Source organism: Microchirus variegatus (genome assembly GCF_963457635.1).
Source record: "Microchirus variegatus genome assembly, chromosome: 11".
In the NCBI taxonomy this organism is placed as follows: Eukaryota; Metazoa; Chordata; class Actinopteri; order Pleuronectiformes; family Soleidae; genus Microchirus; species Microchirus variegatus.
The window spans coordinates 22,976,617-23,037,564 of record NC_139812.1 but is presented as its reverse complement, the minus strand read 5'-3'; the positions used below and the strand labels follow the sequence as shown (position 1 = coordinate 23,037,564).

At 41.1% G+C, this 60,948-nt stretch overlaps 4 protein-coding genes across 4 annotated transcripts; 3 read left to right on the top strand and 1 right to left on the bottom strand.

The window, feature by feature from the left end:
* Positions 1-3,457: 3,457 nt before the first annotated feature.
* On the top strand, positions 3,458-7,736 carry lrit1a (leucine-rich repeat, immunoglobulin-like and transmembrane domains 1a; the record flags this gene model as incomplete). Its single annotated transcript, XM_083897792.1, has 4 exons — positions 3,458-3,579; positions 4,398-4,858; positions 5,796-6,101; positions 6,682-7,736. 4 exons carry the CDS (start codon positions 3,458-3,460, stop codon positions 7,734-7,736), a joined length of 1,944 nt encoding a protein of 647 aa, XP_083753918.1.
* Positions 7,737-7,740: 4 nt separating this feature from the next.
* lrit2 (leucine-rich repeat, immunoglobulin-like and transmembrane domains 2) lies at positions 7,741-13,525 on the top strand (the record flags this gene model as incomplete). The annotated part of the gene is made up of 4 exons (XM_083897435.1): positions 7,741-7,951; positions 10,202-10,262; positions 10,630-11,423; positions 12,708-13,525. 4 exons carry the CDS (start codon positions 7,741-7,743, stop codon positions 13,523-13,525), a joined length of 1,884 nt encoding a protein of 627 aa, XP_083753561.1.
* Positions 13,526-17,237: 3,712 nt separating this feature from the next.
* On the bottom strand, positions 17,238-30,487 carry cdhr1a (cadherin-related family member 1a; the record flags this gene model as incomplete). Its single annotated transcript, XM_083898040.1, has 17 exons — positions 17,238-17,786; positions 18,705-18,962; positions 19,047-19,275; positions 20,493-20,560; positions 21,974-22,138; positions 23,110-23,262; positions 24,964-25,167; positions 25,274-25,374; positions 25,498-25,576; positions 26,142-26,285; positions 27,337-27,453; positions 27,989-28,075; positions 28,173-28,262; positions 28,762-28,812; positions 28,906-29,051; positions 29,355-29,450; positions 30,424-30,487. The coding sequence occupies 17 exons, from the start codon at positions 30,485-30,487 to the stop codon at positions 17,238-17,240; spliced, it is 2,601 nt and encodes an 866-aa protein (XP_083754166.1).
* Positions 30,488-39,543: 9,056 nt separating this feature from the next.
* Positions 39,544-42,788, top strand: chst3a (carbohydrate (chondroitin 6) sulfotransferase 3a; the record flags this gene model as incomplete). Its single annotated transcript, XM_083898154.1, has 3 exons — positions 39,544-39,635; positions 40,419-40,976; positions 42,092-42,788. Exons 1-3 carry the CDS (start codon positions 39,556-39,558, stop codon positions 42,786-42,788), a joined length of 1,335 nt encoding a protein of 444 aa, XP_083754280.1. The 5' UTR covers positions 39,544-39,555.
* Between the last annotated feature and the right edge of the window lie 18,160 nt (positions 42,789-60,948).

Sequence of the window (60,948 nt, the reverse complement as noted above, 5' to 3'; positions counted from 1 at the left end):
TAATCCTTTGTTTGACCCATGTGGTCATGACTCAGTTTGACCAGTGAGTGCTAGTATTTACTCTCTCTCGCTCTCACTGGTATTTATTTTTCTGCAGAGAATCAAAGTTTAAGCAGACATGCTTTGCCTTGTGTGGAGATTAAACATTTATTTTTACATCAGCTTGGACTGATGAAGGGACAAAAAACGAAAATTGCACTTTCGCAGACACAACAAATGCAGACAGAAGCTTTACAGGGCGATACGGGTGAAAAGGGCAGCAGAAGAACGACTCCTAAATTCATTTTTGCAGTGCATGGTTGATATGAAATAATAATAATATACCAACAGCATTGCATGGATTAGTTTTTGCTTCAATTGCAACATCATTTGCAGCTTTTCATGCCATAGGCCTGGAGGAGGAGGAGGAGGAGGAGGAGGAGGAGGAGGAGGAGGGGGAGGGGGAAACAGGCCTGACATTGTGTGGCTGAGATCTGTCTCACTCCAGGGATTATAAGATCAGGGATCTTGTGAAGTAAAGGTGGAACTATTTTAAGTGAAAATGTGGCAATGCAAAACTGTCCGGATTAATTATTCTTGTTAATATGTTAATCTACTATACATTTTTATGACAATCAGATCATTTATATGGTCATGAATAACCACTTAGAATGAATTTGATTGATTTGTCTTATTGATGTTAGAGTAAAAAAGAAAAGTCCAAATCCCTTTGTCCTTGTTCAACCCCAACATGAGTTCAGGTTTAGGACTTAATGTATGATCTTTTCTCACCCCAAGATTATAATATAATCCCATGTGTAGAGAAATTAGCACATGTGCAAAAACATATAACCTTTTTTTTCTTGCAGGGAATGTTTGTGCACAGAACACAGCGTCACTTTGTGCACACTCACGATGACATTACATCTCTGTCGATGTAAAATCCTTTTCTTTCAGATTCGTGCAGTATAGAGAAGGTCAGCTTTATTGGCTTCAGTAAATGAGATTAAGGACTGGAATGTATATACATTTTTTTTTTTTCAACACAAAGGGAACACGATTGCTCAACGGGGGCCTCGGTACTGACCTGCACGGTCCTCAAACCACACATGGTTAAATAACCTGTGACTGTGTGGGATTTCAGCATTAAATATTTAAATGCAATATTGCAGAGATGCAGGCAGAGTGAGGATGAAGCACACAAGTAAAACCTCTGTGGTTAAATGTGGCCTCGGATGTAAACACATCAGAGGCCTGTGTTTTCGACACCTCATCAAAGCTCAAGTCGGCACACTCGCTGAATGCCAACCAACGCTTGTGACTCTGAGCTGAACTTGTGCAGTTGCCAAATAACGTGTGTGTGTGTAGTATTTACCTAAATTGCAAAACCAAAAGCTTTACAATCTAAATGTTTTTTTATCCCCTCGTAGTAGTGTGGGATTGTGTCCAAGTTGGTCAGTGAGTCTAAACACGTTTAAACTGACGAAACACACCTCTTTCTGGTTTTCTTTTCACAGCCTGTGTTTTTATTTTTTTTGTGTAGTTAAGCATCAAAATTGACGGAATTTACTAGTAAACTCAAACTTGATGCCTGTTCTCTCAATACAGAAGGTAAACTTGATTTGATAATTTATGATAGTTTGAATCTGCTGTGTCAAGCAGGCGGACACTTACAGATTACTTTAACTAGCAGTTTCATGTCGAAGCAAATTCACTTAAAGCGGACCTAGAACGGAAGTTCCAATTAAAGCTGTTTTTTTGGTGTGTATCTGCGTCATTATCTTGTTTAAGAAGCCCTGAAGGTTCGAAACAAACAGTTCAGCCACTGCTGAGAACGCTTTGATGTATTGTAATCTCGGGCTCAGCGAGATCTCTGAAAAAACCCGGTCCGGTTACGTAAACAGCATTTCTCCTGAACAGCAGATCGTCCTCCTCCGGGCACTAGTCCGGGCACATCTGGTTGCGTACATTGAACCACAGAAGAAGAATGACGTCCGTTGTGGAGGTGTTTCACGAGCGACAGTGTCTTCTGACTCTGGGTCAAAGTCATAAAAGAGACTGCGGCGGGGAGTCGTGACGAAACTATTTTTAAACATTGTTAAAACAATGTTTTGATAATGAGTAGCAGTGCATCCACCGTTCCAGAGGGGGGAGCTGCGCTTCTGAGAGCGGGTGTGCTAATTATGTCACTTCCGGGTATTGGCCAATCACAAGACAGTTGGGAAACCTCTACGCTGGCTGGCCAGTCACAACACACTTTGTCTTCTGGGAGTGAGATTTCAGTCTGAAACACCGCAGCTGAGGAGAGCGTCAGTAAGGAGAGATTTCTATCGACTCGTTTACAGCAACTAAGAGGTTTTTGACCATAAAAACAAGTTAATGTATGAAAGTAGACCTCTGTAACTAACATATATGTGCAACAGGACCACTCTATGTGAGCTTTAAATTATTATATTTATATATTATATATATATTATATTATATTTAAATATATCTTTTATGATCTTAAATCTAATCTCATCTAGTCACCATTCTTTTTATGTAGTTTTCTTTGATGTACAACTCGTTTATTTATTTATTGTCTTTTAAAATAGGACATTTATTTGAACATGAGCATTGTCACACACACTGTTTTCACTATTCCTCAGTCCTGTATGGATTAGCTGTCAGCCCATTTCAGATTAATTATTACAGATTTATGATAATTTATTTAATAGGATGTGGTACCAACTTCACTGTTTGTCAAAAACAATGGATAACTGTACGTTTAAAGGTGCATTATGTAATAAATCGAAAGCAACTGGCTATAAAATCCTCCTAATATGTCACATATTATGTGACATATTAGGAGGAAGTTTAAAAACTTCATAACTTGTGTTTAATTTAGGAAAATTATCATGATAAGTTGTCTTAAAGATAAAAAAAAAAAAAAAAATTACTGTGGGAAAATGATTCACCATATTGGTTTCAATCCAAGCAGTATATTTAATGACTTTTGTATAAATTATTAAGACTAAAATGTCAAATTTACTGCATGATTATATGATCTAAAGTAACATCTGTGGGCTGCTCAGTCCTCATCATGACGCAGGAGCCACCGTGTGGCGACAACTCAGATTAACAGTCATGACAGATTTCAAGTGAACAAACATTCAAAAAATCCAAACATCATCATAGTGGATTATGACCATTTCGGAAGTGTTTTTTTCTCTCTCTCTGTCATAATAAATAGGGACGACTCTGCGCAGCCTATCGGATGCCGAGATGCATCCAAATGAAAAAAGAACGCCTGTCCTTTCACTAATCCTTACATATCCCTTTTATCTCGGGATTCACAGCAGTCTGATTCACTATGGGACAGCGGAGCGGTGGGACAAAGCCATGCGGGGGATGTTCTTGTAAATGAGAGACACAGAGAGCAAGTCTGCGGGCGCACACTGGGCGCATGTGGGCGCGTCTGCGTCAAAGTGGGACAAAAATGTTCCTCGTCGTGCTCGTGGGTCTCTGCGCGGCCGCAGGTGAACTCGTCTCCCCGGTGACCTCCTGTCCGTCACAGTGCAGCTGCTTCTACCACAACCTGAGTGATGGATCCAAGGCCAGGTAAGGACTTTGTTGTTCTTTTATATCCAGAAACACACACACACACAGAGATGTTCTGCAGTTTGTGCTAGAAGGACAAGTCCTGTCCTGACATGAGGACAGATATTTGCACAGAGGTCAACACGTGCACAGAAGATAATTCAGGGAGTGCATCTCTGTCCAATTTTATTTAATGCAGGATTATCTCTCAAAGGCACTTTCAACCTCTCCATGTAAACTCGTGTTTGGATGGATTGGGGAATGTTTTTTTAATATAGTCACATGACTTTTGCTGCCAGTGTTAATGTTCATTTAAAGTCCACTTATTTTATTTAAAGGGATACTTCCCCGATTTGTATGTGGCTTTGTATTGCTAGAATAGCAGTAGTATTTTTTAGAAAATGTGCTTCCCTCCCTCAGTTTTTCACTGAGTTGTAAAAAAATCTGTTTTCCATTTTCAAAATGTGCCCTACTGTGATGTAAAACGCGTCATTTGACTCACATTAGGGCACATTTGGATAAGGGAAAACAAATTTTTTACAAGTCAGGGAAAAACTGAGGGAGGGAACCACATTTTCTAAAAAATACTACTGCTTTTCTAGCAATACAAAGCCACATTCAAATCGGTGAAGTATCCCTTTAATTAATTGGAGGCAAACACAATTCTGTAATATGTATAGATTATTATACATCCTGGTCATAAATCTCCAAAACCAACAGAAACAGCACTTCTTGATTCAATAAATGTTCAATTCCTACATTTGTATGTATTAAAAATACAGATGGGAAAAATTAAGTATATTTGAATAATTAGATTAATTCATCTGTGTCATTAACAGGAGCGTAATCTGCAATGATCCCGAGATCTCTCTGGTGCCTGTCGGGTTCCCCGTGGACACGTCCAAGCTGCGGATTGAGAAGACGGCCATCAGGCGGATACCGAGCGAAGCCTTCAACTACCTCTCCAGTCTGGAGTTCCTGTGGATGTCCTTCAACACGCTGTCCGCCTTGAACCCGGACAGTTTCCGGGGGCTGTTCGGCCTGGAGGAGCTTCGTCTGGACGGGAACGTCCTTGCCGCCTTTCCCTGGGAGTCCATCGTGGACATGCCCAGCCTCAGACTCCTGGATTTGCACAACAACCAGCTCACCTCTCTGCCGGCCGACGCCACTGCTCACATCAAGAACCTCACCTACCTGGATCTGTCCAGCAACAACCTGCTGACCCTGCCCGCCGAGGTGCTGTCCACCTGGCTGGTGGTGAAACCGTCGCAGGGTCCGGAGAGCTCCAAAATTATTCTGGGTAAGAAGAATCCTGACATTTAAACCTTAATTCATGTGAACCTCCGGAAAGTGAAAGGAACAAATAACTGAACTGCAATTGTATACTTGTAACTGTGGAACAAATAGATGTAGTAGATGATAAAATAGTGATTTTATTGGAAAATAGTTAAGAACCTGATTAACAGTTTACATAATTATCTCTTACTAAGCACTTAATGACAGTATATAATGCACTGTGGATATAAAGCAGCTGTGTAATCTTCATAAAATCTACATAAAATATTATAAAAACGGTTGAAACTTAATGTTATCCTATATTTGCTTTACTTCAGTGTGCAAACAGTCTGATGGCACTTTAAGTAAAAATTTAATTTTAAAGGTTGAATATCAAAAATATTATGGAATAGAATTTGTCTACCAATCATTGCAGTCAGTAGAGTCTCAGCTGCCGAGCAACCACGGGTTGCCAGTTACGTCAGAAAACGAAACCTAAAAGACCTCTGTATTTTGAATTTGAATGTAGTAACCGTTTTTGGCCACATTCTTACATATGGCGCCTTTAAATCGTAAGTAAGTGTGTAAATATGTGTGTCGGTAAAATCAGTTCCATGTTAGAACGAGTTTCGCAGAATTGGAAACCACAAATGATAACATTTACTTTCCTCATCCATTGTGTTCAACCACTCCTCACAACTCCACATTCAGATCTACCTGCTGGTGCTTTTGGTGAAGGGCAGGCAGGTAAAATCAGAGCAAAACCTTCATCATCATCATCATCTGTGCCATCATTGCCATAGTCATGGTCACATTGTAGTTTATGAATTAAATGTTAATCCTCTTACAGGATTATCATCCTAACATCCACATCAGCCATCTGCTGGTTGTTCCGTTGCTCTGCGCACAGCTGCGATGCTCGTCCTTCTTCCCGTAGCCTCACTTTGTGCCCTCGCCCCCAGGTCTCCACGACAACCCCTGGGTGTGCGACTGTCGGCTCTACGACCTGGTCCAGTTCCAGAAGTCTCCAACTCTGTCGGTGGCGTTCATTGACACGAGGCTCCGGTGTTCGGCTCCGGAGAGTGTGTCGGGGGTTCTGTTCAGCGATGCAGAGCTGCGGCGCTGTCAGCTCCCACGTATCCACACCGCTGTGGCGCGGGTCCGGAGCGCCGTAGGAAACAATGTGCTACTCCGCTGTGGGACCATTGGAGTCCCAATACCAGACCTAACATGGCAAAGGGCGGACGGACGAGCCCTCAATGGAACAGGTGAGTGAGTTTTTTGTCTGGGTGTCAGGATCATTCAGCGTTTAAAGGTCCAGTGTGTAAGAACTAGTGACATCTAATGGTGAGACTGCAGAGTGCAACAAACCAAAGAGTCCTCCACGCACACTTCGCTGTCCCAAACATGCCAAAAAATCCGTGTTAAAGAATTTCAAACTGTATCTTGTAACCAGGGCCGTTTCTAGCTGTTTGGGAGGCCCTATGCGAGATACTATTTGGGGGCCCCTATTCTTTTCAAACTCGAGGTAGAGATTCCTAACTTTTTCTGATTACCCCACAAACACTTATATGCTTTGCAAATATATGCATAATGAATGCATCCAATACATGCAAATAAAGACATGTACTTTTAACTCTCAAAAATATAATAAAATATGAGTCTGAACTTGCAGTTTGGGGGCCCCCTGGTGGCTGTGGGGCCCTATGCAGCTGCATAGTCCGCATAATAGCAAGAAACGACTCTGCTTGTAACACACTGGATCTTTATGCCTGAGCTAAGATGTTTGCAGTATTGTCATTAAAACCAGTGTTGAGTGATGATGTTGTTGTTTAATTCTTGTCACAGTCCAGCAGGAAACCTCAAAGGAAGGAATCACCTGGTCCATTCTCAGTGTTCCGGCTGTGTCCCATCGTGATTCGGGGAAATACATCTGCAAGGCCACGAACTACGTGGGGAACGCAGAGGCTGTGATTTCTCTCATCGTCTCTAACTCGCCAAAGCCACAGGGAAACCAAACAAGTGGTGAAAAGAAAGCCAGAGGCAAGAAGCCCAACCAAATGGGTAAAGCTGCCTACCAGGAGAAACTGGTGGCCAGATACTTGGTTCCAACCTCCACCCCTTCTTCTCTGCCTGTTCTGGACCCTGGCTTTCCACCTGAACCTGAACTATCCAGTTACAGCTTGGCGGACAGAGGCACACTGGGCCCCGAAGCGTCCTCCAACCCAGAGTCACTGCTGGATCTGGAGAAAACGAATCTGAGCAACTTGGCAGCGAACACCTCATCGCTGCAGCAGGACCCGGACAGGGTCGTCCGCTCGGTGAAGGTCGTCGGCGACACGGACAATACTATCTCTCTCAACTGGAGAGCCCCGAAAGCAAAGAACACCACGGCGTTCAGTGTGCTGTACGCTGTCTTTGGAGAGAGGGACATGAGAAAGATCAATGTCGGGGCTGGACAGAACCGAGTGACCATCGAAGGCCTGGTGCCCAGGACCAAGTACATTGCTTGTGTTTGCGTGAAGGGGCTGATCCCCAAGAAGGAGCAGTGTGTGATATTTTCCACTGACGAAGCAGCGAGTGCCACTGGCACCCAGAGGTTGATCAATGTGATAGTGATCACAGTGGCCTGCATCATCGCCGTCCCTCTCACTGTCATCGTGTGCTGCGGCGCTCTAAAGAGACGCATTCAGAAGTACTGTGGCAAGAAGTCCAAGGACATCCAAGATTCGTACGTGACCTTTGAGACGCTGTCACCTGCTACGAAGGCCAAGGGGCTCGAGGGCGAGTATTTGAACAGACTGAACCCAGAGGAGTCCAACAGGCTGCTCTCGGCCCGCTCCAGCCTGGATTCTGAAGCCACGGCTAAGATAGAAGGACAGCCTAATGAGTACTTCTGCTGACGTCATGCTCCAGCTCCAGCTCCGCGCCATCTTCCTCGCGCTCACCCGCATTCAAGTCCGCACACGCCCAACGCCCACTCGCATAGCCATCATCGTCACTCCCACCCTCAGCCGCATTTCCACCTGCACCCGTTTCCCCAACACTACCCTCACTCTCGCCCTCAGCGACATCCTGACGTCAGTCCCCCTCCCACCCGCTCTCATACGCCCACACCGTGGGATTCTCCCCCACCTGTTCCCCCTCGCTGGATTACACCACCGACTCCACCGCCGCAGAAAGCCAACTTCTATCAAAGGACTTTCGCACGATGCACAATCATGGAAATACCAGTTTAGAGAATATTTAAAAAGGGTAGTTGCGTAGCTTTCAAATAGAGAGTCCGTCATGTGCAAACCATTGTTAAATAAGTTAGCATAATGCTAATTAAGCCGATCAGCTCCACATGACTTTCTCCTTATAACAGTGTTTGGATCTTCTGTCACCCAGCGACACTCCTGTGCTGCACACTAGGGCTGTCACTTTCTCCAATAATCATGACCAAAGGAGTATAAGACAACTAACCCTAACCAAACCTAACCCTAACGACCCTTTCAGTTACACCCATCCACCCACAAACACACTTAAACATCTTACATCATCGACATAATGCAGTCCCTAGCCCGTTACCCTAACTGCCAAGTGCCTAACCGTAACCCTAACCCCAACCCTAACCCTAACACTAGCATAAACTCCAGGTCTTAACCCAGAAAAAGCGCTATAAAGATAGGTTTTTACATATTTTGGACCTCACAAAAATAAAGTACACAACACCTCTGCACATTCTGAAGCGCTTATATTTTAAATTTGGTTCAAGACCCTTGTTTTGAGCACATATCTGAATTTTGGATAAAAAGTGACAGCCTTTACTTCACACAGGGAGTGATTCCGTTTATGTCAAGACGGATCACAGTCACAATTGTGATCTGTAAAGTACAAATAACATCACGTTGTTTCACGCAAATCCCAAAAAAAGCTATGCACTGCAGCTTTAAATATTTCAGATAACTATAAAGGGAACTCAATGGTAGAGATACCATTGTTGATAATATCATATATGTGTTTGTATGGTTTGTAAATACATGACGGGATGACGTACACTTAAGCATACAGTTAAGTCTGTGCCTCTGCATAAACAGTATCTGTCATATGTTCTCAGAGAGGAGCTATATAAAAATATATACACACAGGAACGGCGCAACATTCAAAGTGGCGAATGGACAAAAAGGCTGGAGCTGGAGAGACGTACCGAATGGACTGAACTATGATGCAATGTAAATAGTGTAGTACAAAATATGATGCAAGAATAAAATGTAAAGCGAATTTATACTCCCAGCCGTGAGCCACATACTGAAATATCTCCATGTACATGTTTTGTGCCACCTAGGGGCATCATTAACCCCCCCCCCCCCCCTTTAAATAAATGTAAGTCTTATCAATTCTGTGATATTTGTATATAGTTAAATCAACTTTTATAGTCATAAATCTTGTCATCAATGTTGTACACTGTTGTTTGTACGTGTGTATTTTTTATTTTATTATAAGCTTTAGTTCAGATGATGTGGGGACCTTAATGTGTTTACACACTCACATGATGGGGACAGTTTTCCTTATGGGGACAAACATCATGTGTCCCCATAATGTAAATTACAGAGTTAGGATAAGGCCAGTAGTAGGTAGTAAATATGGATATATGATGTTTAAGATTACAGTAAGTCTCCGGGAAATGCGTCTAGACATGTACCGTCACCCGATGGTGATTTGGGATACTACAGGACACTTGCACACAAGTATACCAGGGTCTGCGCAAATACTGTATGCTGTATGCAATATATAATTACCATATTGAACAAAAACACAAGATACAGTAGTGAACTCCATTCTAGAATAACATTGCAACTCCTAATTTGCAAGACGTGTCGCCAAGTAATTTGAAATAATGTATACAGTAACTAAGGTCACATGGGTTTGTTAATAATAATAATAATAATAATAATAAATGTAGCTTTGGCTGCAGACCTATTTTCAAACCACTTCATATAAACCACAAAAAAATAAATAGATCCAATGAAAACACATAATACAGAACACAAGTGTAAATCTAAAAAGTCTAAATACTAAATGGTTATTTATTCTCAACATTAACCACAAGTGAGAAAAATGTCAGAAAACAAGTGCGTCACACACGTTGTGCCAACTGTCAACCCTGCGTGTCTTCTCTAAGAATTAGAATTAGATGGCACTTGCTCAGTAAACACGGTGAGCAGGGATTAAGACTAATGAGCTTCTCTCTCGCTCGCTTTCTCGTCTCGTCTGCCGCACTCGACATGTCTTGAGCACGAATGTAGCCCTTCAACTTTTGGGAATTTTCTGCGGACTATGGACATAATTCATTATCTGCTAGTGACAGTGGTGTTTATTTTCAAAGTGCACGGAGGTTTTCCTCGATGTTTACGTGGGTGCAGCTGTGTCGAAGACCGTCATGGGAGGTAAGAGCGGCTTTCACATGGTTTGAGTTTAAGCCAGTAGCTTAAATCCTACTTTTATCTTTATCTTATGATACCTAGTGTAATATCTCGTGGTCTTATAATGTTATCTTTCATTCATTGAAGTATTTGAATCGATCAATGCAAACATTAATTTGGCATTGATGTGGTAGAATTATTCAAGCCAGTTTATTTCCCAATACAACTGTCTCTGCCAGTGTCCTATTTTAAGCCTAGCATAAAAACACTATTATTCTGATTTTATTAGATTTATCTGATTTTATATAATGCTTGGTGCTTTCAATTTTACATCTATGGTTGATATTACTTTGTTTTACTGAATTTTGTCTGTTTCCCTTTAATCATTTAGGTCCCTCACATGTATGGAGGAGGGAGCCTTCGGGACCATACCGCAGAACCTTCCAGATGATATGACCAAGATACGCATAGAAAAATCCCACTTCACTGAAATACTCAGAGGTGCTTTCTCAAAGACGCCCTCCTTGGAGAACTTGTGGTTGAACTTCAACGACATCACGCTCATAAACTCTAAAGGTCTGGAGGCTTTGAGGAACTTGACCGAGCTCCGGCTGCAGGGGAACAAGCTGCGCTCAGTGCCGTGGACCGCGTTCGAGGACACCCCGGCGCTCAAGATCCTGGACCTGAAGCACAACCAGCTGGACGTCCTCCCGGAGCATGCGTTGAAGTTTCTGCCAGGTCTGACTTACTTAGATTTATCCTTCAATCGGCTTACGGTCATATCGAAGGAGGTTTTCCAAAACTGGCCTCTGTACCAGAAGCTTCAGAGTGTGGAAGGAGACCAGGAGCCAACCAGCATTGGGTCCAACGTTGTGTTGGCGCTCCACAACAACTCGTGGCTCTGCGACTGCCGCTTGAAGGGCTTCGTGGAGTTCATCAGGTCACTGAGCCCACCGATTATCCTCATGAACTCTTACTTGACCTGCTCAGGGCCAGACTCCAGGGTGGGCAAGTTCTTCCATGAGGTCGAGCTGCAGGCCTGCGTGAAGCCCGTGGTCAGCAGCCCGACCTCCAACATCAGCCTGCCGCTGGGCACAAACCTCACCCTGCGCTGCCTCGCCAAGGCCAGGCCCGATCCCACGGTGTGGTGGACATATGGTCTGAAGATAATCAGAGGATTTCATGGTGAGAGTGTGACATTCACACACACACACACACACACACCAGCCAGAGTCTTATATCTTACAGCAAATTAGATACTTAAGCACACATTTTAATCGCAGACCCCTCTAACCTCCGCATCAGATGAGGATCTGGCTAAATCTGGATATTGGCCCACCACGACGCCATCTACACTCAGTCTCTAAAGCTGCTGCGACACCATCAGAGTTGATTAAGAGAGTCGGAGATTATAGCCAGTTGTAGTCCACCTAATGTGGATAGTGTGTCATTAAGGAGACATCTGCGTCACTTGACTTAGCCTTTAAAAGTCCACGTCCTGACAGTAAATAACCTCACTATCATCAACTGATAACAGCTCCCAATACTGTACCATCAGTGAATTACTACTGTGAATCCAGACATGGCCGTAGTACCTAAAACAAACACTATTTACACATTTTTGCTAAATAAATAATAAGCCTATTGACTTTAAAGTGGTCAAACGTGATTTAAAACTCTTAAAGCTTCACCTTTATCGTTTTTGGATGGTAACGAAAATTGTAATAAATGTGGGTGTATTATTGTAGTTAGCATTTTAAGCCGCCGACTTTAACTTAAATAATAACTTCGTATAAAGTGTGAGGAATGCACTGTGTTGCAGCTGTTTTTCAAGTCATAGGTCAAGTGAAGGGGTCTTTTTGTTTTAAAGCTTTAAAGACTCAGCAAAGAAAGAAAGACTGCTGTTGTGAGAGGATTATCTCCAAACTGGTTATTAGTTGTAGCTTATGCAACCAGACAGTGTTATATTTGTATTTGTTTTACAGAAATATATCGTTAGGTTCAACCCTTTGATTCATATTTATGTTAAAATATGATATAAATATTTTCTGAAAACATAGTCTTATTGTTAAAGGTGCCATATGTAAGAATGTGGCCAAAAACGGTTACTACATTCAAATTCAAAGGTCTTTTAGGTTTCGTTTTCTGACGTAACTGGCAACCCGTGGTTGCTCTGCAGCTGAGACTCTACTGACTGCAATGATTGGTAGACGGCGGTAGGTGGCGCCACATGCCAAAACATGATTTCAAAACATAAACATGATTTGCAGTCTGCAAAATATTCTTTTTAATGCGAATATTTTGTCTGTACTGTTGTTGTTGGTGAGTTCAGTTTGTTATATGAACATTATTCCTGAGTCTCTGTGACATATTAGGAGGATTTGATGTCCAGTTGCTTTAGATTTATCACATAATGCACCTTTAAAGCCCACATGTTCTATAATATATAACCATATAATGTCATTGTAGAGTCTCAGGAGAGAGTGGATGAAGACACAGTCAGATCCCTCCTGGTGATTCCCTCCCTCCAGGCCGCTGACCGTGGTACCTTCACCTGCACCGCCGTCAACTTCATGGGCAACTCCTCTGTCAGCATCTTCCTGGATGTTCCGTCTCCTGACGGCGCTCACTCGTCTCACCTCCCCAGTGCCGCAGCTGCTGCTGCTGCTAATGAAAACGTCTTCATCGACGTCCGCATCGCCAAACAGACGGTTCGTGGCATCTCCATCGAGTGGTTCGCCGCCTTGGAGCGCCCCGCTGAAACCTGGTTCACCGTCCATTTCGGCCGCGCCGACGCAAACAAGAAAGAAATGATCTACATCGGCCCCGGCATTCACTCGTACTCCGTGTCCGATCTGCTGCCGGCCACCAAATATGAAATCTGCGTCACCCTCAAGAGTCAGACGCCGCGTGCGGGCCAGTGCATCGTGTTTGTCACAGGAAGTGACATCACTGAGATGGAACAGCGGGAGAAACTGATTCACATAGTGGTGATAGTTTTGGCCATGGTGCTGGCCGTGCCTGTAGGCATGTTCGCCTGCACCACCGACACTAAGTTTGCCTGTTTGGAGGGAATCATGAAGTTCTGGAAGAAGCGGCGGAGAGAGGGCAGATCCTCGGAGATGGAGGGGGAGCGGCAGGGCACCTTCGACAGCTTACAGGCCGCCAGCGACGAAGGCCTGGTTAATAAAGACTCCAGCGAAGACAGGAAGGTGAGGAGGAGGTCAGACGACAGAGGGCTTAAGGGCAAATCTGAACACAGCAGGATCACAGCTGAGTTATATTAAATTACCATTTTTTGTTAAACCAGTGTGGTTAAACGTGAAACTCTGCACTAATTTATCTGACTTTATTGTCTGCCTTGCTTTTAATCTGCTCTCTTCCTCTGTTTTAGGCCGAGGAGTGTGTTGCACGAGTGTAAATTCAAGGATTTGCAACCGTGTATGTGCAGCGGTAACTCTTCTTCTCTCTCGTCTTGTTTATCATGTTTATCATGTAATGAAATCATGGTATGTTTAGATGGCAACGATACATTTGGAATTACTGCTTTATTTCAAGCCTTTATGATTGATTTAAACTAAAAATCACTTTTTTTTGGTACTTTTCTTTGGGATCTAATCTGTTAATAGTGTAATTATAAATGACGTAAAATGTATTTTGTCATTTTGGCTCAATTTGTTTACATTGTTATTGAATTTTAAATCTTCTCAACCTAAATCAAAATTCGGAATTAACAATTAAATGTTTCTGTTTCCTTCTTTTTTTAACACAATATGATTCTTAATTGTTCAGTTTTTCTGAAAATGTTTAATATTGCTCTCATGTTTGTGGTTTGTTGACATTGCACCTTTACATAGTTGCTTTAAAAGCATCTTTATATGAGTGAACAAAATTCCCTTTTATTTGAATCAAGTTTACCATGCAACACACACTCATTAAATAGATTTATTATTAAAGCTTTGTGTGTATTTTCATTTGTATTTGACCATTTGTGACTAGATTTTAAGACAAATATATTATCACGTAATCAACTAAAAAAAGCAATAAACCATATGCACAATTTGCAGCTCCTGGCAGAAATAAGTATGTGTTGTGTTTGAATGTCAGTTCTACACAGTGGACTTTGAGCGCCAAAATCCCACTTTTTTTAATATCTCTCGTCAGTTTTCAGGCCAAAACCCGGCCTCACGTTAAACATCTGTTAGTTAGTGCTGCAGATTCATTAACATGTCAAATCCCCTCCATCTCTGCATCCCCGAATGTACGTCACACTCTCTGTGAACACATCACACACAGCAGCCATGCGTCACACATGCCATGATCTGCAGACAGATGGTGCGTCGGATATGCGCCTCCACCAATGGCATTGTTCATTTGACCTAATACCTAAACACTGGCGTCCTCTTCCTCCCAATATCCCCCTCCCTGCCGTCACTTTATGATCAGATCACACCAGCCTCGTCTCCTGTGACGCAGGCAGATCAGTTCATCTGCAGCCCAGGCTCCGATTCCCCGTACTTATAAGACGAGGGCTTTTAAAGCGACTGGCTGAGATTGGCAGCTCTCGTTTCTGTGGCGGGGACACATCTGCTTTCTTTGCTTGTTCACATGTGTCCGTGTGATTTGCGTGCGCTCGGATTGATGTTGCTTTTGTTGTAATCCTTATCCGCCGCGTAGGACGCATGACAATGTGACTCGTGCAAACGCTCGGTTTCAGCTATTTAAGTACATGAATATTATGTTTATGTGGCCTTAGCTTCTTGTTTTTTCCTCCCTGCGTGACCTCAAATGCTACGCTACAGAGCAGCTGCCGATCTCGCGAGAATTTAATATTCCTAATCTAGAGAAGATGCTAAAAGGAAAATATTTTTTCAGAACTACCACTTCTTAAAAATCCAGTGCGTGGTAGTTCTTTTTGCTCTAAAGCATCGATGCTCTTCGCAACTTTCAACTCTGTAATCCTCTATCAAATAGCCCGCTAATCCTCGTCTGCCTCTTACATGGCATAATGCATGATCATTTGGGCTGCTCACTCATATTCCCTCATTTTCAACGTCAGAGCATTAACAGCTTGCGACGTCAAAAAGTGTGTGCGCGTTTGACCGTTTTGACCTGAAAATGTTTTTTTTTTTTGTTTTTTTTCTCCTTCACAGTCTTTGGGACTATGTTCCCAGCACATAAGCGCTCACATTTGCAGGGTAAACGACTACAACTGTAGCCAGGCAGAAAGTTTCAACCCCGTGTCCAAACAATATCGGCACTGATGGAGTCTTGGTTTTACGCCAATGATGCAAAATTGCACCGAAAATGAACAAGGTTGGCCGTTGGATTAGAGAGGGTAATCTGCACAGTTTAATGTTTTATGTAATGATGAAATAGTGCGTGTGTGTGGCTGAGGCACTGAGTGGGTCAGTGTAATAATTGGTAGCGCTCAAATTGACACAGGCGCTAAGGAGGGCAAAAAGGGTTTGAATCAGGATAATATCTGTGTATTTGCATATTCTGATGTTGTTGATCTACATGAGTATTATTGAGTGTTTGCAGTGTTTTGTCCTTTATTTTTAGAAAACTTAACACATGAAACAAATGATATCCTCTGCTTTGTCGGGTCACATAACAACATACATCTTACCAGTTTTCCACCTCAGTAATGTGGTCCAAGCAGCGCCTTCTTTTTTCTCCAGAGGGGGGCACTACAGCACATTTGCACACTAATTAAGGAGGCGTTAAGTCTTAAGATGAGCTGTTACTTACTATACTGAAGCAAGTCTGGGATCCGATTTGTCGTTATTTTAGACCAGAACATAGCTTAAAGGTGCATTATGTAATAAATATAAAGCAATTGGCCATAAAATCCTCCTAATATGTCACAGAGACTCAGGAATAATGTTCATATAACAAACTGAACTCACCAACAACAACAGTACAGACAAAATATTTGCATTAAAAAAATATTTTGCATACTGCAAATCATGTTTATGTTTTGAAATCATGTTTTTGCATGTGGCGCCACCTACCGCCATCTACCAATCATTGCAATCAGTAGAGTCTCAGCTGCCGAGCAACCACGGGTTGCCAGTTACGTCAAAAAACGAAAACTAAAAGAGCTCTGTATTTTGAATTTGAATGTAGTAACCATTTTTGGCCACATTCTTACGTATGGCACCTTTAACTTCAAAAAAATTGTTCATTAAAATGATAGTTACGTATTTAAAACGTGTGACTAGTTTGAAAAAGATGAATTTCAAGCAGCTAAATATGATTTATGACATAATAATCAAATATTGACACTTTAAATGTAATGATACAGTAATGATACACAATTGCAACATGTGTAAAATTATCTTGAATGATGTCCTTTTATTGGTTGTAAAATCAGTTTGACAGCAAAGAAAAAAGAGAGATTGAAAACAAACACCACCACCTCCACACCTACAGCAGTAAACAAGTGAAAATCTGCTTCATCCCAGGGCTGTAAACAGCGCCTTTACACCTGCGCAGTGGGATTAAATGTCTTCCTTTACGCGATCTCTTTGGTTCCTGTTTCTCGGGCTGAGCTCATTAGTCACTCCAAGTGTCATGAAATCCCCTGTAAGGAGCTTGGTCGGATCCCAAATGAACAGTCTCGCCTGGTGAAGTCTGTGTGACTTCAGTGGGATCTGGGTTGAAGAAAGTTAAGCCACTGGTGTGTCAATGGAGAGTTCAAAATGTGGGACTTGTACAAAAAATTGAGCCATACCAAGAGGACGGGGTGAGATGAAAACCTGTTTTGCTGTCCATCATAAAGTATGAAAATCACATCACGGATCTGCAATTAACCAAGTTCCACTCAGAAAGGAGGATGTTAAAAGCCCCATGGGTTACCTAACCCTAACCCTTTACGTATGTGTCCTTATTTGTCCTTGAAGTAAGTTGACTACCTCTGCTCGTCAAGATTTCAAAAGCTTCAGGAAAGCTGCTAAAAATGGACCTGGAGGACTTGTTGAGATCCATCAAGCACTATTGGTGTTTCAGCATCCTCTTCTGCTCCAGCCTCATTTTGAGCTCCGACACCAGTGCTTTGTTCACATTGTCTTGTTTGTTCATCGCTGGCTTCCTTTTGGGTTTGGCTTCCACCGACGCTGAGACGGTGGGCACGGACCACAGCCTCTCTCCGGGGACGTAGGGCGGTGGTGGAGGCGGCAGAGATGGGGCGCAGGGCGGCGGCGGCCACTGTCTCACAACGTTGTTGACGTTGTTGTTGTAGTTGACGTTCTCCACGAACGCCTCCCTCTCTTGCTCCTCGACTCTGAATCTCTCTCCGGGCGTTTCCTCTGCTTTGAAAAAGTGTTTGAGGTTCCAGGTGTGCGGCTTGCGCGGCCTCCTCCTCACGCGGCGGTTGGGCAGGATGCGGTTGGACTTTTTGTTGCGCATGAATGTGGCGGTGGAGATGACGACGGTGACTATGACCATGAGACAAATGACGCCAGCGAGCAGGCCTAGGATTTGCAAAGGATTGTTTCTACTCTGCATTATAAATGATCCCAGAGGGCCCCCTTTGAGTTGGGTCTGTAAAAGAGCACAAGGAGAATTCACATGAATGGGATACAGAACTCCAAAAATATTGTCCCGTAGTTTGTCAAGACAAGATCAGAGAGGTTGGCTGGGAAACCCAGAGTTAAAACCATTCAAGATCTGAGAGTGAAATTATGAATTCATATTGAAACTTTAGTGTTGTGCTCTTGTGCTCTTTTACAGACACAGTCTACTGCTACAAGTTCACAGAGAGTGAAAATAGTAGCCCTGCTGTGTCGATCATCTCAGGGGAAACTTGGTTTATGTCCTCCTTACAATCTTTCTGATCTTGCCCTGAGCTTGCACACGGGACCTTTTCACAGAGTTCCAGTACATAAGAGTGGAAACGATGATTGTGAGTGAAATGGCGAAGGTGACAACGGTCAGACAAATCCAAAACACCGTGCGGGGACGTTTCCTGAGGCCCAGGAAGTATGAGGAAAATCTGGATTTGATCTGAAAACACGACAAGTGCGTTTGTGTGAGACAACGGAAGCAAACAACAGACACCAACGCAGTGTTTTCCCTCCAATCCTGGTCCTCAGGAACCCCACTGTCCTGCATGTTTTAGATGTCCCAACACACCTGAGGGATCCTGAGGACCAGGATTGGGATAAAAGACATGTGTAACACCTATTTTATTAGACACACCAGTTTACTTGCCAAAGATCTAATAGGTAGTTCCAATTCATGCATATTGACGCGGCCAAGACGACCTGTTCAAGCTCAAACCGAGTGACAGAATGGGCAAGAAAGGTGATTTTGAACGTGGTATGCTTGTTGGTGCCAGACTGGCTGATCACAAACATCTCTTGGTAAAAATACCCAGTAAGCAGCAGTCCACTGGGCGAAAGGTAGATTGGTTATTCACTTGTACTTGGTTGGGTTTTACCCTACTTGGTTGTAACTTACAGCCTCAGTGATGTCGATCTTGACGACCGCCGTGGTGCTGAAGGACGGCTGGCCTCGGTCTCTGGCCTGCACCACCAGAGACCAGGTGAAGTCGCTCTGCTTGGTGATGTTCCTGATGATGGCCATGGACTTGATGTAGGACTTGAGCACGATCTCGCCCGTGTCGGCGTTGATGTCAAAGATGTTGTTGTCCGGCTCGGCTTTCATGATGGCGTACTCGATGACGTTGTTGGGCACCTCTGCGTCGTCGTCCACGGCCTGTGTCAAATGCAAACCTACGTGTTTAATCGTGACAATGACACTGAAGTCGTTTTGAGTTTCTCGTGACCGGGAAGTACTTACCTCTATTTTCACTGGCGCTCCAATCACCATTGTCTTCTCGAGGAAGTTGTCGTTAAAGGCGGGTGGGTGGTCGTTCAGGTCCAGCACCGTCACAAAGACCTCGGCCAGGCTGTACTTCCCTTCTGTGTCCTCTGCCTTCACATAGAAGTTGTACTTGGATTTGATCTCTGCGTCCAGGCTCGCCCAGGGCTGAGTGTAGATGATGCCAGACTGGGCCTGGATCAGAAACCTTCAAATGGAAGTTTGTGTTTAAGAACATTCTACTGCCCTCGCAAATTCAGAGAAATGGTTGTTTGTTGATTTGAGCGTTGTCCTCCTCCCCTTCCATCCCTTAGAGACTGGAGGTTGCCAAATAGTAGAGGTTTCAATCCCACATTAAACAAAAGACTAACAGTGTTTTTCCACTATACGGTACCGCCTTGGCTTCTTAAAAAATGTCCATTCCTGCAGTATAATTATCTTTTTCATGACAGTTTTTACTGCTAACATACTGAACAGGAATGGAAGGTACCAGTTTACCCTGCAGGGTCACAGTGTAAAGGTAGTCAGCAAAGACCGGTCTATTTTCTCCTCCAATCCCATTACAGGATTAGCTAAGGCAGAGGATGAGCAGGCAGAGATCAGAACAACATGGTCCCCGTATACGGCAAACTATTCCAGGAGTTTTTGTGAAATGTAAAAAAAATATATATAAAACTAAATGTTTGTTGCCGTGTGTTCCTTTTCATTTTGAGGACTAATCTGCCGCCGCCGTTGCTAAATGGCACACGCTAAGCTGAAACTCCTCAACAAATCTCTGTCCTCTGCTTATTTTGGACGTCCAGCTCCTGCGTGCCACGTGACATCACAAATCTGCTCTAAATCAGTGCCACAGAGCCTGACATCTAAACTGCAAAGTCCAAATATACTCTCATGTTCACCTACGTTCACCTACAAAACGCTGTTGAGATGTGTTAGATATGTGTTAGACCCTTAAAAAAGCAGTTTCCTGTGTGTTATCACTAAGTGAGAAGAGTCACTGCTGAGGTTTTTTCCTCTTTTCTTCATCTTCTGCTGGAAATGTAATAAAAACCGAGATGAGAGAAAATGCCAGCAAAATCCCCTGAGGGACTCGAGCGCTTTAGGTGCAATAAAGTGAACTGAAGTTCTCAGTTTTCTCATATGAAAGACGAGCCTTCTGTCATATTTCTTTACCGATGACAGGCAGGATGTGTTGTTTTTATCCTGATTTACAGTTGAACTGAATAGTTAAAAATGACACAGCAGCCCTGGACTCAAAGAAGACCAGGTACCAGGAATTCTATAAGACCCATCATCACAAGGTAGTTCTTAATATGTCCAGCAATTGATTATATTGTGCAGTGGATTTTGGTAATGGTTTCCTTGGATACTGCTTTTTCTTTTGGACCTAGATTCTAAACCTCAGTTACATTCACACATACTCACAGGTCAGCTCCTGATCCATAGATAGAGTACCTCACTTCACCCCAAGGCCCTGAGTCTGGGTCTGTTGCCTGTAGAGGAAAAAATATATAAAAGGCAGATGTTTGGGTTTGTAGCAGTGGAATGAATGAGGTCCGTCAAAGTAAATTGTACTTAAGGATTAAGGGTTTACATGTGGTTCTGTGGAATAAGGCATATTGTTATTAATATTAAAGGTGCATTATGTAATAAATATAACTGGCAACTGGCCATAAAATCCTCCTAATATGTCACAGAGACTCAGGAATAATGTTCATATAACAAACTGAACTCACCAACAACAACAGTACAGACAAAATATTTGCATTAAAAAAATATTTTTTTTGCAGACTGCAAATCATGTTCATGTTTTGATATCATGTTTACGGCATGTGGCGCCACCTACTGCCGTCTACCAATCACTGCAGTCAGTAGAGTCTCGGCTGCCGAGCAACCACGGGTTGCCAGTTACATCAGAAAAACGAAACCTAAAAGACCCCTGTATTTTTGAATTTGAATGTAGTAACTGTTTTTGGCCACATTCTTACATATGGCACCTTTAACTTGAGTTCACATTTTCTGCCAATATTTTTCCTTTTTTTCAATGTTACACCTTTGGTATGAAGAACAAGACATTTTCACACAGAGATCTGCCGCTCACTGGATATCCCCCCCGCCCCCCTCTTTCAGAACATTCTCTGTAAACCTGAAAAATCCCAGTGGATCAGCAGTTTCTCAGAGACTCAAACCAGAGTTCCACGAAGAACCGTGCCGAGGTCGTTTTAAATCACCGTTCTCCTCTCACTCTGCTGCTGCTGTTTAAACTTGAGCATTCACTCCTTTGCTGCCTTGTCATTGGCTGATTAAACCGAGTGAACAATGGAGTGAAATTAATGAATTTGGACATGATGTCAACTATAAAAAGACTGTTTTTTTAATGTTCAACAACGGCACGAGCTAATCTGTCTGTCTGCGACTGCAGGGATGTCTGTGTGTGTGTGTTCAAGGTCACCTGTTGTCTGTTTTGTCTATTTGTTTTGATTGAAATTGCCTGAGATTAAGGCAACGAGCCTCTGTGTGTCGAGCACGACTTATTAGTGAGCATCATACAAACTGATAAGGGCAAATGGTTTTTAGACTAAATGACACAAATCCCTTCGTGTCCTCAGGGTTCATGTTATTTTTGTGATGCGACTGCATGTGCTGCTGAGCATTAGGAGAGGAGGAGGAGGAGAGAAAAATGTTGATGTTACACAACTAAATGAAAGTGATAGCCATTTGGCAGCTTACCTTCTCCAGCTTTTATCTACATGTTTTCACATATTTATCCCAAAAAAAGTCTACATTTGGGGGAATTAAGGTCCCGCTTTGGGTATTTTGTCAAACTCGACAGTGACAGTGACGCACGTCAGTGAGTGCACGTTATTTTTAGATTTAGGACGTGAAAAGAAGACTTCACTACTCACCGTGACCGACACCACGTTGGAGCCGCCGGGCGAGTTTTCCGGGATTCTTGCGATGTAGTAGTCTGAGGAGAATTTGGGCGCGTTGTCGTTGGTGTCCAGGAGATGGATGACGATGTCCGCCGTGGCACTGAATCTCTCCGGAGTGTCAACTTCAACCGCCAACAGCTGTGAAGAGGAGGGAGGTGGACATTAAATGAGTGACAAAAGAAAAGATGCAGTACAGAAAAGTACTAATACACAAAGGGTTTATTGTTGTATGTAGAGTAAGAAAACGCATTTCTCTGTCCACATAAATGCCAATGAAAAAGACTAAATAAATAGCTAAATAGTTAAAGGTGCATTATGTAAAGCAAAGCATTAAAACATTTTTTTTTGCAGACTGCAAATCATGTTTATGTTTCCAAATCATGTTTTGGCATGTGGCGCCACCTACCGCCGTCTACCAATCATTGCAGTCAGTAGAGTCTCAGCTGCCGAGCAACCACGGGTTGCCAGTTATGTCTGGAAACTAAACCTAAAAGACCTCTGTATTTTGAATTTGAATGTAGTAACTGTTTTTGGCCACATTCTTACATATGGCACCTTTAAAAGTAATAAAAGAACATGAAATAAGGGCAGTTTAACTGCAGTAGTAAGGAAATAGACATATGTTATAGCGATGAATTATAAGTATCTGATATGTAAAAATAAACACTGTTGAAAGACCATGTGCAGATGAGGATAACAACATAGCAACTTGTATTTTTACTCCTCTACATTTCCTCTCATTATAGTTTTCTAGTCTTGATGAGCTTTACAGTTTTATTCATTCACCCATTCACACATCTTATTGACATCATATAGACTAGCAGAGCCAGGAATTGAACCCACAAAGCTTCTAGTTGAAACTAGACCTTCTACTACTTATACTTCTAAAACTTTAGTACATTTTATATCAAAAAAATTACTTTTTGATTCTTAAATACAATAAATGTCATATAATTTTAATACTTTTACTTAAATAATATTACAAATAAGTTCCTCCAACTTCTGCCAAAGTCATTTTCTGGTAAGATACTTGCACTTTTACTCATTTATATTCTATTCATGTCGTTGCTCATTTTCTCTGTACGTGGTGCAGACGCTTATCGTGAAACCTTGTATGAGAGGAAATGGTGTTTCTCGTAGTCCATGGCAACAGAGTCCTCCACCAGGATCGTGACCTGGGCCTCGTTAAGAACAGTCTGAGGAACCACTCGCAGCATCCTCCCCGGTCCGATCAGTCTCAGGTTGAATTTAGCGTTCGTGCCCTGCGAGGAGAACATCATCATCATCATCACCATCATCATCATCACATTATTCAAAATGTCTAATCAGAGGAAATGAAAGAGCCGTGCATATTTGAACCTATTAATAGTAATCTGCATTTATTCCAAAGCTATCACAGACAGGAGGAGACTGAGGATAATCCGTGCAGTAAATATACTGTAGGCTATTTCATTAATATAAAAGCAATAATGTTAAAGAAATTAATATGATCTCTATTGCCGCAAATATAATGTCAGTATATAGAGGATAGAGATGGAGCGTGTGTGTGCGCGCTTGTAACGGCGTTATCAGAGAATACATGTGCTCACTTGGACGAGGCTGCAGACACAGACAGACTTACATAAGCAGACAAACGGCACCGTGAGAGAGAGAGAACACCTTTTACTTTTATGCTGGCTTAGTTTCTACGGATTGACTGTGATAATGGTAGCCTGACAGCAGCTTCTCACACACACACACACACACACAGAGGGAGATGGACGTCAGCCTGCACACAATGTGACAGTGGAATTTGTTATTACGTAAAGTCTATCACTGATCCTCTCATGGTTAACGACAGTGGCATCGCTGCTATGTCAGTGCTTCAAAAAAAAAAAGGGATGCCTGCTCTGTAAAAGAAGAATTATGATAAATGATGATATTTATGCAGGTTGGTGTAGCGATTAGCACTCTTGCCTTTGCAGCAAGGAGACCTACACTCCTAGAAATAAGGGTTCCAAAAGGGTTCTTCTACAAGGGCTGAGGTTCTACCTGGAACCATTTGCTTCTGAAAAACCCTTTCCCGAAGAAAGGGTTCTTGGTAACACTAATGGTTCCAGGAAGACCCATTTTGAACCAGAGAACCCTTTAAAACCCCTTTCCTGAATAAAGGGTTCTTGGTGGAACCCTCCAAAAGGGTTCCAGGTGGAACCTTTATTATTATTATTATTCATTACATTTCTAGAGCGCTTTTCTAGACACCCAAAGCGCTTTACACATTGGCCATTATTAATTAAAACATTCTCACTGGTGGTGGTAAGCTACATGTAGCCACAGCTGTGCTGGAGCAGACAGACAGAAGCGTGGCTGCCCATGTGCGCCAAACGGCCCCTCCGACCACCACCATAATTCATTGCATTTTTTTTTCGAACTGTGGGAAGCCGGAGAACCCGGAGAAAACCCCCCGCACACACAGGTAGAACATGCAAACTCCTTGCAGAAAGGCTCTTGTTCCAACTGGGGCTCGAAGTTCTTCCAACTGGGGTTTGAACCCAGGAACTCGGGCTTTCTTGCTGCAAAGGCGAGAGTGCTAACCACTACACCAGCCGTGGGCCCTTGGCAGCAAATGGTTCTCCTATGAGGACAAGCCGAAAAACCTTGTATGGTTCTACTTAGCACTTTTGTTTCTAAGAGTGAAGGTTCGAGCCCCGGTTGGAACAAGGGCCTTTCTGCATGGAGTTTGCATGTTCTACCTGTGTATGTGTGGGTTTTCTCCGGCTTCTCCGCCTTCCTCCCACAGTTCAAAAACATGCAATATGGGGATTAGGTAAATCGTACACTCTAAATTGACCATAGGTTTGAATGTGACTGAGAATGAGTGGTTGTTTGTCTCTATATGTGACCCTGGTGATCTGTCTGGGGTGTGACCTCACCCTATGTCAGCTGAGTTGGACGGAAAATGGACGGATGGGTGATTTATGCACCTGATCTGAGTCGTTGACGGTGATTTTCAGCCCCCGCAGTATCTCCCCCTCTGGTGGATGCTCATACATGGTCAACTCAAACATGTTCTGTGGGCCGTTCTCTCCGTAGAAGGTGGGTGGGTTGTTGTTGAGGTCCACCACACGGATCACCACTGTGGTCACGCTGTAGTCCATCGGTCTGCCGTCAGGACTCACTTCTGAAGCCTGGACAAAGGAAACTGAATCACTAAACATGTGGATCTATGTCTAAACAAAAATAAATCGCACTTTTAATTCAGATAAAAAGAAAGCAAAAGAAGTACAAACGTACCCTGACTTTAATGTTGAACAGCTCCCTCTTCAGGTGAGAGGGGAGAGTCAGCAAAGTGATGCAACCACTTGTTTTGTTGATGCTAAAAACACCAGCGTCACCTGCACACACATGAATACAGTTCTGAAACAACGCTTAACGTCCAATGTTCTTCCTCAGAAGTTTAGAATTGAAAAACTCAACATTCATGAGATGTTAGATGACGGTTCACACACAGTACATACCGTCATCGATGGAATATTGAATCGGATTCGGTTTCCCCACATCACAATCTTTGGCCACGACCGTAAATATTTCAGATCCCTTGCAAAAAGAAAATATACCAGTATATGATAATATATATGTATGTATAGTTTTTGTAGTTTAGTAACAAGTAAAAAGAAAATATGTTAATTAACTTTGATTTTGCAAACACGTTTGCTAAAAGGAAGCATGGATTTTAACTCTCTGTGTGTGTGTGCGTGTGTGTGTGCGTGTGTGTGTGTGTGTGTGTGTGTGTGTGTGTGTGTGTGTGTGTGTGCGTGCGCTCGTCCTAATCTGAGTCTTCAAAGACACGCTCAAATGTCACGTTTGTAATTATTCCCCCGTTGCATCAAAGTCAGAATGTGTAATCTTTCCACTGCCGTGACATTTGGTGACTCGGAGGATAACGTGCCTTTTAAATGCTACATGAAAAGCCAATGAAAGAAGCAGCTCTGGCGTTAGTGCTGCCAAATGTCACTAATTAAAACTCAAAGTCATGTGATGAAAGCATGCTGCTGCTGCTTCTTTGCATTGCCAATGCTCTACAACACTGAGGCAGTTATTGTTAGTTTTATACCCACTGCTATGATATAGTAATTCTGTATGAAGATGATTTCATACTCACTGGCACTGAAACCTCATAAACGTAGCCAAAGTAGGGCGTTCCGATAAAAGATGGCGGAGTGTCTTGTGCGTCGATCACGTTGATCGTCAGAGTCGCCGACGACGACAGAAACTGATCCTTGCCGTTGAAATTACCGCCGCCGTCCTGGAAGACATTTAATTCTCAAATAAGAGCACTACATTTATCTCCTTACATTTTTCTTACAGGTTTATTGAGCAGAACTTGTAAAAGTTTTCTGTAGAAAGGACTGTTTTTCGTCCTGTGTGTATATTGTTTCATTTATTTTCCTTTGGATCAAATATTTAAAGGTTTCTGTGTTCATTTAAGGTTTCTTATGAAAACTTAGTTTCTCAAAAAATTGTATTGCCGTGCCGTGCCTTGCCTTGCCTCAGCACGGCACGGCACGGCACGGTTCTAATGATTCAGTTACACTTAAAAAAACTGCTTTACATGTCACTAGTCACTCGTTTGTGTGTGTGTATAATGAAGTCACCGCAGTTTCATGCAGCCTTGCAGTGATGACTCTGCCCATGTTGAGTAGCTACTTTTTTTGTCGTGGAAAACCAACCTAAAATGTGCCGTGCCGTAGCGAGGCGGAACCATAGTGGAAAATGGCCAATTGTTAGGTTTTTGTAGAGAAATCCTGCCACCAACAATGTGGAACAGTCAGATGGAGCAACTCTGTCCCCTTAAAATTATGTTTAAAGGTGCCATATGTAAGAATGTGGCCAAAAAACAGTTACTACACTCAAATTCAAAATACCGAGGTCTTTTAGGTTTTCGTTTTCTGACGTAACTGGCAACCCGTGGTTTCTCGGCAGCTGAGACTCTACTGACTGCAATGATTGGTAGACGGCGGTAGGTGGCGCCACATGCCAAAACATGATTTTCAAAACATAGACATAATTTGCAGTCTGCAAAATATGTTTTTTAATGAAAATATTTTGTCTGTACTGTTGTTGTTGGTGAGTTCAGTTTGTTATATGAACATTATTCCTGAGTCTCTGTGACATATTAGGAGTATTTTATGGCCAGTTGCTTTAGATTTATTACATAATGCACCTTTAAATACAACTAAACGGTAACATTAAATTGTTGCAAGTATTTGTATAGTCAAAAGTTTCACAAATGAAAAGGAAAGTATATATAATATTGTTGGACGGACACACTGATCTCTGATATATTCATTCATTACCTTTGCTATGACAGTGACAAAGTGTGTCTTTGTTTTCTCGTAGTCCAACATTTCGCCCGATTTGATGCGGAGGACGCCGCTGTGTCTGTCTATGGCAAACACGGTGGTCTGAGGATTCTGAAAGAGAGAACGGTGCAAAGCAAAAGGGATTTAAACAGACAACACGAATGCAGTCGCACGAGCTTGAAAAGCCCATCGCTGAAACCTCTAAACCCCCGTTTACAAGCTCTCACGTGAGATATGAAAAGTGGTGAATAAAAAGCCGCATGCTCTATAAATCTCTTTGTCCATCTGGACGTAAAGACGCCGTCTGCTCAAGGACAGAGCGATGGGCAGGTGATGGTAGCCGCGTCCAGATGTGCACCATGGTGTCACTCACCAGTGTCGGCCCAGGCCAACTGTCCAACGTGCAAACAACAGCAGGGCTTTAAGCCTCTAACACCAGACACAAATGTTTCTATGACTGAATCCCCACTGTTAGAATTCATCACATGCACAATAGGAAATTAAAAGAAATGGAACAGTTAATCCATGTGAGGCCATATTATTTGGCCAGTTTGATGCTACAGCTTCATATGAAATGTCTCGTCTGTGCTGGTTGATGTCGAGTATTTATGAGTTTTAGAAGTTAGAATGTGTAGCGATCGATTACCTGAAGGTAAAAGGTGAGCGAACCCCCCGAGCCTGTGTCTCTGTCCACTGCCTCCACTCTGTAGATGCTGCTGCCGGACTCTGTCGTCTAAAAGGTGCAACACACGAAAAAAATAAAATAATTAGCCAATAAACCATTTTTATGTTTGTATTGTCGGAAAGTTTAAATAATAAATAATTCTTACTTCGAGCACGGCGATGATTGCAGGCATGTTCTGGAATTCAGGTTTTTCATCGTTTGCATCCATCACAAATATTGTGACTCTTTCCACAACCTGAAAGATGATATGAGACCTGAATATAATACTTATATAAAGAATGGTATCTAATAGGGGTGGGGAAAAAAATCGATTCACATAGGAATCGCGATTCTAATCATCCACGATTCTGAACGATTCAAAAAAAAAAAAAAAAATTCTATTTTGAAAAACCACACAAAACACCAGTTTGTGTTATTTGTGTACAGTTTATTTTAGTAACTTCTGGCAGAAAAAGGCAGCTAGCCTAGGCTTTTATTAATGTAAGTTATTTTTTTGTACAGTATGTAAGTTTTTATTTGTTTTGAGTGAATAAATGTTAACTTTTGTCTTAAGTTTGCCTTTGTGTGATCACATTATCACATTATCTTATACAAACTGTATTGTTTTGATGCCATAATTTGCCTCAACACACTATGCATTGTATCAGTTTTGAATCGAGAATCGTATGAATCGAATCGTGAGCCACCCAAAGATTCACATACTATCTTATATCTAATGACTGCTGTGTCCATACCTTGCTTTGTCCATCTGTGATGCTGACAAGAACATCGATGGAATCTTGTTTCTGGAGCAAAGGTGAGAATAAAACAGTTATTGTGGTTTAATGAAGAAAATATGTAAACACAATTGAACCCTATTTAAAAAGCGTTTGCTTCACCTCTCTGTCCAGCTTCTCCACCAAGGTGATGTTTCCAGATCTGGGCTCGACCCTGAAGTACTCTTTGAAGCCGGTGTCGAAGGAAAGGCCGTACCTCACCTCCTGACCTTCAGGGTCTGAGCCGTTGAGACGGTAGATCTGTGTGCCTGAAGGAAAACTTAGGTTTGGTTGTGCACAAATGTTTTAAATTTGTGTTAAAAATCTAGTTTTCTAGCAAATGCTGAGAACCAGAATGGCACCAGTATAATAAATACTCAAAGAGAGGGACATCTGCAGCACATCATGTACATCCACATCAACAGGTGGCTCCAGCAGATGAGCACGACGACCGTGTTAGTACATGCAGCACAACACAACACCTGTTCATCTATCAAAGACTATTTAAACATTCTCATCTCTCCACACAGATACAGTGGCTGCTCAGAGTGAGTGACAGGTGTCAGTCTCACCAACAGGCGTGTCCTCCGACAGGCTGAACAGGGCCAGGTTCCCATTGTGGCTGTACGGCCCGTTGTCGTAGAAGTAAGGGGCGAAGTCGGCTTGAGCTGAGGGCAGAAATGCACCTTAAAATCCAGCCTGCTTTTGATGTGAATTTGGACTCATTAGGTGAAGTTCTTGGAACAAAAACTTAGGGTGAATTCCAATTCCTCGCTTAACCCTCAATCTCAAAAATGCGCGCTCCCTCTAGTGCATTGGTTCTCAAAGTGCGGCCCGGGGGCCAATGGCGGCCCGCAGAAACATTTCTGACCGCCCGCAATGAATTACAGTTGATAGTTTTAATCCAGGAGCTACTAAGCTTGTTAAATGTTTATTGGACATTACTGGATACAGACCAACAAGTGTAAACTGTACAACTGCAATCTGGTCATCAAAATTTAAAATTAAAGGATTTCTTTCTGGTTTTTTTCCTTTGGCGACCCTCAGTCCAACGATGGGTTCCTAAATTGGCCCTCAGGTATCAAAACTTTGAGAACCCCTGCCATAGAGCAACATGAAAACATTCACTCTGCAGCTGCTTATAGGGAACAAAATGCCCCAAAAATACACTGAAACTGCCCATAAAAACGCACTAATGTTTGCTTGTTTTTATGTTTTCTCAGCCACTAATGCTCACAGTAAACAAAGTTAAGCTAACTATACAGCCTATGTTTTCTTGGTCACTTTAGCTGGGATTATGGACGAGTTACGTCAGCTTCCCAAAATAACTCCTCCACATACGTAGACCTGAATTCTCAGAGAAAAAAAACGTTTTTATGCTTTTATTTCTAATATCACATTCTAATAATTATTATTTTAGCTGTACCAGGTTCAGAGTGTCCATAAAATATAATCTTTTTTGACAGGCCTTCAACGTTCCAGTTCAAATGCACCACATTTAAAAACAGCCAACTAATTATGAGAATAAAATTAAATATAATAAGCTCCAGAGGCCTGAAATCAGCCTGAAATCAGCCTGAAATCAGCCTGAAATCAGCCTGAACCACACGAAGACCGAGGATTGAGGAAGGTGAAACTTACCGAAGCAGGCGTGCACAAACACAAACAGCTGTGGCAAATGTTGTGATATCTTTGCATTCTTCATCCTAAAGAATGAAGTGGTGAAACTGCACCATGAAGACGGCTCCGTCACAACTCCAGCACATGAGACACGGCTCCTCACAGTGTTTACAGGGTGCGACTGGGACAAAGGCTAAAGGCATATGCTCATGACATGCTAATCCAATGACACGATCTTAAAGAGTTCCTCCTGGGCCTTACTCACTTTCTCAGCCACTGTGATACTGAGATAGTGGTCAGTAGTTTTATTACAATTATTATACAATCAGCATAGCATTTGCTGCACAGCACACAGTCATCTGTTGTAATAGTGGGAAAAAAGTATATTTATGAAATTAACAGAATAATTATCAGTGTGGGCGGGGATGAGATTATACTTCCTGTTTGGCCTGAAATTCTGGACTAATGATCTAAATACACAATCACAAATATCTATCAGATTCAAGCTGTGACTCACTTGTTTTTCGGTTTAATTTTGTTGTTTTCTTTTAGGATCAGGATGTGATCAGTGTCACTTTAATTAATCCCAACCATTAATTGTCTTAATTAATAATCTTCTAATCTGTAATCTTCTTGTCTAATCTAAATAGTATTTTGCCACTTTGTAGAATGTTAAACAACATCAACCAGATGGTCCTTTATTTAATTATCTTTCTAATAAAAATGAAATTGCTGTCAATAATCCAGACAAGACAAAAAGATTGAATGCGATTTAAAATGACACAAAGGACAACATTATGTTGTACATTTTACCCACATAGATACATTTCAGTGGTATGTTGTATTTCCAGTTGGAAAACAACGACAACGACAACATTGTGTTGTTGATGCACATTGTTAAAACATGTCGCATGCAAGGGGATTTACACACATGTATAAACCTTTTACAGTCCATTCTCCGAGCTGAAATTAAATCTACTTCATAATCTGAATGTACAGTGTATGGCACGACCTCACTGCTGTGTGAAATATATATACATATATATAATTTCATTGAAACATCAATGAGTGTGCAACTCAAAGTCAGCCACGTCTGAGGACGGCAGTTTAAAAGCACATCAGAGATCATTTTCCACGATATCGTCAGTGAGAGGTCACCTGTTTGCGTTTTTGCGGCTGCAGTGGTTTCGGGTTTAATTCTCGTCGGTTCTGGCAGATGGCATGATGCAGGCCCTACAGATTAACCCACTGTGCTCTAATCCCTCCTCATCTTGTAAATGCATGGAGCCTGTGTGTGTCTGTGCTCGCTCAGGCTCTATCAGACACAATTAGCGCACGCTAACTGTGCACGCGGTGTCACAGCAGAGACCGGCGGACGTGTGCAGGAGCTGCAGCATGAAGCGCGTGACCTCCCTCTCTATTGTAATAAAATAAAAACACGTCATTGACACACACTGTATCTACTGCACAGGCGTCTTTGCACTGGTCACGAATTATCGTAAGGATAAAAGCTCACCGCTCATCTTCTTAGTTTCTAATCTCGTGCCTTCAATCAACGCAACACATGCTGACCTTTATGTTCCTGTTGAGGACAGAGCCATTAGGCGCCACGTCTGAAACAATTCCAGATTATTCCATTATTCTCTGCGCATCATTTGATCTGGATTCTTGTTGGACACAGTTAAAGTCCCATCTATACAGTTATTAAATCATGTCTCGCCACATCGATCGTGTTCACATCGATGCTAACAAACAGAATTTAAGAAATCAAGAGTGGAGGCCACCTTTGTCTCTCAGATAAAACATACATGGACATACTTCTTCATAGTTACTGGGCTGTAATCTAGAATAAACCTGTCGGGAAAACTGTTTTCAAACCAGTTCATCCTAAAAAAAAAAGTCAAACAGTGGTTTTTGGTTCTGCAATAGAGTGTTTTATCCTATTGCCTGATTTTGTTTTAAAGTCACCATATGTAAGAATCTGGCCAAAAACAGTTACTACATTCAAATTCAAAATACCGAGGTCTTTTAGGTTTCGTTTTCTGACGTAACTGGCAACCCGTGGTTGCTCGTCAGCTGATTTGTAGATGGCAAAACATGATTTCAAAACATAAACATGATTTGCAGTCTGCAAAAATATATTTTTAATGCAAATATTTTGTCTGTACTGTTGTTGTTGGTGAGTTCAGTTTGTTATATGAACATTATTCCTGAGTCTCTGTGACATATTAGGAGGATTTTATGGCCAGTTGCTTTAGATTTATTACATAATGCACCTTTAAACTTTCCCCACATTTTCTCATTTTTAACTCAGCCTTTTGTCTAATATCTCATATAACTCAATTTGAATTGACCCGTGTTGTAAAGTTGCTTTATGAGAGAAGACAAAATATTTCCCCTTCACACTTTGTGTGTGGCACAAACATCACATTCAGGGAGCCCATATGAACAACTAGAAATAATAAAGACTTTTTATCAGCCAAAAACATCAACAATATGAAAATACCCAACCCTATATGGGCATTCATTTGCAGTATTATAATACAATCACAGTTACGACCACTAAATGAATATGCAAATTGCATTAAATTATTATTTGACAATGTGGCTTGGCTTTAGCTGTGCATGATAACATCGTGTGCTTAAAGTTTTTGGGCACGTTTCTGATCGTCCGTCAAAAAGCCACAGATTTGTCGACACAGATTTACTGTTGCATGGAAATAAACCACATTCATCAAGAAACATCTTGGATTACAAGAATCCCAAGTTGGTCCAAAATACATCACACACACACACACACACACACACACACACACACACACACACACACACACACACACACACACACACACACATTCTTGTACTTGCCATAAAATGTCTGCAGGTAGAGCCCCAGAGCAAAAAGGGCTGGAAAACTTTTTCGATTTTTTTTAATTTTTGGTCCAAAATTTAACAAAAAGTCATACTATACTGTCGTCCAAAATTTGAAAAAAAAATTTGACCCAAACTTTTTGGTCCAAAATTTGACAAAAATGTCATACTATACTATGTCGTCCAAAATTTGAAAAAACATTTTTTGCAAATATTTAAAAAAAAATTTGACCCAAAAATAAAAATAAAAAAAGACCCAAAATTTGAAGAAAAAAAATTTGAAATTTTTTATTTACCCAAAATTTGAAAAAAAAATTGACCCAAAATTTGAAAAAAAAATTTTAGCCAAAATTTTTAGCAACCTAAGGAAGTGATTTCAATGAAAACAAAGTGAGGACAGGCCAAAATGTCCTCACTCCATAAAAATGACCTCACTTTGTTGGTTAAAAACCCTCACTGGTCCTCAGTATGACGCAAGTACAAGAACACACACACACACACAGGCAGTTTTGCACACCTATTCTTCTCAGGACGCTGCACTGACTTTTATCCACTTGGACGTCCTCAACACAACATCCCTTCATAACCAGTGCCCAAACCTAACCACAATTAAAAATCTGAACTATCCTAAATTTAACCAGTTCCTAGGACCAGGTTTTGGTCTCCATGAGGACTACTGGTCCTTCTTATGAGTGGTGTCTCAAGTCTGAATTGGAATTGACATCCTGGCCACGAGCAGCCAGCAGCTCTGACCCTGAAGCCCAGTGAAGAAAGGCCTCACGTTGATCTTCAGTTACCATCACCCCCCCCACCCTGTAGACAATCAACGACTGTGATAACCTCACTGCCTGAGATCCACATACCGTCTCACTGCTTCAAGTCAACCACATTCAAGCAGCCTTTGATCCAGAAAGAACTCACCATACGACAGATTTATACCTGGAGTGCACGCTAACCTTTAATGTCCACATGTGTCTGGTCGTTTGTGTGATAAAGTTCATACTCTGTGATTTACAAAGTAAAAACAAATATGAAGGGAAACTTCACCCACATTAATACAGGATCAATCAGATTTTAGAGTTCCTGTTTTCAAGACGCCCAATTCAGTTTTTGGAACATTTTTTGATTATTATTATTATGATTATTGATAATCTGCAGTGGTGTTTGCTTTCAGGTTCGGTCCACTTCAGAACTAGGTCACTCATGTAATCTCTGCATGTAGAGTCGACTGCAGGTTAACAGCCGTTCAGTTTTCATAAACCTCTGAGAGGACTGCTCACACAGAGAACTGTGCAAAAAATCTGAAAAGAAACCATGCAGGGAAACATAATAAAGTTTTCACACAACGAGGTTGTGAAGAATAGTTGGGGAACACAATAAAATAAATGTAAACCAAGCTTTGAAGTTAAAATACAAATAAAAGTAATCATTTTGTAACATATTCACAAACGGATCCTCCCCACAAACCACAACAAGAAATCCCAACATTTTCAATAAATGTACTTAAATTTAGTGTGCATAGTATAGTAAAAAATAGACAAACAAAATATCCTCTGTACATGGATTTCAAATGATTGAGTACATCATCTAAATACTCTGATCTGCTGCTCCTCACTCCACACAGTCTTAAACACTACTGCCATCAAGTGGTTGAATATTGCAAGTGAACAATTCATAAACCCACTTCATGCATTATACATACAGTTTACCAACAATCCTGGACAGATAATCGTCATAGTTAATATTTAAATGACCACACATTGATGTAATGAAGCTTCATATGTGGGGAAACACTGAAGAAACACAGTATATTTATATACATATATATATATATATATATATATATATATATATATATATATATTGCCATGGTGTATTTTTATTTGATTTTACAAAATGTTTTTATTAATTTGTGATCTTATATTTTGGATTTCTTTTGTGCAAATGTTAACTTATTCTGTCTGTAAAGTGTCATTGAGTGGCGCTTTTAAATTAAATGTATTATATATATATATATATATATATATATATAGAGAGAGAGAGAGAGAGAGAGAGAGAGAGAGAGAGAGAGAGAGAGAGAGAGAGAGAGAGAGAGAGAGAGAGAGAGAGAGAGATTAGATTTAATTAGATTAGACTCTATTGATCCCATGCTGGCAATATTCACTTGTTATAGCACAGGGGGTGCAATAGAGAATAATAATAAAGAAATAAAATAAAGAAATATATAGTATATAGTATAATAAAGAAATAAAATAAGCAAATGAAATAGGATAATTGTACAAGAACAAACATACAAATGCAAATGAGCAGTAAAAAAAAGCTGTAGAACAGGAACATTAAAATAATGAGAAAGTATTAAAGATATTATCATTATTAAACATTTTCTTACTGAAAGCAAACAGTTATAGGATTTATTACATCGATTACACTGATACAGACTGTGATTTTATATGAATGTCTGCTAATAAAGTGTAAATCCAATATTATTATTATGTTATCCTTCCTCAAAGCATGAAGTTGCCCTTTAAAAATATATTAAAAACACAAGTTTTCCGACTCTTCACCACATTTATTCTATTATATTTTTGTACAAGTGTAAAAAAAACATGTACATAATTCATAATGAAAGGTTTGTTCTTTAAGGCTCTGCAGCGCACACACACACACACACACACACACACACACACACACACACACACACACACACACACACACACACACACAGAAAAGCTGTGACCATTCATTCATTCACTCCTTTTCCTTTCACTAAAAGCAAAAGTAGTGGGGCGACGATTATGCAAATGAGCAGATTTTGAGGGGGGGTGGTCACGTGACCTCGCCTGCACAGGATGTCCCACACGGGGGAAGAAAAAAGTGGTGACGTGAAGCGTGGACTGGTCTCACTGAGCTGAGAGTTCTCCTCCAGAGCAAGAAAGAAAAGTTTTGGAGCGATATTATTTTATGTATTTATTATTATTATTTAAATATAAATTAAGAACTCGAGGGTGAATCAGTATTTAAATATTTAATCACCTCTGTGTGTTTTTTTTAGTTATATCTTTAATTTAACATACACATCTTTTTTTTTTTTCTTTTTTTTTTTCGCTTCAGCATCGATGTGTTCGCTTGACGTCCTCGCGCTGCCTCTCATTCACGCGGCGGACGCGAGGATACAATGAAGCATGTGTCCTTGCGCGAGACAATGCAGCAGGAGCCTCAACAGCAGCAGCAGCAGCAACGAGATGCTTCACGGAGACGATGTCGTTTCTCACAGGATCATCAGCCCTGGAGCTTTTTATTCACTCGACTGCAGCTAAAGACAGAGCAGAGGAGACAGAGAAACAGAGAGACAGACATCAGAGCCACGGAAAGGTTTGTGACGCCTCTGCTGTGCTGTGTCTACATTTCCATTCAGACAGGGGAACCACTAACGCAAACCCACAGAGAGACACTGGTGGACGGCAGAGCGTGTAAACATGCTGCCCCTTAACGAGCAACAAATGATGAATAATTGTCATAAAGTCAACCAATGTCTTCAAACTCGACATGTTTTTATTTTTTTCCCTGTGTTTCCTCCTTAAAGACGCAGGTAAATGCACCGTCTGAACCGTGTAGTCCACTCTAATCTGTCATGTTCTCATATAACCGTTCATCCTAATGTCATTTTGAGTATTTTAAATCATAAGCATGTCTTATGAGAGGCACCAGTGACTGATAATGTGCAGCATTCATGCTGGTTTCATGTTGGAAAAAGCTCCTGAATTGAATGTCCACGTCCCCTCCCCCTTAATGACTGCTGGGGCACTTACATGGGCACCCCACACACACACACATGGTCATACAGCTGTCCTTTTAAGGACATGCATGCACCTCAGTTCATTTGGTCAACCTTAACCTTAACCACATTTCAATATCTTACCTGTTAAACTCAGAGATGAGGTTCTGCCTCAGTAGGATCTGGTTTTCAGGTCTAAAAGAGGAACTACTGGTCCTCACAAGGGTCAGTGTTTACGCCAGAAAGAACACACAAAGCAGAGCAGTGGGGGTTGGTGGGGGGGGGTTAGGTTTATTTATTCACAGCATCACATCCCAAATGATTCAATCAATGACACGGGAGGAGAGTGTGTGGGAAGTCTGGAGTCAGAGGATCACAGAAAAACAACAAACCGAACTCCTAATAATTTAAATTGACTTAAATGTACACACGACCCTTTGACCTTTTCCCCTCTGGCTGTCATATACACGTACATATTAGCGGAGGTGGAAAGTAACGAAATACATTACTGTATTGAATACTTTTTTTGGTGTATTTTGTATTTTTTAAGTACAATTTAAAAATCAGGATTTTGTATTTTACTTGAGTACGTATTGACTCAAGTACAGGGCTCGGGCACCGCGTTGCATTCTGGGACGTGGCGGCCATGTTGATTGCTTCGCGAATGTAAACATTTCAAGTACATTTCAAATGAACTACTTTTTACTTCTACTTGAGTAATATTTCATTTCACTGTATTGGTACTTTTACTTGAGTACAATATTTTAGTACTTTTTCCACCTCTGCATATAAGTCATTTACACTTGTTTATATCTCCAATTTGACCTCTACATCATTAAAGGTGCATTATGTAATAAATCTAAAGCAACTGGCCATAAAATCCTCCTAATATGTCACAGAGACTCAGGAATAATGTTCATATAACAAACTGAACTCACCAACAACAACAGTACAGACAAAATATTTGCATTAAACATTTTTTTTTGCAGACTGCAAATCATGTTTATGTTTTGAAATCACGTTTCGGCATGTGGCGCCACCTATCATCATTGCAGTCAGTAGAGTCTCAGCTGCCGCGCAACCACGGGTTGCCAGTTGCGTCATGAAAACGAAACGTAAAAGACCTCGGTATTTTGAATTTGAATGTAGTAACTGTTTTTGGCCACATTCTTACATATGGCGCCTTTAAACATATAAATCATAAATCCCGTTTTTTACTCGCCTCCCTTTATTTTCTGTTTCCTGCAATTGCATCGCAGATCATGTCCAGCTAAACCTTCAGGATCTGATGGCAGGGTCAACCGTGATAACAAGATTTACACGTGTCTTTATTAATGTGTCTAACTGAAATAAAAAGGTTAGGTGCTGCTAAAGCTCTTGGAGGGAATTGCAGCCCTCGGCGTCTCCATTTCCGACGTCGTTTCCCCCAGATTCTCAAAGGCTGCAGCCATTAATGTAATTTGTAGTGAGATGATAAACAGAGTGATGAGTGTTTCTGCTCCAGCAGATTGTCAGATTTGCCAAATGCTCCAGTGGCTCTTGAATATGTAAGAGATGCCTCGTCGTTCTGCAGCCCGCTCAGCCTGACAGTTTGACGGCTATGGCGTATTAAGCTCAGATAATTGGGTTGATATTTACTCGCCGTAGACACAGGCGATGTCTTTTTTTTTTTTTTTTCACTTAATGATAAGCTTTGTAGGGATTCTTCAAATCTCGTGACAGGTCCAAATGCTGTGTGTGTGTGTGTGTGTGTGTGTGTTCTTAATTCATACAGAATTAAGAAATGTGTTTTACTGACATATTTCAGCAGAATCATTTTCTTTTTTTCCTAATAGACGTCTGAGTTCAGAGTAGACACACGGTTGGGAAATGCAATACTCCCACCAGACGGAAGCGATAGAGTTCCAGCCAATGACGCAATATTTGATGTTAATACTTACCTGCACTGACTTGCCCTGTTGCGCCGTGCTGATAAATGCTAATCTTGGAATTGCTTTCAAAGATCATTTGGCTCATCGGCGTGTCGCGGCATGCGCCGTATCACCGTGAGGAAACTTTTGATTCCAAGAAATGATACGCCCGGGTTTGACCCGTAAGACGCGAGTTCGCAACGGAAAAGCCACAGTATGGAAATCCAAATTTACTCAGTGCCATGTGGCAGTGATCCACTGTGTTTACCAGCTATGAAAGCCACTCCTGTTTCTCTCTCTCTGCCTTTTCATCTGTTTTCATCCCTGCACCATGTTTTTTACAAAATAAGAAAATCAAGTCAAGCTAAAACATCCTCCGTCAGGTTCCAGATCATGTTTTGACATCAGGAAAATGTTACTTCACTGCTTTGTGCAACATAATTAGCATAATTAGCTGTGAGGTTTGTGTCTGTTGAAGGTTTTCACAATAGCATCATGTGTGAAAAACACCTATCTCGTTGCAGAATGACGCGCTAACAACCTCCGCATGACGAGCTGTGACCAGCACTTAGACCAGAGCAACGACAGGACTCAAGGATGAAGACCAAATATGCCATCGTCTTCATCTGTATTATTGCCCTGGTCATCATAGAAAAGGAGAGCAATATCCTGTCAAGGTAAGAGAAAACGCTTTCTTTGAAAGGTGCGTTACACATGCAGTAAAGTGCATTTGTATAAGTTTATTATATATGCTATAAAAAAAAAGGTTTATTAGCCTGAGAAGGTATCCTTTAAATGCAACTCTCACCATTAAATGTCATTAATGCTCCTGCACTGGACCTTAAATTCGGAGTTTATTGCTTTGGTCGAGTCACTTTTCCTGGGAGAGGTGATTTATACGCACCGTTAAAGGTGCCATATGTAAGAATGTGGCCAAAAACGGTTACTACATTCAAATTCAAAATACCGAGGTCTTTTAGGTTTCGTTTTCTGACGTAACTGGCAACCCGTGGTTGATCGGCAGCTGAGACTATACTGATTGCAATGGTTGTTAGGTGGCGCCACAAGCCAAAATGATTTGCAGTCTGCAAAATATATTTGTTAATGCAAATATTTGGTCTGTACTGTTGTTGATGGTGAGTTCAGTTTGTTATATGAACATTATTCCTGAGTCTCTGTGACATATTAGGAGGATTTTATGGCCAGTTGCGTTAGATTTATTACATAATGCACCTTTAAAGATGAATTCTTACCTTTTAACTTTTATGCGTCACTGTCAAAGTGTTGTTTTTTTCTCGATATTGTGCGATAGCTAAACTGCTCAATGCCATTAACCCCAATTTGAGTGGTCATCAAGAGTAAAGAAGCGCTATATACTGTAAATCCAGACCATTTAGCATGACTAAATGCTAAATTCATTATGTGAGACTCATTTAATCCATCTATATATTTCCCCTCAGGGTCTCAGATAAAATAATCCAGAGGCAGACTCCTCAGTCGACCCAGCAGATCCCACTGGATTACGACAACGCGACACAAAATGGCTCCATGGCCGTTCTCAAAATGCTCCTTTCCAAATTGACTGGCGCAAAAGGGAACTACTCGAGTTTTTCCGATGAATCGGAGGACGAGCTGGGCGATCTCGGCGCGTACGACGGCGGTGGTGGCGACGGCCGTAAGCACATACTTCTCTTGGCCACCACGCGAACTGGTTCCTCGTTTGTGGGCGAGTTTTTCAACCAGCACGGGGAGAACATGTTCTATCTGTTCGAGCCGCTGTGGCACGTGGAGCGCATGCTGGCGGCGGCCACGGCGGAGCCTAACAACGGCACGGTGATGTCGGGACTCTACCGCGACGTCATCCAGGGACTGTTCCGCTGCGATTTCTCTCGCCTGGAGAAGTTCATCTCGCCTTCGCCGGAGGACCACGTCACCGCCGCTCTGTTCCGCAGAGAGTCGAGTTTATCGCTCTGCGAAGAGTCGGTCTGCTCCCCTGTAATCAAAGACGTGTTTGAGAGGTATTGTGACTCATCATTATTGATTAATGCTGGAGAAAGAAACTGGAGCATGTGCACTTCCTCTAGAACAGGGGTTCTCAAAGTTTTGATACCCGAGGGCCAATTTAGGAACCCAACATTGGACTGGGGGCCGCCAAAGGAAAAAAAAACAGAAAGAAATCCCATTTGTAATCATTTTAATGACCAGATTGCAGTTCTACAGTTTAGCGTTAAGTAATATAAGCGTTAATATAATAACGCTTTATAATTTACTGGGTAACTACCCAGTATTTTGGCCATTGTTCTTACCTTCTCATTACAGGTTAATACCAAGTAACACATTTCTGTTACTATATATTTACTGGGTAAATAGCTAGTAATTGGGGGCTGTAGCTACCTGCTTATTACCAGCTTATAACCCAATAATACACTAAAATTCACCATATAGAAACCAGGTAAATACCCAGTGTTTTTGTTTACACTTATTGGTCTGTATCCAGTAATGTCCAATAAACATTTAACAAGTTTAGTAGCTCCTGGATTAAAACTATCAACTGTAATTCATTGCGGGCCGCCAGAAATGTTTCTGCGGGCCGCCATTGGCCCCCGGGCCGCCATTGGCCCCCGAGAACCAATGCTCTAGGAAATGCAGCTGCGGAATACAGAGTACCTTGAACTATTGTGTTCCTGGTTTATTACCCTTTTCGGTAGCTTATGCCAGTAGTTGAAATGACTCAGCACTTCCTCGCTACTGTTTAGTCTGTTTTTGTTGGGGTTGCTAACTCCTTCCACAGTTCAATTAAAGGCAGACAAGGGCTCCATTCATTTTCAGTGTAAAAAAATTGGCAGAAGTTAAATATTTCAAGATGTATGAATGGTAGGGGACAAAAAAAGAATGGGATTATTAACTTTCTAAAAAGAGAGGAACATTCCCAACGAGTGAAATAACAGTGGTACTAAATACCAAGGATGCCAAGGATGACACATTTTAACCTTGGCAATTGTTGCTAGTTATCAGGTTTTCATGGAATGCTCTGTCCTGATAATATCCTGAGATTCATTGGCATCCAGATTTTAACGTGAACTTGAACCTGAAATAATCTCACCACATATAAACTATAGCGATCTTTCCTCAGGTACCACTGTAAGACTCGCCACTGCGGGCCTCTGAACTTGACCCTGGCGTCCGAGTCCTGCCTTTCCAAGCAACACCACGCCATCAAGACCGTCCGCGTTCGCCAGCTGGACACTCTGAAGCCGCTGGTGGAGGATCCTCACCTGGACGTCCGAGTGATCCAGCTGGTCCGCGATCCGCGGGCGATCTTGGCGTCTCGCATGGTGGCGTTCTCCTCCAAGTACCAGACGTGGAAGACCTGGGCTAAGGGCGGCCAGGTGCCCGAAGACGACGAGGAGGTGAAGAGGCTGAAGGGAAACTGTGACCAGATCAGGCTGTCCGCAGAGGTGGGACTGAGCCAACCTCGTTGGCTGAGGAACCGCTACATGCTAGTGCGCTATGAGGACATCGCCCGCTACCCGATGCAGAAGGCGGAGGATATGTACAGGTTCACGGGGATACCGTTCAGTCCGCAAGCCAGGGAGTGGATTCTGAGGAACACGCAGACCACACAGGGAGCCCGCGGGATTTACTCCACCCAGAGGAACTCGTCAGAGCAGGCTGACAAATGGAGGTTTAGCATTCCCTTTACTCTGGCTCAGGTAGTGCAGAGAGTGTGCGAACCCACCATGAAGCTGTTTGGCTACAGGTTCGTGTACGACGAAATGTCCCTCACGAATAGGTCCATCAGTTTGCTCGAGGACAGACTCTTTCAGTAGTTTTTAAGGTCACGGATGAAGCTGTGAATGCGCAGAACTCTGCACGCGGGACGGACCAAAGCCATTGTTGCACAGACCAAAAACGAGTGAGAAAAAAAGGTACCAAGAGACGTTTTAATGGCTACGGTGTTAATGTGTTCATACTCGCCAATGATGTGCCTCATTGAAACAATGAAGAGCCACTTGATATGGGAAAGTATTTATTTCTATACTGGGTTTATTGAGAAGTACTGGCGTTTTAAGAGTGTATTAGAATAAACTCATTGACATGAGCAGGGCGATGATAACAGATTGCTGGAGATTATAATATAAAGGTTTTATTCTTATCAGATCTTTTAGACTTTCAGGGATTAATAAAAAAAAAAAGTGCAAAAGTGATGTGAAGATGACGTGATGTGAAAGTAATGATATTGTGCGCGTGTCTGCTCTTAGTGCTTAATACTGCTTAGTTCGACCAGACTGATGTGATTTAGACTTGAGATTGGATAAGACCTGATGTGTGTGTGGATAAGGCTTTACAAAAGTGACTCAGGTGAAGTTAAATTTTCTGGTGTCTTCATGAGGTCGTACACTCTTAGAAATAAAAGTGCTAAGTAGAACCACATAAGGTTCTTCGGCTTGTCCTCATAGGAAAACCCTTTTGGAGGGTTCCACCAAGAACCCTTTAAAAACCCTTTATTCAGGAACGGGGTTTTAAAGGGTTCTCTGGATCAAAATGTTTTTTTTAACCATTAGTGTTACAAAGAACCCTTGAAAAAGGGTTTTTCAGAAGCAAATGGTTGCAGGTAGAACCTCAACCTCTTGTAGAAGGACCCTTTTGGAACCCTTATTTCTAAGAGTGTAGTCACATCTTCCTCACAGTAAGACTGTGTATGTGGAAAACACAGTATAATCTCTGATGTCTTAAACAAAAATTGCCATTTAAAGACGTTCTCTGATGTAAACGGGCCAATTAAGATGGATATAGAGTGGATATATATATATATATGTAGAAACACTTTACCTCAGATACCTACATGTGTCTTCATCAGTCAAGTGCTGCTTTTTCCCTGATAGCTTCTCACTTTAATGTATTTCTGTGCATTTTTCTGCTTCTCCGGTAACAAACCTGCTTTGCCTGTTGACAGGCCGCTCACAATCGAAAGGTGCTGGCGAGCCAGGGCCGATCTCGTTCAAACAAAAACAACATTACTGTGAATGGAGTTTTATTTTTATTACTTCCCGACTTAAAAGAAAACACACCAAACGATCAATGACGAGGGTTTTTTTTTTTCTTAACTGTACGTGTGTGTGACTGTATTATGTGGCCCATCACTTTGAGTTGAACCCAGGTGCTGTTGCATTAACTGTCACTCTTGATGCTATATAAAGGTGTCCACTGTGACTCGGCATCAATAGCAGCATTGTGTTCAGCTTGGCTGAGGTACTGCTGAAAAATGACTGTGCCGCTTTTGGAAAAAAAGGAAGAAAAAAAAAAAAGGCAGGGGGATATCCGTAGATGTAGATAATATAGTAGTGGGCTTGTGCTTGCTTTAGTCTTGAAAGCATAAATATGAATATACTGGCAGGTTTTGAGTTGGCCCAGTTTGACGACTTAAGTGTTCAAGCCAAAAAAAGAATACTGTGAAATACCAACTGCAACAATGGGTGTAGTCAGCGAGTGTGTGTGTGAGTGTGTGTGTGTGTGTGTGTGTGTGTATTCAACTGCTTCAGATATAGAGATGTCAGGAGTCAGTGCTGTTCTGCAGTACTTCATGTGTCATTTTATACACTACAGTGTAAAAGTCAACCATCTTTGTTGTTTTTATGTTACCATTGGCATTTGGATTGGAACGATGTGACTTTCTGTTAGCAATCAACTCGTGTTTGTAATGCTCAAATAAACTTGGCGGAATAGACCTTTTTCCACAGCAGATATTTTACGACAGGTTCAATTAGGGTTCATTAGGATTCCACTCCAGTTTAAAGAGAGCCAAAGTCACACTAAATACCTTTTTTTCACCCCTATTTTATGGATGTGTTCAAATGAAGTGATAGAGAAATAAATACTGTGTGTTTGGTCATTATAGCGTTGCTAAAACAACAATTCCCTTGGTGGTCTAAGACTTTTTTTCATAGTACTGTGTCCCAGTGCTGTAGCAGAACATTGATGACAAAAGTCTGAGTCTGAGTTCTTTTTTATTCTTAAAATAAAAACCATAAAGCCAGTCTCAAGTTGCAAAGGTTTGTGGTCTATGAATATTAATGAGTACTGTTGGAATACTACAGTATTTTGCTTTTTGAGAGGTTTTTCCATGCTTGGGTCAAAAAGAAAATATTTATGTTGTTAAAAGTCCATTATTTGCAGTAATTCCGGTGTCATTTTACACACTACAGTGTAAAAGTTAACCATCTTTGTTGTTTTTATGTTACCATTGGCATTTGGATTGGACGGATGTGAGTGAACGTTCTGTTAGCAATCAACTCGTGTTTGTAATGCTCAAATAAACTTGGCTTTTTTTTCCACAGCAGATATTTTAAGACAGGTTCAATTAGGGTTCATTAGGATTCCACTCCAGTTTAGGTCACACAAATATATTTATTTCCATCCCTGTTTTATGGATGCGTTCAAATGAAGTGATAGAGAAATAAATACTATACTGTGTGTTTGGTCATTATAGCGTTGCTAAAACAACAATTCCCTTGGTGGTCTAAGACTTTTTTTCACAGTGCTGTGTGTCCGAGTGCTGTTAGAATTTCACATGTTCCTGATGTAAAGTTAGCAGAACATTGTCGACAAAGAGTCTTGGTTCTTTTTTTTTTTTTTTTTTTTTAAATAAAACCATAAAGACAGTCACAAGTTGCAAAGGTTTGTGGTCTATGAATATTAATGAGTGTTGTTGGAACACTACAGTGTTTTGCTTTTTGAGAGATTTTTCAGTATACGTTGTGTAAAGTTCTTTATTTTCTCGTCGTTTCTTTTATGGGGTATAAACTTGATTTGAATGTCTTAAATGCCCTTACAAAGTCATATTTTCAAGTCTTTTGAGTCTCTTGGCTTAATTTAGTATGATTACATCTGCGTTTCCTTCCATACAGCGAGGATCAGTAAGAAAAAAGTTAAAAAAAATGTTAATTACGAAAATCATTTCAACATCAAGAGCAGCTGAAACAGGAAGTTGTTTGATAGGCTTGGCTGTTTCCCTCAATTAAGGTTATTCACACTGGAAACGTATGTAGATATGTAGATAAAAGACGGATAATGAAGTTATTCATATTCCCTGATATGTGTCCAATAGTAATTATTGAGGGACTTCTTCCTGCTTTACCAATTGAACACCAAGTATTTCAAAGTTATTCTGTTTTACCTCTTGTCTAACCTCACATTCTAAATGCACGCTGTTGCCAGGGATCCCCAAGATTCTCCCAGTAACTGTGGAGAAAAAAGAAAGAAAAGAAGCCGAAACATGAAGCTTATACAATCTGCATTCTTTCTGCCTGTTTCATGCCCCCGCTGAGAGAAAACAGATTAGCGTTAACAGCTGCTGGTCAAGCTGACTCATTTACCCAGTGCTGAATATTCCCTCAGCGACAGCAGATGTTTCCCACCTGTAAAGGAGAAGTTTTGGTGAGGAACCACTGAGAAGCCATAGCTCAGCCTAGTCCCATGTCTCTATGTAGTGAGGTTATTTATTTTTTATAAAATGACATATATACAATCTTGAAACAATTATACACATAAGTATTACTTTATATAAGGGCCTTTCTGCATGGAGTTTGCATGTTCTCCCCATGTGAGCGTGAGTTTTCTCCAAGTTCTCCGGTTTCCTTGCACAGTCCATGCAGATTTGGGGATTAGGTAAATTGGACACTCTAAATTGACCGTAGACCGTAGTGTGAGAGTGTGAGTGGATGGTTGTTTGTCTCGATGTGACCCTGTGATGGACTGGCAATTGCACTATGTCAGCTGGGATTGTGGAGGCTGAAGCAGTAGATGGATGGATGGAGTGTTTCTAACTTTTATTTACAGTACTGATATTTAAATCATCAGTGCACCGCAGAGATTAATTGTTTGTAAGAACAAAAGCAATAAACGGAGAGAAAGATAAACTATAAATATGGACGTGCCAATCTGCAATAAAAAATAATAAACAAACATTTAAAAAAAAAACCACATTTATGTAAGTTGAATCCTAACACAAGGTAAGTTTTACATATAATGTAAAGTTGATAGGGTAATACCAAATATTGAAAACTCATGAAAACTATACAGACTTAAAACAAAATATTTTCAATTTTACAATCATTTTACAATCAATTTTCTAGAAGGAAAAAGTGTCAGATCCTAGTAACTGATACCTGTTCAGAACGGTAGATTACAAATAACCACATTGCACCGTCCAATTTTATTATTGTCTTTTATTTTGTATATGTTTGTGTTTTTGTAAGGCGAGTGTCGAGAAAGGCGCCGACAAATAAAACGTTTTTTTTATTATGACTAAAAAGAATTTGCTACACTGAGTTAACATAACGTCCATGTCCTCGCGCCCTCCCCCTCCCCGTTTTGGTCCAGTCCACTCCACTCCACGCTACGTGAACATGGCCGTAACTGTAATCACTGTTCGCAGAAAGTTCTCGTCTTCCAAACCATACAACCATAATGAACCATAAAACACACCTTCGAAAAACCATAATGAGTGTTTTTGAGAGGAGTCAACGGCGAAAATTAGTCGTTTTACTGCCAAGTGGGTGTTAGCAGAGTCGAGTCATTTCAGAAACGGTAAGTCGCCATTTTTTTTTTGAGTCTATGTTTTGGTGTAACATGTTGCTCCTGTGTCAAAAATGACTTTGGCGAATATCTCGCTCGTCCTTGTTTCAAAATATGCTTCAATGCTAGCATTCAGCTAAGCTATGTGTTGTCATTCGTAGAGGCTCGGGAACCCAACTTATCTGTGTCATGGGCTGAAAACTTTGCTCTGTGTTTGTTTTACGGCAACACTTTGCTGGAGAGTAAACCTGTGTTAGTTTAACATATCGCATCTTTTAGAGGAGGTTTCAAGCTTTTGAACGAGGTATAGTGTAAGCTAGTTTGGACGTTCCAGTAGCAGGAGACACCTGTGCATAATAGAGCGCCCCTTGTGGCAAAGTATTGATGCTTAATGGCCAAGGTTGGACCACCGTTTTTTGAGTTCTTTTATTGATTTATATTGTTTTGTAAATTCAGACTTTTATGCCAGTTCAGTTGATATTTCTTCATGTTCTCATATTGTCTTATGTTATGTTATAAAATGCTAAATGTCCTTAGAAGATTTGGTCCGTACACTTGATCAAACACAATTTGCAAACCATAATCTTGAATATTGAGCTGTACCCTTGTTTAAATTTGACTATTATTGTTTAATTTTATTGATTACCCCTTCACTTGTTTTGCTAGTAATAAACTAGTCAAATTTTCTTTCTCGTTGATGTCTCCTGCTTACACCCCCCCTTCTTATCTCTTTTTATGGCCTGGATTTTATGTATTTATTTTATTGTGTAATGCACCGAGTAACCCCACTGAAACAAACTCCAATCGACTATGTCCCCATAGCAATAAAATATTGAGTCGTGAAATATTCATTAATTTCATGTTACTTTTAATTCAGTAATCAACTTTGCAGCTAATTTGCATGTTTTATTACTTGTTTTAGTATATGGATTGTGGAATTGCAAGTTTGTGAGTATCTTGGCTCCAGCTATTAATAACTAATCCTGAAATGTCACAGTAGGATTTGATTACTGAGTGTCTAGATGTCCTGGAAATGAAACAAACAAATACACAAACAAACAGCCTCACACTGTCTGTTATTTGCAGATAGAGGCACTCGCACTGCTTTGTATCTGCTCTGCTTCCGCATCGTCTGGAATGTTTCTGACTCGCGTGGAACCTTAGGGAGTTTGTGTTCCAGGATAAATGTCAGAATGCCATTTTATGGAGGAGTGGAAAAGAGAGAGAGAAAGATAGAGAGGAAAAAAAAACACCATACAACCAAACCAACTGATGTTATGTTTGATTCCTTTTATGGTTTAACATTTTAGCACAAAAAAGAACGTTTTCCAAATCAAATTCACCACCAATAATCCGTTATTTTGACATGACTACAAAAAAGAAATACTCATGTACTGTATGTGTTTTATTCCAACTCACAAATACATTTAGTGGCTAAATTACAATGTAAAAACCTTTGCGTTGTTGTATGACATACTGTATACATGATAATAACTTTCTCCCTAACAGGATGATAGAGAGGGACACAGAGAGATTTTTTGGCACCGCCTGCTCAAAGGGTGACCCTGGTTTAGTTTGTAATGCATTAAAGCTGCTGTGCTGACAGATGCACAGTGTGCTTGTGCACACACACGCTGATTCAATGGCTCCATTTGTGTGGCAGTAGGGGAAGGTAGAAGGAAGTCTAAGGAACAGAAACTCTCCACTCTGACTTCTTCGTCTCCCATCCACGTTCTTCCACTCATCAACACGGCCCTCTTACTTTTTAACAAGCATTCTTTTGTGTTTGTGGGTGTGTGTGTTATTACATGTCTGTTGTCTGACTCTTTTTTTTTTTTTTTTTGGATTGATGATCGTTTACTTTCTGACTTGATGTCACATGATCTTGATGCTACTCCACCCTGTCTCACCACCCCTCTCTAAGGAAACTCACATTCAAACAGACACTCTCTGCACCCCTACCTTTTTTTCCGAGCACACTTCATCTCCTTTTACCAGCTGCCCCTCTTTGGAAGGTAAATAAATCCTGTGGTTGGGGTGGAACACTGAGTGCCCTCATGTGCCTCAGGAGTTACTCTGCCTGAAAAGAGGCCTTGTCTTTGCTCCTGTAAAGGTGGCTCCACTCAGCCATGCACTGGCCATGAACAGATAAGCTGCTCTGTGGACCACCTAAAATCAGCTGTGGAAAAACGTCATGGTTTAGATATTAAACCATATACGTGGTCTTCTGTTGCTGTTAATAGCATGGACTTCCTTCAGTGACATTTTGTTAAGAAGAACTTTCTTGTTGTTTATCTGCTAAATCTTCCCTTTTGTCTGCCTGATAGTTGCTAACTGTGTCACACAGGGTCACAGGGTGGAGCAGTGGCTAGTGCTGTTGCCTCACAGCATGAAGGTCACCACTCCCACAGTCATGCAGATGAGGTCAATTGGAGAGAATATCTGCATGTTAGTCCTGCGATGAACTATGGACCTGTCCTTTCACACTATATCAGCTGGGATTGGCTCCAGCTTCACCCCAATATGTGGTGAATAAAGTAGTGAGTGAGTGAGAGAGATAATGAACAGTGGAAGACTTAGTAGATTGATGAAAATGAACCAAAGTGCACATTTAACTCTTTCTTTAAATTAATCACCACAAAGGACCCTATTCTCTTTGCTGTTGTATTCACTTACTTGATTATGGCTAATTTAAATCGAGTTATGAGAAATATTAGATATACTTCCATGAACTATACTCTACAAGGTCAGGGTTTCACAAAACCATGCTGTAAATCATCATGGTTTGGATATTAAACTACAACCTGGTCTTATTTTGGCAAGAAAATACAGTTCTCTACTTCCTTCAGTAACATTTTAACAATCTATACGTCATCTAGAGAAAGCACACAAACTTAAAACACAGCTTCTCATCGGTGAAAGCAATGAAAAGTTAAGACATTGCTGCATAATGCTTTATTGTTTAATGCCACGTTTATGTGCTTTGCCCCCAGCAGAGGGCAGTAGATTCCACAGAATCATCCGGGTGTGTGTGTGTATATGTATTGGTTTCCACTTCAGGACCTGATCCTGGTCTTGGCAGGACCAGTAGTCCTCATGGAGATGCAGGTTTTGGTCTTCAAGAGTAACTGTTTGAGTTTAGTGCTAAGATTTGACTTGTGGTCAGGTCATGGTTGGGGTTAGGCAGTTATAGCAGTGTAAACATGTGTGTGGATTGTCCTTTAGGCATGTGTGACTTTCCACATCCGCTTATTAGTCATGTAATTGTTGATATTTTTTAATCCTCATTACAGGAAGATTTCTATTGACTTTTATGCATGTGTCAGACTTCAGTCCATGATTTGGCTTTCTGTTCCTTTCACTGCTGGACCTCAGTGGGATGGATGAGTGAAAGATGAGTGTAGGCCAGCATTTATCCAAGGCAAGGCAAGGCCGACGTTAACATAGTTTTTTGTTAATGTGAATGGTAGAAAGTGATCTCCCGTGGTTTCAAAAGAGTCTATACATATATTTTTTTTAAATATAAAAAAACTTTACTTTAAACTTTGTTTTTTAACAGGTCACGGTTTGTAATGATGGAGAAGAGTGAAAGGAGAGAGTGTAGAGCACAAGGAGGAATTTATAACCAGGCTGTGTTTTTTCTTTACTCAGTAAACTCATTACTGTGTGGAAAGACTCGCTGTTTACACACAGATATACTGAGCAGCACTAAAAATATGTGTAAAAATGAACACACACACACCTTTTTAGCCGTCAGATGGGCAGCCCTCGAGGGGGAAATTCTTCCAGACTCACCTGTACCACACTCTTCCTGTGTGAGGAGCCTGTGTTGTTTGAATACAATGGGGTCAAGGAAATCACAGCACCTGTCACACAGACACTCCATCATTGTGACAGCACCGAGTGACAACAAGCAGCACAAAAGATAAAAAAAACACACACAGCTTTTCTGTTTACCTGCCACTTTTGTAGTCGTGCCACTGCTCAAAATATGGCCTTGATTCGCAGAGGGTGTGTGTGTGTCATGGAAATTTACAATGTGCACTTGTGTTGTGTGAGACATGTTGACAAGTTGGTTCACAGTAGGGCTGGGCATCACTGCTGATTTATCTCTGTAACCTGGTGTGTCCTTACACATATTAATGTGTTTACATACAAAAATCTCTCCATTGTAAAGTCGTAGGGGAAAATTCAAACTGGAACATTGAAAAAATTAAGCTGAAGTATCAGTTAGACATTTTAAAGTTGTCCAGCAGAGGGTGCTGTGACAATAAAGGACATAAACAAACACAACTGCCCTCATGAGTGTGACAATCAAAGCACCACAGCTTCTTAAAAGTGATGTGTGTAAATTACATGTATTAAAAAACAAATCGACATAAGGATCTTCCAAATAAAAATTCACAGGAATCATAAAAATTGATTTGAATCAAGTTAACGGTAGATTTTGACTCACGTGTGGCTGCAAACGTTGTTGAAAGTTGTTACAAACCACTTTGTTTAATCACTTTATAACTTTTGTTATTGTAAAATTGCAGATCACAGACAATTTAAATAGACTTGTTTAAATAGCTGATTTGAAAAAATACTCCGGATGTATTTTATTCACTATTAAATATAACGACAAGATCAAACTACAATAAATAATCATATCCTGAGTTGATTTGAGTATAACTTAAAAGTTAATCTATAGGTTCAGATCTAGTACAATTTATTTGTTCCATATTAACATTTGAGTCTTGGTTTTTTCGAGATAACGGCAGCAGCATCCTCAACACAGACCCGTGTCATGTGATATTGTGCCATCCACCATCCAGTGTCTGTTTACTCCTTAATCTCCCCGGTGAACTTTAGAGAGGCAGCCAGGTTATGTTAGATTGACATGAAACAAAAGGTAACAGTGTGCGGCCCAATATCTCCCCCGATGCCAACCCTCATATAAAACTCCGTCTCCGTGCCGGTGCCAGGGCCGGGGATTAAAACTCACTCTGCGAATGTCAGCTTTGTCAGACCACGCGCCATCCCATCATCGCTGCCAACACCATCTTCTTCTTAAAAAATTGATCATGCTGTAGCTTTTTTGGCCAGCTATTACTGCTTTGACTTTATATGGAGTTAAATTCTATTAAAACAACATTTATTGGTGACGTTACATGTTGCAGTATCAAAAACTCCAACGCTGTTTAGTTTGTCCAGACACATGGTTGTCCATCATGGTCTCTGTAGAGCTGACCTGGCTCCTGATATGAATATAAAAGGCTTAATTGCAGAATTCTGACTTTAATTCTGACTTTAATCTCAGAATTCTGACTTTAGTTGCATAATTCTGACTTTAATCTCAGAATTCTGACACAATCTCAGAATTCTGACTTTAATCTCAGAATTCTGGGACTCGGTCAGTAGTCAGGATTCTGACTTTTTTTTCTCAGAATTCTGACTTTAATCTTAGATTCCGACTTTAATCTTAGATTCCGACTTTAATCTCAGAATTCTGACTTTAATTGCAGAATTCTGACTTTGTTGCAGAATTCAGACTTTAATCTCAGAATTCCCACAATCTCAGAATTCTGGGATTGTGTCAGAAGTCAGGATTCTGACTTTTTTTCTCAGAATTCTGACTTTAATCTTAGATTCCGACTTTAATCTCAGAATTCTGACTTTCTTATATCTCAGAATTCTGACTTTCAGACTATCATTTTTTGCCATTAATTTACCATCATTTCACCTAGATTTGACACACTGGACACTTCAGCTTCCTTTTCAATAAACGTTCTTTATTTTTCTATCTTCCGTTACAAGAAAACATCAAAAATAACGCTCCCCTCTGTCCTGAGTGACGTGTGCCATCCCCATCAAGGTCAGCCCACGGCACTTGTTGATGTTACATTATCGTATGTCGTCTCCTCGGCACCCCCTCATGTCAATCAGTCTGCAGGACCAGCCCGCTCAGGTTGCATGAGCTATGATTAGCGATTTCTGCCATTATGTATCCTCCCTGCATAATTCACGCGCCGAGTTCTTTTCGACTCTCCCCAGGAGAGAACATGAGAGGGGAATCCCACCCTTCTCTCCAACAAAACCCAAGACCAAAGGGTTTGTCTTGAGGTGGGAGTAAGAGAAATAATGCTGCATTTTTAATTATCCCAGCATTGAATGATTTATAATTGATGCCGGGGTGATTGCAGGTGCAGGTTTGCCCCTCTCGCTCCCCTTTAAGGAAAAGACGTGGTGTGGAAAGTGTCGGGTCATTAGGCCTTTAGGGATCCGGTTTGGTCCTGATCCGCAGACTTGGTATGACAAAGCTGTAGAAAGGAGATTCCATACACTGACCAAAGTGGAGCAAGTACTTTACCTTCGGTCAGCGGCATCTGCCATTGTCTGTGTGTTATTATCCTGAAGGAGATGTTGAGGTTTGTCATCGGAGGAGCTCGCTCCGGGGTTCATTGTGGGATTCTTTGACATGAAAGTTCATTTAAGTGAAAGCAGAAATGACTCTAGGTGAATGCACTGCCTTCATGAGTCAAAGGCAACTTTATTTTAACTTATTTGAATGTTTTTATTGACTAATAAAACCCTTTTATTCTTTCTGCTTTCAGTCACACATAACTGCTAAGTACTAAATATTAGCAATGCAGTTCAAATCAATAGACAATGCAGCCAGCCAGTGGTTTATTTATTAATAAATTACTGTATTTGGTGGCCAATAAGGCCAATTACTATTGACTGATTTTTGTTTTATTAATCAGCCAATCAATTTGACCCATTTTTGTTCTCTGTACGTTGATTTACGCACAAAAACCTTGTTTTTTTCATGCAAAAAAATGTATTTGACAAAATGGATCTTTTTTTTTTTATTACCTCATTCATGTATTAAATATTTAGTTTATACACCAATTTCATTTAAAATGTAATTGCACAGCAGCGCGGACGCAAAATGCCGATTTCTGGAGATGAATCACGAGTGCCGTTCAAATACAGTTTAGCAGTGAATCGTTTTATAATGAATATGTTTCATGAAGTCAATGAAGGAAAAAAACAAAAATGAAAAATCTGCAATCGGCTGCTTTGATTCCTTAAATCCGGATTTACAAAAAAAAAAAAAGAAGCCTGTTTTCATCCAAGCAGTTCTTAATCACTTGTGTTTTCTCCTCCATGCAAGACAGTAGTGACCGACTCTGAGTGATTGACCATGGGAATGGGCACAGCTTAAATCTCCTTCATCCTGGTCACTGTGTGTGCTTAAATCTGGCCCCCTGAACTACACACACACACACACACACACATATTCAGGGTTTCAGAGTTGAGTGTGCTTAATGGTGTTGCCGCCCTTTGATTCACCGCTCAGTGAAACTTGTGACTGTTTTAATTAAGGTGGTGGTGGGGACACACACACACACACACACACACACACTGACAGTGTCGCACACGGAAATCCGCTGCCCTGCACATAAAGGCCGCTAATGCTTTTCTTCCGGTCGGCACAAGGCTGGCTCCCCCCTTTTGTCACGCTGAGCATTCACTTCTCATTCATTTTCTTGACGCTGCTCTTTCTTCTCCTAAGTATGGCATTGCATGAGGTCTGTTTTTTTAGGCTCTCGCCAGGTGAGGGAGCGCGCCTCGTGTGACCGTTTTGTAAAAACACCCACATTTGCGTCAGTAGTGCCACGGGGGATCTTTTGTGGCAACAACAGGGGAATATTTCACCCACTCCTGTTGTTTGGTGTGCCTCAGGGCAGCGAGAGTTCATCTCTGCTGTCCCGCAGGACACAATCCATAACTATTAAAGTCAATTTGGTACGTTGGAGCGGCCGCTTCTCGTGTTCCATTTAAACATTTTACTCGTTGGACAGTAGCTATGAGTTAATAAATGGTGGAAGAATTGTATTCTCAGGTCACCAGCGAGCATCCAAAACAGCTGACAGCTGTCTGGGGGTCTTTGTGTTAGCCACAGAGGTACAGTTCTCTGTCATTGTGCTATTTTGACAGATGTTTCACAGAGGTTTGTGTATGCTGGCGTGTGACAAGTCCTCTCTTCCTCTGGGGATCAATGTCTGTCCTGTTCTCTTGCAGATCTGATGTTTATCTGCTGGTGATCAATCACGCTGTTGACAGCATGAGGGCTAGTGTTACCATCTCTACTGCCTCTGAGTGGGCCCCCGACAAAGGACAGGTAAGTCGAACAGTTCTATATATGTATTACACAACGTATTAAACTATTTACGATCCAATATAATCGATGAAATTGGGACACCTTATAACAGAATATGCTTTAACCCTTTAAGGTATGCACCGAGAAAAAAGTAAAGGAAAAATAATTTCTTTGAATGTTTTATTCACTTATGATAACAATAATGACAATCAATATATTTTTATTTAAATAAGACCCTACAGTATTTCAGATACAGTCCTCTACCAAACGGTTGAGACATTCAGAGATGTCTAATTCTACCTTTACCATAAAATGACAAGTCAACTGTTTGGTAGAGCATGTTTTGAAAAAAATATTTGACCCTTATAAGACTTATTTTTGTTGAATTAAGTTACATAATTCTGTACAACAACTCCTGAAACGATGATATGTCAACAAAATAGTCTTACCCCTCAAAAGTCGCGCCGATATGCGTCGTCAAAGGACGAGTGAATTTTTGTTGTGTCACTTGCTGTTTGAATGAATGCTGTAAAGGCAAACTGCTCACAGACACAATGGTAGAGATGGATCATTCAGGTTGAGTTCAGTTTGATGCATTTTCATTCAATGAGATAGAGTGACTTATAGTGTGGTCGACCAAATAGTTGAGTAGTACCTTAAAGGGTTAATAATATTTATTTATGTAACACGGTTACAAATTTCTTTATGAATTGACAATAGAGAACAAAATAAAGCAGTTAAACTCTAGATTATATAGAGTGGATATAAGAATCACCAATAAAAGAAACATAGCTATGAACAAGTCAAAATTTCCTCAGGCATCATATTTTGCTGAATATTTAAGTAAATGTGTCTGTAGTTTGATATTGAACAATAACATTTCATAAAAAGCTGTATTTTTCCACAACTAACTCGTTGTCCGGACCAAATTCCTAGTTTTTCTGGCCCAAAACAAAAGCCGCTGCACTGTAAACGGCTGCTTGAAATAAATGATTGATGATGAACGCTCCCTACTCACAGCAAATGGGTCGGTCGGGATTTTTGTTTTAATGCCTCCGTGGTTGTTGTCAGTAATCCTCCTTTGCCTCTTCAAGTGATGTTTTTAGCCCGAGGAGATGCTTGACCAGATTCCTCCCTTACCGCGTCGAAACAGTGTAATCTCTCAATCCTTGACACAGCAAATAAACACTGCACAGAAAGAGAGCCGGGCAACTTTATCTCTCACTTCCTTCCACATTGTCTCGTTGACAAGTTGCAGGGGGGAACCTCACCGAGGAGAGAAAAGAGGAGACATATTTATTAGGTAACAGGCCCAAAGGGCCTTTGGCTCAGGGATTGAAGGTTAAGTGCATGTACTAATACTCACAAAAAGCAACTTAACACCTTTGGGTATAATGATATTACCTCCATTTCCTCTCAAGCCTTCCATTTGCTCAGTATCTCTTCCTTAAGAGAGGTGAAACTGCCCTGTTATCTCGTTACACACCGTGGGAGAGACGAATGGGGGGAAAAAAATAAACAGAACTTATGAAAATAATGTTGCTTGTGATTATGCCTATAGAGACGTAATTGTTTACTTTGTTCTGTGATTAATTCTCTATAGTTTCATTAAAAACTATGTAAGAGAAAAAAAGGTATAAGTCATCCTGTGGACAAACAGACTTTCATTGTCTTTTGTGTCCCTGATGACACTGTGTATAACCACAGCCACCTAACTGGAGGTTAATGTCTTTTAACCTTTCTCATAAATTATTCCCCGGGATACCTGAACTCCTCCAGTCGCCCACCCCACATCCTAATTGGACAGGACACCTTTTTTTTCCCATGGAGATAACCAGACTTTGAGCTGTAGATTGTTTTCTGTGGGCTTGTTGTCTTCAGCAGATGAGACAAATGTATGAAATCGTACAAACATCTTAGCTCTGCAGTTTCAATATCTCCCGTGACTCTCCACATTAGCACATAGGACAAATCTCGAAGCAATCGCCGTTTTTGTCTCACTTTTCAAACAAACCACTTAACTCCCTCTTTATAATAACTCGTCTCATTTCAAACGTGGCACCATACTGTCGCTCATTTTGTGAATCCTCTGTAAATTGGCGTTGCGTTTGTGCAAAAAAAACGTTCTTCTAGTAATTGGCAAAACTTTTATTTCAAACTTCGTAATGAAACCCATCAGTGCTAATATTAATACGCTAATGGGAAGGATGTTAGTTGTGTGCTATGTGCCGCGTTAATTAGAATGAATTGGGTTAAATGGGTGTTATTTCACAGTTAGTTCAAATTGTTTTACTCGTGGTTTATTTTATTAATGGCATATCAGCATTTTTCTTAATATAATTGTAGTTTTATTGACATTTAACTTCAAGCCTAGGATTACTAGTCCAAAAAAAAGTGTAATCACCATCCATTGGTCCATTGTGGGACTTTCCATTTGACTGTGCCCACGTCACCTGGCTCTCAATGTTGTATCATTCATTGTGTTTTCATATAAAAATGTTCTATTTTAACGTAGATTGGGCATTAAAATACATTTTTTGATAACAAGAAACAAGCCTTTTATCTTCACAGTCTTCGCCCCCTCCTCATGCTCGTGATATTGAAAACACAAGAGGGGATTATCTAAAAAAAAAAGAAAGAAAGAAACAAACAAACAGGTGTTTCAGGTTTTTGCTGACACAAATAGGTTCACAACGGTGAAAAGATGCAGACTTATGTGCAACCTGAAAACAAGACTGTTTACAGCTGCTGCTAAGTTAAACAGACAAAGCATAGAGCAGGTTGGATAGAGACACGACACATCCTGAGGCCTGGGATCAGCAGCACTAATGGGATTAGACCTACTGTGCACTCACACACGCACACGCGCACACACACACACACGCACACACACACACACACACACACACACACACTGAAGCGTCCACACAACTTTCTCTTCCAGTCTGACAACAATTTATCCTTATGACAAATATAAACTAATGAATCCTTCCATTTTTTTTCAAAACTTGTAAACATATGTTATTCATAATAAAATATAATATAATTTGATATAATAATAAAACACTCATTTAGCCCCTAAAGGGAACTTTTCACACTGTCCTTTTTTGTTCCACCCCTGAGGGGCAGCAGAGGTCTGCATGAACCAGGAGCGTGTTAGAGCGGCGAGTGTTAAGTGGGAAAGTCCTGCTTTCACCGAGGAGAGAATACAGCAGCAAAAGGAACAAAAGAGCAAAGTTCAACAGTCGATTTATTCAACTAAAATAACCAAATCTCTGTATTTTATTTTAAGAGGAGAATGATTTACCTCCTGTGAATCTATCTATATATAAATATATATGTTTCCTATATGTTTAGTATTCCTGCAGGGGAAAAACATATACAGTGAGGTGAAAGTGAACTCTTACTGTCTGTGAATCGTTTCCCTTCTTTTCGGTTGGTAACAGTGAGACAGAGCTGCTGGGTGGGCTCCTCTGCAGGAGTGGAGGGCGCTGCTGCTGCTGCTGCTGCTGCTGCTGCTGCAGTTCAAGGCTATCAAGTGAAGTTTTACTTTGAGAGAGAAAAAAAAGAAAGTAAGTACCAACGAGAAAAATTAAATGAGCCAAAAGTTAGTGGTGATGATAAGCGCGGGGGGGGGGGGGGGGGAACAAAAGTGGCCGGGTCAGTTCTCTGGGTCTAGCTGAGGGATGCGACAGAGATTAATAAAGAGAGCAGGTCTGCCTGTGAACGGAGAGGCTTGAGCTGCGGGGTTAGACAGTGCTGCATGGAAGTGGGGACTCTCTCCCACAGCTGTCAGCAGTTTTTAATGTGAACTGAGCTGTTGATTGGCAGAGTCGGCCTGGTTCTAGCACCAAACGTCTCTGGTTTGGTGGCCTCTAGTTTCCATGGATTGTGTGATTGTGAAGGAGTCCAGTGTCAGGTTTGTCATCTTGAGAATATACTAGTATGTAAAAAAAAAAATATATATATATATATATTAATAATGTGCAGCTATAAGTTGTGTTGTTTCATTCTGATTGAGCCATGTGTTGCATTTATTTTGGGCGCAGGAGGAGGAAAGAATGGGTTTTCTCTTTTTGCCGCCATGAAATCTGACTTCAACGTACAATTTCAAGGCTACAAAGAGCGAGAGCGAACGTTCACTAATCCAATTTCAGCCCATTTAAAGTGTGTTAAATCAGCATTTACTCCATCTCAGACATCTACAAGTCAGGTGCCATGTAGAATACAGTAATCTTTAGCCTTTACACAGCGCCGTAATTGAATCAAGCCATGATCTTTCATCCCTGTAGTTATTTTAAGACATGAATGACACAACAAAAATTGAAATACTCCCCTCCTCTTTCCCATTTCAACAAAAGGTCAGAAATTCAATCACCACCGCTGCTATTGCTATAATAATATATGTATGGGAAACAGCCACAGTTACTGACCACCAAATTCTTGAGCTGCCTGTGGTCATTTTGCCTTGCCTTTGAACAGAGGCGTCTCTCACCGGAGTTATCCATTAATCCTCAGCAGGCTGAGAGTCCGAGTGCTCAACGCCAAATAGATTCTTTGATTCTTAACGCGGGTTTGTAATAGTGTTTTGTTCAGTCAAATCTCCTTTGTCGGGCGCTGAAAGCGTCTAGAATAACGGGATTTACAGTTACTGTTACTAACTAGTGGCGGTTTATACAGAAAAATGTGAATATGCGGCTTTAAATCACATGTTATTTGCAGTATTTCCAAAGTAAATTACGTCATTTGTGCAATACCTGTTTTAAACAGAAACTATAACAGAAACTATGACCGGGGAGGGATTCTGTTTGTCCTTCGTCTTGGACATGAAGACATTGTTATTGCACCATCTGCACATTAGTCATTCTAATATTTTTGGTATTCTCCCGTTTGCCCGAGCACTTTTGATGTTGCTAAGACCGTCAGCAACATTGTTTCAGGCTAAAGAATTTGGTGGTGACTCGCGAGGGTTAGAATCCAGTAAGCGAAGGAAGTGCTTCAGAGAAATGTGAGATAAGAATGTGAAGGAGTGGGCATAATGTTAACGGCGTGACGTGGCACACACACACACACACACACACACACACACCAGTGAGTGGGAGAGGGAGATGTGGTTTGGGGAGAACAAAGTGGGTGAGGGTAAAAGGAAAAGCAGTGGAGTTCGGTTTAAATAAGTGGCCTCATTAATGCACTGTCACAACTTTGATTAGCCTCCGGGAGCAGAGCTGCACCGGTATATATCACAAAGAAAGAGACGTGAAATA